General features: G+C 40.9%; 2 protein-coding genes across 2 annotated transcripts in view; one reads left to right on the top strand and one right to left on the bottom strand.

Annotated features, from left to right (window-relative positions):
- The first annotated feature begins 34,937 nt into the window (after positions 1-34,937).
- On the top strand, positions 34,938-43,983 carry LOC124227970 (olfactory receptor 8S1-like). Its single transcript, XM_046642154.1, has 2 exons — positions 34,938-35,718; positions 43,586-43,983. Exons 1-2 carry the CDS (start codon positions 34,938-34,940, stop codon positions 43,981-43,983), a joined length of 1,179 nt encoding a protein of 392 aa, XP_046498110.1.
- A 21,642-nt stretch (positions 43,984-65,625) lies between these two features.
- The window catches only part of ZNF641 (zinc finger protein 641), a 13,327-nt gene continuing 6,863 nt past the window's right edge, over positions 65,626-72,089 (bottom strand). Inside the window, exon 6 of the mRNA XM_046679185.1 lies at positions 65,626-72,048. Within this exon, the coding sequence (XP_046535141.1) occupies positions 71,294-72,048 (755 nt within the window). The 3' untranslated portion in view covers positions 65,626-71,293. The remainder of the gene's footprint in view (positions 72,049-72,089) is intronic.

Raw genomic sequence — 72,089 nt, 5'->3', positions numbered from 1 at the left:
ATAGAAATGCAACTGATTTTTGTAAGTTGATTTTGTACCCTGAAAATTTACTGTATTTGTTAATTATTTCTAATAGTTTTTTTGTGGATTCTTTATGGTTTTCTATCCATAGGATCATGTCATCTGTAAATAGTGATAGTTTTACTTCTTCCTTTCCAATTTGGGTCCCGTTTATTTCTTTTTCTTGCCTAATTTCTCAGGCTAAAACTTCTAGTACTATGTCGAATAAGAATGGAGAGAGTGGGCATCCTTGTCTTGTTACTGTTCGCAAAGGAAAGGCTTTCAGTTTTTCACCATTGAGTATGATGCTGGCTGTGGATTTGTCATATATGGCCTTTATTATGTAGAGGTACTTTCCTTCTATACCCATTTCTTAAGAGTTTTTATCATAAATGGATGTTGGATTTTGTTAAATGCTTTCTCTGCATCTCTTGAGGTGATCATGGATTTTTATTCTTCATTTTATTAATGTGGTGTATCGCATTGATCAATTTGTGGATGTTCAGCCATCCCTGTATCCTGGAATAAATCCCACTTAATTGTGGTGTATGATCCTTTTAATGTATTGTTGTATTTAGTTTGCTAGTATTTTGTTGATTTTTGTATCTATGTTCATCAGCAATATTGGCTTATAATTTTCTTTTTCTGTGTTGTCCTTGTCTGGTTTTGGCATCAGGGTAATTTTGGCCTCTAGAATAAGTTAGGAAGCTTCCCATACTCTTCAATTTTTTGCAAGACTTTTAGAAGGATAGGTATTAAGTCTTCTTTGAATGTTTGGTAGAATTCTCCAGAGAAGCCATCTGGCCCTGGACATTTTTTCAGAGGTTTTTTATTACTGTTTCAATGTCTTTGCTTGTGATTGGTCTATTGAGATTCTCTATTTATTCTCGATTCAGTTTTGGGAGGTTGCATGGGTCTAAGAATTTATTCATTTCTTCTATGTTATCCACTTTGTTCGTGTATAGCTTTTCACAGTATTCTCTTATAATTCTTTGTTTTTCTGTGGTGTCCATTGTAATTTCTCTTTATTTCTCATTTTTTAAATTTGATTATTCTCTCTCTTTTTCTTAGTAAATCTGACTAAGGGTTTGTCAATTTTGTTTATCTTCTTAAAGAACCAGTTTCATTGATCTTTTTTTTAGTCTCTATTCTGTTTATTTCTGCTCTTTTATTATTTCCTTTGTTCTACTGACTTTGCTTTTCTTCTTTTTCTAGTTCTTTTAGGTATAGGGTAATCTTATTTATTTGAGTTTCTTCTTGTTTGCTGAGGTAGGCCCATATTGCTACAAATTTCCCTCTTAGTACCATTTTTGCTGTATCACATAAGAGTTGGTATGTTGTGTTTTCATTTATCTCTATGTATGTTTTGATTTCTCCTTTGATTTCTTCATTGATCCGATAGTTGTTCAGTTGCATGCTGTTTAGTTTCCACATAGTCGTGGTTTCCCAGCTTTTGTCTTATGGTTGGTTGCTATTTTCATATCATTGTGGTCAGAAAAGATGCTTGGATATGATTTCAATCTTCTTAAGTTTAAACTTGCTTTGTTTCCCAATATATGGTCTATCTTTGAGAACGTTCCACATACACTTGAGAAGAATGTGTATTCTGCTGTTTTTGGATGGAATGTTCTATGCACATCTATTAAGTCCACCCAGTCTAGTGTTTCATTTAAGGCCACTGTTTCCTTGTTGACTTTCTGTCTGGATGATCTACACATTGATGTAAGTGGAGTGTTGAGGTCACCTACTGTTATTGCGTTGCTGTCAATTTCTTCAATTATGTCTGTTAATAGTTGTTTTATATACTTTGGTGCTCCTGTGTTAGATTCATATATATTAATAAGTTTTATGTCTTTTTGTTGGAATGTCCTTCTTATCATTATATAATGCCCATCTTTGTCTCTCTTTTTCTTAGATTTTATTTTTCCTTCTTCTCCCCAAAGCCCTCCAGTACATAGTTGTATATTCTAGTTGTACATCCTTCTAGCTGTGGCATGTGGGATGCCACCTCAGCATGGTCTGACCAGTGATGCCATGCCCGTGCCCAGGATCCGAACCGGCAAAACCCTGGGCTGCCAAAGCAGAGCACGCAAACGTAACCACTCGGCCACAGGGCTGGCCCTTCTTTGTCTCTTATTATGTTTTTTATCTTGCAATCTGCTTTGTCTGATATAAATACTGCTACACTCACTTTCTTTTGCTTGCTGTTTGCTTGGAGTATCATCTTTCACACTTTCACTCTGAGTCTATGTTTGTTTTTAGAGCTGAGATGTGTCTCCAGGGGGCAACATATTGTTGGGTCTTGTTTTTCAATCCATTCAGCCACTCTGTGCCTTTTGATTGGTGAATTCAATCCATTTACATTTCGAGTGACTACTGATAGATGAGGGCTTAATACTGCCATTTTATCTCTTGTTTTCTGGTTGTTCTATATTTCCATTGTTTCTCTTCCCTTGTATTTCTTTTTTTTTTTTATCAGTTTTTTTTTATTGAGTTATTGATAGGTTACAATCTTGTGAAATTTCAATTGTACATTAATGTTTGTCAGTCATGTTGTAGGTGCACCACTTCATCCTTTGTGCCCACCCCCCACCCCACCTTTCCCCTGGTATCCACTAAACTGTTCTTAGTCCATAGTTTTAAATTCCTCATATGAGTGGAGTCCTACACAGATTATCTTTCTCTTGCTGGCTTATTTCACTTAACATTATTCTCTCAAGGTCCATCCATGTTATTGCAAATGGAATGATTTTGTTCTGTTTTGCAGCTGAGTAGTATTCCATTGTATATATGTACCACATCTTCTTTATCGATTCATCTGTTGATGGGCACTTAGGTTGCTTCCACGTCTTGGCTATTGTAAACAGTGCTGCAATAAACATTGGGGTGCACAGGACTTTTGGGATTGCTGACTTCAGGCTCTTTGGATAAATACCCAGTAGTGGGATGGCTGGATCATATGGTAGTTCTATTTTTAGTTTTTTGAGGAATCTCCATACTGTTTTCCATAGTGGCTGCACCAGTTTGCATTCCCACCAGCAGTGTATGAGGGTTCCTTTTTCTCCGCAACCTCTCCAACATTTGTTGCTATTAGTTTTAGATATTTTTGTCATTCTAACGGGTGTAAGGTGCTATCTTAGTGTAGTTTTGATTTGCATTTCCCTGATGATCAGCGATGATGAGCATCTTTTCATGTGCCTATTGGCCATCAGTATATCTTCTTTGGAGAAATGTCTGTTCATGTCTCCAGCCCATTTTTTGATTGGGTTGTTTGATGTTTTGTGATTGAGTTGTGAGAGTTCTTTACATATTAAGGATATCAAGCCTTTGTCAGATATATGACTTGCAAATATTTTTTCCCAGTTAGTGGGTTGTTTTTTTGTCTCAATCCTGTTTTCATTTGCTTTGAAGAAGCTCTTTAATCTGATGAAGTCCCATTTGTTTATTCTTTCTATTGTTTCCCTTCTCTCAGAAGGCATGGTGTCTGAAAAGATCCTTTTAATACTGATGTCAAAGAGTGTACTGCCTACGTTTTCTTCCAGAAGCCTTATGGTTTCAGGTCTCACCTTTAGGTCTTTAATCCATTTTGAGTTTATTTTGGTGAATGGTGAAAAAGAATGGTCAATTTTCACTCTTTTACATGTGGCTTTCCAGTTTTCCCAGCACCATTTGTTGAAAAGACTTTCTTTTCTCCATTGTATGCCCTCAGCTCCTTTGTCAAAGATAAGCTGTCCATAGATGTGTGGTTTTATTTCTGGGCTTTCAATTTTGTTCCATTGATCTGTGCACCTGTTTTTGTACCAGTACCATGCTGTTTTGATTACTGTAGCTTTGTAGTATGTTTTGAAGTCAGGGATTGTGATGCCTCCCGTTTTGTTCTTTTTTCTCAGGATTGCTTTAGCAATTCGGGGCCTTTTGTTGCCCCATATGAATTTTAGGATTCTTTGTTCTAATTCTGTAAAGAATGTCATTGGGATTCTGATTGGGATGGCGTTGAATCTGTAGATTGCTTTAGGTAGAATGGACATTTTAACTATGTTTATTCTTCCAATCCATGTACATGGAATGTCTTTCCATCTCCTTATGTCGTCATCCAATTCTCTCAGAAAGGCCTTGTAATTTTCATTATATAGGTCCTTCACTTCCTTAGTTAAATTTACCCCAAGGTATTTTATTCTTTTTGTTGCGATTGTGAATGGTATTGTGTTCTTGAGTTCTTTTTCTGTTGGTTCATTACTGGAGTATAGAAATGCTACTGATTTATGCAAATTGATTTTATACCCTGCAACTTTGCTGTAGTTGTTGATTACTTCTAACAGTTTTCCAATGGATTCTTTGGGGTTTTCTATATATAAGAGCATGTCGTCTGCAAACAGCGAGAGTTTCACTTCTTCCCTCCCTATTTGGATTCCTTTTATTCCTTTTTCTTGCCTGATTGCTCTGGCCAGGACCTCCAGTACTATGTTAAATAAGAGTGGTGATAGAGGGCATCCTTGTCTTGTTCCTGTTTTCAGGGGGATGGGGTTCAGTTTTTGCCCATTGAGTATGATGTTGGCGATGGGTTTGTCGTATATGGCCTTTATTATGTTGAGGTAGTTTCCTTCTATGCCCATTTTGTTCAGAGTTTTTATCATAAATGGCTGTTGGATCTTGTCAAATGCCTTCTCTGCATCTATTGAGATGATCATGTGGTTTTTATTCCTCAGTTTGTTGATGTGGTGTATCACGTTGATTGATTTGTGGATGTTGAACCATCCCTGTGTCCCTGGTATGAATCCCACCTGATCATGATGTATGATCCTTTTGATGAATTGCTGAATTCTGGTTGCCAAAATTTTGTTTAGAATTTTTGCATCTATGTTCATCAGTGATATTGGCCTGTAGTTCTCTTTTTTCGTGGTGTCCTTGTCAGGTTTTGGTATCAGCGTGATGTTGGCCTCATAGAATGTGTTAGGAAGTGTTCCATCTTCCTTAATTTTTTGGAATAGCTTGAAAAGGATAGGTATTAAATCCTCTCTGAAAGTTTGGTAGAATTCCCCAGGAAAGCCATCTGGTCCTGGGGTTTTATTCTTTGGGATGTTTTTGATTGCTGTTTCAATCTCTTTCCTTGTGATTGGTCTGTTCAAATTGTCTGCCTCTTCTTGAGTGATCTTTGGGAGATTGTAGGAGTCCAAGAATTTATCCATTTCCTCTAGGTTATCCATTCTGTTGGCATATAGTTTTTTGTAGTATTCTCTTATAATCTGTTGTATTTCTGCAGAGTCTGTTGTTATTTCTCCTCGCTCATTTCTGATTTTGTTTATTTGAGCTTTCTCCCTTTTTTTCTTTGTAAGTCTGGCTAGTGGTTTGTCAATTTTATTTATCTTCTCAAAAAACCAGCTCTTTGTCTCATTGATCCTTTCTACTGCCTTTTTCGTTTCAATAGTATTTATTTCTGCTCTGATTTTTATTATTTCTCTCCTTCTTCTGACTTTGGGCTTCATTTGTTCTTTTTTCTCTAGTTCAGTTAGGTGTGCTTTAAGGTTGCTTATTTGGGATTTTTCTTGTTTGTTAAGATGTGCCTGTGTTGCGATGAATTTTCCTCTTAATACAGCTCTTGCTGTATCCCATATGAGTTGGTATGGCATGCTATCATTTTCATTTGTTTCCAGGTATTTTTTGATTTCTTCTTTAATTTCTTCAATGATCCATTGCTTGTTCAGTAGTGTGTTGTTTAGTCTCCACATCTTTGTGCCTTTCTTGGCTTTTTTCTTGTAATTAATTTCTAGCCTTATAGCACTATGATCTGAGAAGATGCTTGTTATTATTTCAATTTTTTTAAATTTGTAGAGGCTTGTCTTGTTTCCCAACATATGGTCTATCCTAGAGAATGTTCCATGTGCACTTGAGAAGAATGTGTATTCAGCTCCTTCAGGGTGGAGTGATCTATATATGTCTATTAAGTCCAATTGTTTTAGTTTTTCATTCAGCTCCACTATTTCCTTGTTGATTTTCTGTCTGGATGATCTGTCCATTGATGTGAGTGGGGTGTTGAGGTCCCCTACTATTATTGTGTTGTTTTTAACATCTTCCTTTAGGTCTGTTAATAGTTGCTTTATGAATCTTGGTGCTCCTGTGTTGGGTGCATAGATATTTATAAGCGTTATTTCTTCTTGATGATGTGTCCCTTTGATCATTATATATTGTCCCTCTGTGTCTCTCTTTACCTGTCTTATTTTGAAATCCACTTGGTCTGATATGAGAATTGCAACACCTGCCTTTTTTTCCTTGCTATTTGCTTGAAGTGTTGTCCTCCACCCCTTCACCCTGAGTCTGTGTTTGTCCTTGGGGCTGAGGTGTGTTCCCTGGAGGCAACAAATTGTTGGATCTTGTTCTTTAATCCATTTTGCCACTCTGTGTCTTTTTATTGGAGAGTTCAATCCGTTCACATTGAGAGTGATTATTGATGCATGTGGACTTAATGCTGTCAATCTGTTGCTCATTATCTTGTTTTCCTGTGTTTCTTTTCCTGTGTGCTTTAGACTACCCATTTAATACTGCAATTTCTTAGGCTGGGTTTCTTAGATTTTTCCTTATCTATGATTTGTGACTCTGTTCTGTACTTTATTTTAGTGTCTACCTTGAAGTTTGTATTTAGAATCTCGTGTATAATATAGTCTATTCTCTGGTGGTCTCTTACTTACTCGACCAATACTGATTTAGACCCTTTGCTCTTCCCCTCCTAAATAATTATTTTCATTTTTTATTCCAACTCATCTTATTAATTTGTAGTTAGTGTGCTAAGATCGTCCTTGTCTTGGTAGTTTCCTTATTTTTACCCTAATGCTATAGTTGAATATTTGCTATCCTGTTCTGGTTCTATCCATTGGTCTCCCTAGTCTGTGGATTGTGTCCCCTTTCTCCCTTTTTTCTTTTTTCAAGTATGAGAGCCTTCTTGAGGATTTCTTGTAATAGAGGGCTTTTAGTTACAAATTCCCTTAACTTTTGTTTGTCTGGAAAAGATTTAATTTCTCCCTCATATCTGAAGGAAATTCTTGCTGGATAGAGTATTCTTGGCTGAAGGTTTTTATCCTTTAAAGCTTTGAATATATCACTCCATTCTCTCCTAGCTTGTAGGGTTTCTGTAGAGAAATCCGCTGACAGTCTGATAGGGGCTCCTTTATAGGTTATTCTCTTTTTTTTCTTACTTCCCTGAGTATTCTTTCCTTATCATTCCTATGTGCCAACTTTACTATTATGTGCCTTGCAGTGGGTCTTTTTGCATTGACAAATCTAGGAGATCTAAAACCCTCCTCTACACACATTTCTCCGTTGATCCCTAGATTTGGGAAGTTCTCTTCAATAATTTCGTTAAGCACACTTTCTGCTCCATTTTCCTTTTCCATGTTCTCGGGAATTCCTATGATCCTTATGTTCTTACTCCTCATTGAATCCATTATCTCTCGGAGATTTTCCTCATTTTTTTAAATTCTTAGTTCTCTTTCTTCCTCTGTGTGGCACCATTCAGCCTGTCTGTCCTCGATTATGCTGATTTGCTCCTCTAGGTTGTCTACACGGGCATTCAGGGAATCCGTATTCTGTTTTATCTGGTCCATTGTGTTTTTCATCTCAAGTAATTCTGTTTGATTCTTCTTTATGATTTCAATCTCTTGGGTGAAGTAACTCCAGAACTCGGCTTGTTTCTCTATCTTTCTCTCTACCTCATTGAGTTTTTTGATTATAGCTGCTCTGAATTCATTATCACTTAGTTTACCTAATTCCAAGTCCTCAGGACTTAATTCTGTGTTTTTATTGTTTTCCTTCTGGTCTGGGGCTTTTATAAATTGCTGGATGGTAGAGGAGCGGTTTTTTCTCATGGTGGTACAATTCAGTTGCAGTTACAGCCTGTCGCCACTAGATGGGGGTCGAGAGCGGCGTGTTAGCTCTCCGCCTTCGGGGCAAGATGGCTGCGCCCACTGGCTTTGTTAGGGGGGAGGGGCTGTTACTCACACGCGCCGGTCTGGGTTCAGATCAGTTCTGTTCTCTGGTCTCCCAAGGCCCTTGATTTATAGGGTCCCCGGACGGAAGCTTTCCCCCCGTCAGTGGGTCTCCACTGAATCAGTGGCAGGAGTCGTGGATGATCCCCCTGTCGCGCGGCCCCTCCCCGGCTCCTTCCCAACCGGCACAGCAGCGATCGCAGACTCTAGGGGAGGGAGCGATGTTCTCTCCTACCGTTCCAGCGCCTCTGAGGGTGTAAGCAAGGTTATGATCTCCGCCTTCTTGGTATTGTAGGTCTCTAATGAGCTGGCATTATGTTTATTCTCTGAAATTCACTTCTTCCAATCTTTTGTTGTATTTTGGAGGGGAGAGAATCCCGGGTCAGCTCACCCCGCCATTTTTTCTTCCCTTGTATTTCTGTCTGCTATTTCAGTTTGGTGGTTTTCTCAGTTTTTTCTTTATTGATGATTTGTGACTCAGCTCAGATTTTTTGTTTTGTGGTTACTATGAGATTTGCATAAAAGGTCTAATAGATGAGATAGTCAATTTTCTGATAGCCTCTTATCTCCATTAGCCTATGCAAGTTCCATCTTTTTCCTCTTCCCCTTCTATGTTTTTTTTTGTCACGAAGTATTCTTTCTTGTGTTGTGAGTTTGTGACCAAATTGACATGGTTGTAGTTATTTTTGATGCCTTCTTTCCCTTTATCCTTTATGTTATAATTAAATGTTTACTAACCTATTCTGACAGAGAGCTGCATTTTTCTGATTCTGTCTATTTATCTCCTTGCTCAAAGCTTTGTACACCTTTGTTTTTTTGTTTCAGGTTTTGTTTCAGGTAATACATCATTCTACTCTCTCCTCACCTGTAGGGATTCTGCTGAGAAATCTGCTGAAAGCTTGATGGGGGTCCCTCTGTAGGCTATTTTCTTCTCTCTAGCTGCCCTTTCTCTGTCATTCACTTTTGATAGTTTTGATATTATATGCCTTGGAGAACGTCTTTTCTGCATTAAGGTAATTAAGAGTTCTATGATCTTCGTGTACTTGTATATCCAGTTACTTCCCCAGATTTGGGAAGTTCTCAGCTATTATTTCTTTGAATAAGCTCTCTGCTCCTTTCTCCTTTTCTTCTCCTCCTGGGATACCTATTATCCTTATGCTGCTTTTCCTAATTGAGTCAGATATTTCTTGTAGAATTTTTTCATTTCTTTTAAAATCTTAGTTTTCTTTCCCCCTCCACCTGAATCATTTCTGGATTTCTATCTTCAAGCTCAGCAATTCTCTCTTCCATATGGTCTGCTCTATTTTTAATGCTTTCTGCTTTATTTTTCGTCTCATGAATTTTGTTCTTCATTTCTGGTATTTCTGTTTTTTTTTTTTCTAGTGTTTCAATATCTTTGGTGAATTACTCCTTCTGTTCATTAATTTTATTCCTGAACTCATTGAACTGTCTTTCTGAGTTTTCTTGTAACTCGTTGAGTTTCTTCATCACAGCTATTTTTAACTTTCTGTCAGTTAAATTGTAATCTTTTGTGACTCTAGGTTTGGTTTCTGGAGAGTTGTCATTCTCTTTCTGTTGTTTTGTGTTACTGTAGTTCTCCATGGTACTTATGAATTGATCATCTGCCAGTGCATATGTAACCGTGTTTCTTATTTGGATACAGCTTTGGTTACTTTGGTTCTGTCCTGTTTCTGGTTGTATTTGAGAACCTGCACTTTCCACCCTCCACTGCCTCTACTAGAGGTATCATCAGTGCCCTCCATCTACTGCTTGTGCCTCTGATGTTGCTAGTGACTTGCTGCTTAAGATGTCACTGAAGTCTCAGGTGTAGCCACTGGGATTACCAAACTACAAGCACTTCTGCTGCCTCCAGGGTCCCCTAGGTCTTGTGTTTCCCCACTGACTCTGCAGGCTCTCCAAGGGCTCAGGTACTGATGCCTGGGGCACTACCCATGCTGCCTCTCCTGGTTTATCTGGGGGTGTGGGCAGCACCACTGCAAGGAGTGTTGGGTTCATGGGAGTCACTGTTGCTGCTGGGAGTTTCTTGTATGCACTCCCTATCACTGGTAGAGCCAGTGTCAGGGTGCTGCCACTGAGGGCTGGATCACAGGTTCTACTGTGGTTCCTGAAGCCTCATGTCACAGGTGCCACCTGCCACTGTTAGGGTGGGGGGAGAGCAAAGGCTAGGTCACAAGTATTGTTCCTGGTCTTGCAGCCTCTGGTCACTGGTGCATGCCCATGTGCTTTTTGAGACCTGAGGGCACCCTGCTCCTGCTGGGGAAATTTGAGTTTTGGCTGCTGTCCCCACTGTTGGAAAGACTGGTGCCACTGCCAGAGGAAGAGGAGGGGACTGGGTTGCCAGCACTGCCCTGTGTCCTAAATCCTCAGGATGTGTGTGCTACCTGCCACCACTAGGTGGGGCAGGGGCTAAGCCATAAGTGTTGTGTTTGCCCCTGCAGCCTGTGGTCACTGGTGTGCATGCTGGTGTAAGGAATCCACATTTTGAATCCCTGCAGCAGGGGGAGGTGGAAGGGTCTGCTCCCCTAGTTCCACTGCCTTCTGGAGGCCCAATCCACTCACCTTCAGATGTATGCATGCGTGAATCTCTCAGGAGTTCTGGTGTGCTGTGCAGGAAGTCCTTTGTTGGTCAGTGGATGTCTGATTGGCTGTAACTTAGATGGGAGACTCAAAGGGAATAACTCACTCCACCACGAGGCTGATGTCACTCCCTCGGTCTTCTCAATTTTATTCTTACCCTCCTCCTATCGATTTCCCACACTGCAGCATCACTCATCTTAAAATATAAATCAGGTTATATTGTTCAATCTTTTAAAAAAATGACTTTCTATTGCACTTAGAATAAAATTTAAAATCCTAATAATAGCATTCAAGGCCATATATTATCTCCCTTCTACCTATCTCTCCCGTCACATCTCATTCTGGTTTCTTCTTTATTCACTATATTCCAGCTACATGTATCTTATTTCAGAAACTTGAACTTTCTCAACTCTTTCCTATTTCATTGCCTTGCGTATGATGTTGCTTTTTCCTTAATTTTTGCCATAACTAGCTTGGTCTCATCTTAACTCTTAGCTTATGCATCACTTTCTAAGACAGGCCTTCCCTGACCTTCCTTTCTAAAACTGCTCCTCCTGCTATTCTCTGCCTAGCTCTTTCTTTGATTCTCTCATCACTCTTATTTGTCTGTTTACTTATCTCCTCAACTAGAGTATAAGCACCATGAAGGTAAGAGCCATTTCTGTGTTGTTGTCTGTCATAGCCCTATGCCTGGCCTTGACTTTGATACTTTGATGGTTTTTTAAAAAAACATTGAATGAGTGAGTGAATGAATGAATAAATGAGATAATGAAGATCTGATCCAAGCCAGTGACCATGAAGAAAGAAAAGAGAGGACATTTGAAATTTTGAGGTTAAATGCCCAGTCCTCTCTTAAGGATTTATCTCCCAGGCCTTATCTCTCCAGTCAGAAATTGAGTATAGTGTCCCATGTATGAACATCCTCTGATTTCTGTTTGTGCCTCGTTTGTGGTACTTAATGTACCCTAACTCTTGTAGCAATTGTTTTGAACAACTTCTATTTCCTGCCATATTTTTATCCACCTTAAGGCAAATACTGTATTTTATTCATTTGTCTCCCATAATACACAGTACGCTGCTTGGCACATAGTAGACTGAATATATGTTTTGAATCAAAGAAAGAGGGAATGATCTGAACATTTTCCAGTTCTAGAGTGAGGGGATGGGGTCTGTATAGATTAGGCACCTGAATAACTTCCCTGTGATTCAGCCTCTTGGGGAGGAGCTCATATGCGGAAAGTTTACCAATCTCATTACCAAGGTTCTTTGTCCAAGGCATTAGCTTGCCATACTTCACTTTCTGAAGCAGACCAAAGAAAGATACAAGTAATGAATTGATATTTTTCCAGATTGAATAACCTCAAGTAGAAGACCGATATTCCCCAATGAATTATAATACAGAGAATTTCTAAGCACATCCCAGTTAGGCCAATAGAAATGACTCTGAACTTCCAAACTTTTCTACCTGGGGAAGCCTGAAAATAGTGTTGCACACACTCTGGGGAGGCACTTGGGTCCCAGTCAGTCTCTGCCCAGGCTGATCCCCTCATCCTCCCTCCTTCTCTGGTGTCTGTGGGAATAGGTCTAAGAGAAGAGAAAGGAGTCAAATGCAGACCCTCATGGCCTCATTAGTATTTGCTGCTTAGAGATTCCCAGAGGATCCAAGTGTGGAAATCCCCACAGGCAGCTTTACTTCACATCAGTTAAGGTCAGCCTGAGTTTTGCTTTTACACTAAATGAGTCTCAGGAGGTTAGTTAGGAAGATCCCTACAGGAACTCCCTGGGTGACAGCCCAAAGAGGATCAAGAGCAGCTGGGACTTATTAAAAGAGTGAGCAAAGGGCACACGTCCAGGAGATGTCCCTGCAGATCTTGTTCTGAGTAACCCGGCAACTCCAGGGTCTGCTCTCCCTGCTGTGTAACTTAAGGACTGCCCCTGGAAGGCTCTTTCTACTCCCATCCTAAATTTTTCCTTTGCAGTCACATCTGGATTAGTTGGGAGACGCTGGTCTCTGATTGTGGGACAATCCTGTTAACATATATTTCTCTAATCTACCCCAATCACCAATAGCCAGATTAAATCCCCTTCTGGAAACAAGACTTTTGTTTCATTGTACCCTGCATCACAGATTGTTTCCAATAACAAAAAAAAAAAAAAAAAAGAGAGAGAGAGAGAAAACAATCCAATTATTCAACAATAGATAAACTGTTAAATAAAATATAGAACACCTACATAATGTATTTTATGCAGCCATCAAAATATCTATGATGAGTTGCTTACTCTGTAAATACCTATTTACCTATCATTTTAAGTGAAAAAGCCAGAATGAAGAATTCTGTATATCATATGAGAAAGTTACGTAAAATCATGTTTAGGCAAGGGATCAATGGAAATATATCAAAAAGATAACCATGGGAGTATTATGGATAATACCTCCTAATTGTGATTTTTTCTTTAGACTTTTCTATAGTTTCAATAGCATAATCAGGAAAAACACATTAAAATAGTAATGGAGCTATTCAGCACAAGGTTATGATTTTCTAACATAACACCAAAGAAAAATGACTGATCAATGCATTTGTTTCCTAGGGCTGCCATAACAAATTAAAACAAACTGTACAAACTGGGTAGTTTAAAATAACAGAAATGTATTCTTTCACAGTCCTGGAGGCTAGAAGTCCAAAATCAAGATGTCAGAAGGGTTGGTTCCTTCTGGAGTCTCTGAGGGAGAATCTGTTCCATGCCTCTCTCCTTCTGGTGGCTGCTCACAATCCTTGGCATTCCTTCACTTGTAGACATATTACTTCATCATCACATGGCCTTCTCCCTGTGTGTCTGTGTCTAAATTTCCTTCTTTTTTTTTTTTTCTTTTGAGGAAGATTAGCCCTGAGCTAACATCTGCTGCCAATCCTCCTCTTTTTGCTGAGGAAGACTGGTCCTGAGCTAACATCCATGCCCATCTTCCTCTACTTTATACGTGGGACGCCTACCACAGCATGGTTTGCCAAGCGGTGCCATGTCCACACCTGGGATCCGAACCGGCAAACCCCAGGACACCAAAATGGAAAGTGCGCACTTAACTGCTGCACCACCGGGCAAGCCCCTAAATTTCCTTCTTTTTATAGGGAGATCAGTCATTGGATAAAGGCCCACACTAATACGGTATGACCTCATCTTAACTTGATTACATCTGCAAAGACTCTATTTCCAAATAAGGTCACATTTGCAGAGACATTGCTAGGAGAATAAACACCTAGACCTCACTCTGTTCTACCTCTCATCTCCAGTCAGTGCCTCCCTTGGTAGAACCCAAATAGAATCCAGAGAGCAAGAGAGCCCATGACAGAGACCATACAGATCATCCCCTGGGAGCACGAGCAGTATGGAGAATGGCTTTGTAAGGGCAGAAGGAAGCTATCTAGCACACTGGATGTTTATTTAGTGTCATGGACATTTCTATGTTTAGACTGAGGCCTCAGTTCCTCCCTCGTAGTTGACGAGAGCCTATCCTCAGTTCCTTGTCACATGGACCTTTCCACTTGGCTTCATCAAAGTAAGCACACAAGAGGAGCCAGAGAGATAAAATGCCAGCCAGATGGAAGTCAGAGTCTCTTACAGCCTACTCATGGAAGTGACATCCCATCCTTTCTCCTGTATTGTATTCATTAGGAGCAAGTCAGTCCACACTCAAGAGGAAGGAATTAAACAGGAATGTGAGCAACACTGCCCCTCTTCATTCTTTCCAAGAGAGTCCTAATTTTCCTCTCTCTCTTCCTAATGACCAAATGCTCCAGGGATCGCTAGGTCCCTTCCCACCTCCAGGAGGTCAATCTTAATTAGCCTGAACCAATTGTGGTGATCCTTTTTTCCCTGCCAATAGTTACTTAAGTACAAGAGTATGATAAAACTCTAGTAAAAAATATGTAAGGTTAATCTCCTGGGAGGCTTCTGGGAAGATTGCCCTCATTCTTAAAAGAGACACAAACACAGAGACATTTCTTGCTCCTCTGAATGTAGCTTTTGCATTTGATACCTGTAACCACGTCAGCCATCTTGGAAGCATGTGAGTGTTCAGACTAAGAAGGCAAACCAACATCAAGGGAAGACGGCAAAGCAGAAAGATTTAGAAAACACCTGGGCTTCTGATGAGGTAACCTAGTTGCTGAATTGAACAACCTTGGATCATCCATCTCTGTGGTCCTTGTTATGTGATTTAACATTGCATTCATTGTTTTGTCACGTTTGGTTAGATTTATATTACCTGGAGTTGAAATCATCCCAAATCTCTTGTGAAGATGAAATCCATCAAAGTATATAAAGTGAACAATGCCTGACACATTACAAGGGTGCAATAAATGTGAGATATTATTACTATTACTTATGTCAGACATTAAACTAGGCAATTTACACAGTTATTATTTTCTTTCCAGGGAGGTAGACATTACTATTTTTATCTTACTGGTGAAAAGACGAGATCAAGCAGATGTAATAAGTTATTCAAAGTCACACAATCACTGTAGTAAGTAGGGACAGATGTCTCCATTTCATAGATATGGAAATTGAGGTTTAGTCACACAACTAGTAAATAGCAGAGCAGGACTTGAAGCCAGACATTCTAGCTCCAGAGTCCATGATTTTAACCATGATTCCATCTACATCCTCCACAGACTGATCATAATTTATTGAACTATTCCCCTATTGTTGCATAATTAGATTTCTAAACTTTCACTGTTACAAGTAAATAAACATCTTGCACACATTTCCTTGACACAGTTGAACAACTATTTCTGTATGATAAATTCCTAAAAGTGGAAGAGGGTCTCTTTTTTAATATCCAACAATGTCTTGCATAATCAGAGGAGCTAAAATCAGAAATTAATAAAAACTTTTTAATGTGACCTAGAGAGATCTTTGCGTATTTTTTAAATTGGACTTGGACATGCAAATTAGAGGAGATCTGTGCTCCCAGGCCCCATTCCCATCCTCAGAAATTTAGGAATCTGTTTTTATGGTATTATCTTGAGATTAGAGTAAGAATATGAAAGAAAAAAAATCAGAGGGAAACTTATGACATGGCATCCCAGGCTTGGGGCTGCTTGCTCTAGTCTCTCCTCCAGCTACTCTCACCCTAAACAGCTTCTCCTCCTTTCTTCCTCCAGAGCTTCCCCCACCTCATTGGAAGGCAGGGATGTGCAGTGACTGAGGGGAGCTGTTCTGCTGACAGGAACTACATGGCATTACCCAGAATTAGTTTTCATGGGTGCCATTATGACTTTGGATATTGATCTTATCTGTGTCATCCACATTCATTTATTCATTCTAAAGATTGATACACAATGCCTATCATTTCCCAGGCACTGTTCTAAGTGCCAGGGATACATCAGTAAACAAGAGCCAAAATCCCCTGTCTTTGTGGAACTATATTCTCTGGCAGTTTATTGAATGAATGACTACACAGGAAATGCTAATACACAGATTCATTATGTCATCCATGAATACTAATATCGTTTAGAAAGTGTCATTCTAGAAATTCTCTCTAGCCTCACCCAAGTCCTCACAAATATCCAAAATATTTGCCCCTCCAGCTAAACAATGCCTTCCTCAGGTCCACTACTCCAAGCTTAACTTCTTCACCGGAGGGACATCCTGCCCTGGAAATGCATGCCTTAATCCACTTCCATCAGGCTGTTAGCACTACCATCGTCCAGAAACTATTCTGGCACAGCCAATTCATAAGTCCCCTGTTTTCCCTTTTTAAGATTATTTCTAAGTAGGTAATATGGACACATAATTATGTCTCTAGTTTCCAAGTTTCCTTTGCCAGAGGCAACCACTGTTTCCACTTACAGTTGTGTAACATTTTAAAAAAAGAAATCACTGTAAATGTAAGAAATGTTGAGTGGAAATATACCGGTTGCTCCAGAACTGGTGCCTGGGGCCTGTAGTGAGGCATAGAGGTATTGCATTCCTCATGTTCTAAAGAGAGCCACCACCAAGGAGCCAACCACCCTTGGGGTCAGATACTCCCTCTGGGTTCAATAATTTGCAGACAAATCAGTTCTGCCACATTCAGCTGTCTACACTACCCTGCCCAATTTATAACATTAGAAGACTGGGGAGGAGAGAAGAAGAAATTGTCAGAATTGTGACAGCTGTGACAGCCTAGGAGAGATTTATGGCTTTTTTCACCTTTCTCATAGAGGACAGGTAAGCTTCCTCTACCACCAGCCCAAGACGAGTGAGGAGGGAGGTCCTAAGAAAATTCCCAGTAGGTTTTGGGGGTTGTATTTAGAAAGGAGAGGCACGTGTATAAATATATGGTTGGATGCTCACAGAATGGTGCAATTGATGATGTTGCCATCAAATTTTGTGGGGAGCTTGTCACATTTATATGTTCCTAAATATGTGTGCCTACATTTTGCCTTGAAATGTCTGAATATGAGTGGCTTGCTAGAGTAACCTGAGCCAGCGGGGCAAGAGGGAACAACGGACATGTGATGGTTAATTTTATTAGTCAGTTTGGTGGTGGTACAGGATGCCCAAATATTTGGTTAAACATTATTTCTAGTGTGTTTGTGAGGGTGTTTCTGAAAGAGACTAGCATTGGGATAGGCACACTGAGTAAAGCAGATTGTTCTTCCCAAAGTGATTGGGCATCATTCAATTTGTTGAGGGCCTGAAAAGAATAAAAAGACAGAGGAAAGAATTTGCTTTCTTTGTCTGACTGCTTGAGCTGTGGCATTGGTCTTCTCCTGTCCTTGGACTGGGACTTACCTCATTGGTGCTCCAATTCTCATACCTTTGGAATTGATCTGGAACCACACCACAAGCTTTCCTTGTCTCCAGGTGGCAGATAGCAGATCGTGGCACTTTCTCAGCCTCCATAATCATATGAGCCAATTCCTCATAATAAATCTCTTGAGATATATAAAACTTATACTGTTAATCTTTTTCTCAGCCTTCCCCAAAGGGACCTATGGCCTTTCACCACAGTTGCTATGCACTGGGGAAAAGAAAACATCAGACCTTTCAGTAACTACTGGACACTAATTCTGAACTGACACAAATTCCAGGAGACCCAAAACGTCACTGTGGTCCACCGGTGAGAATAAGGACTTATAGAGATTAGGTGATCAATGGAAGCTTAGCTCAGATCCATCTCACAGAGGGCCCACTAGATTGCCAAACTTATCCTGTGGTTATTTCCCCATTTTTGGAATGCATGCTCAGCAACTGGCAGAATCCCCACATTCACTCCCTGTGGAGTGAGGGCAATTATGGCCAGAAGGGCCAAGTGAAAGCCACTAGAACCACCTCTGCCTGGGCAAACAGTAAACCAAAAGCAATACAACACTCCTGGAGGGATTGCAAAGATTAGCACCACCATCAAGGACTTGAAGGATGCAGGCGTGGTGATTCCCACCACATCCCCATTCAAATCTCCTACGTGGCCTGTGCTGAAGCCAGATGGATCTTGGAGAATGACAGTGGATTATCATCATAAGCTTAACCAGGGATTGACTCCAATTGCAGCTGCTGTAATGAAACCACACATCTGTGTGGTTTCATTGCTTGACCAAATTAACACATCCCCTGGTACCTGGTATGCAGCTATTAATCTGGCAAACGCTTCTTTCTTGACACCTGTTAGTAAAGACCACCCGAAGCAGTTTGTTTTCACCTGACAAGACCAGCAATGCACCTTCACTGTCCTACCTCAGGGATATATCAACTCTCCAGCCCTATGTCATAATTTAGTTCGCAGGGACCTTGATTACCTTTTCCTTCCGCAATATATCACACTGGTCTATTTACAGCAGTGTCATTACTACACGTTTGAAATTTTCTTTTTCCTGATTGTGTTTATCATATGGTAGTCAAATGGACTGTGTATTCATCATCAGTGAAAAAAAGCCTATGTTTTCATATTTATGCACGAAGCCTTAGAAACCATGGAAATTATATAAGCTCTAAAGACCTCATGCACCCTCTTGCCTTCTTGCCTCAGCTGACCTTAGCCCCCAGGGGGCAGGCCAGCCACCCTGATTTCATCTTCCTCTTCCACATAGAGCTTATTGCATAAGTGGATTCACGGCTCCTCATGGGGACTCATGCTATCTTCTTCTCTTTGCAAGCACCCCTGGGAGTATAGGTTCCAAAATTTAGAGTTGGGGATCAGGGGAAAGTGAGACCCCTCACTTGAGCCTTGAGACTAAGCAACGCTTGCTGGCTCAAAATTTACTCAAAAGTTCCATGCTAGGAGTTTTTAGATACTGACTCACCTAATTAACGTTTCCCATTCTGTCACTTTTCCTTAATTCTGAGTCTAAGATGAGGTCAGTGATGAATAGACCCAATGAAATTTCAGAGGGAAGATCAATATTAGATAAAGCTCAAGTCTAGTACTATCCCACAAGTTTTACCACAGATTCACTCACACGACATCTGCCCACAATCATGGTAGTATCCCATTTAGAAATTCCTCTTTTTTTTTTTTTTTTCTGCTTTATCTCCCCAAATCCCCCTGGTACATAGTTGTATATCTTAGTTGCAGGTCCTTCTAGTTGTGGCATGTGGGACACCGCCTCAACGTGGCCTGACGAGCGGTGCCATGTCCACGCCCAGGATCCAAACCAGCGAAACCCTGAGCCGCCGCAGGGGAGCGTGCAAACTTAACCACTCGGCCACGGGGCCAACCCCTGGAAATTCCTCTTTTTCTTGCCTTAGTTCAATGTTCTCCTCAAATAGTAGAAAGATAAATAGCTATAGAAATATAAAAATACATAAAGATAAGTAAACTTGAGATTTAATACTTGAGGAATGTGGTAGTACATGTGGATTCCCATGCTGTTTGACAGAGAAACCAATTCTCTCTTTAAAACCCAAGTAGTTATTATGTAAGTGATGGAAAGCAGTCTAGTTAAAAGGAAAAGAATAGGCAACAAGCAAAAGAGGTTGTAGCCACATGGGAGTGAGCAGAAGGGACAGAGACTCCCTACTGGCATAGACTTCCCCTTAATGATATATCACTGTTCAATTATTTCTAGTAAATTCATGTAGTTCTTTTTCTACTCATGGTCATTCACTTTGATTTATATCAAATCAAGGTTAGCTCTTGCTTCACGGAACAAAGCCAGCCCAAATCCTTACCCAGTGAAACAATATTTTAACAAGTGTCTTGCATGAGATTCTTTTAGTACTGCTTTAGAAAGAAATTTTGCTTCTCTGTTCTTCCTGGAAGAAAGTCATACCCAGTCCTCGCTCATTGTCATATTTATGGGCTCCCTCCTTTATACATTCATCAGGAGCAGTGAAGAGGGGCTTCTAGACCACTGTATTCTCTAGAACTTTAAACATCTGGCATTCAGCCTTATATTTATCAAGCATCTACTATGCTCCAGATGCTCTTTTAGGTGCAGGAGATGCCTCAGTGAAGAAGACAGACAAGTCCCTTGCTCTTATAGACTGTAGATCCTAGAGGAAGGGGAAGTCACTTAACAAATCAATAAGTAAACAAGATATTATTTAGATAATAATAAATGCTATACTACTTTAGATTGGGTGGTCAGGGAACAGCCTGAGACAAGAATAATGTGAAGAAGCAAATATGAAGATTTTGGAAGAGAAGGTTCCAGCCAGAAAGAACAGAAGCTGCCCAAGTGCTAAGGTGGGAACAAGCTTGTTGAGTTCAAGGAACAGAAAGACTGGTGTGACTGGAGCAGGGAGAGCAAAGTAGAGGGAAGTGGTAGAGGTGCCCAGGGGACAGTTCATGTAGGGTGTGTAGGTCAGAGAAGGAGTTTGAATTTCATTTTACATGTGTAGGGAACAGAATTCTCTAGAATAGGATTCATAAGAACTTCATCAGAGAGGAAAGAAAATCAAGAAAAAAATACAATAGCTGGCAGAGTTATTTCCTTTTTGGTTGAACATTTCTTTTTGCTTTCAAAATAGCTTACTATATTTCGTATCAATTATGAAATTACCTCCTGGGAAAGATTTCTTAAGCAAGAATTAAAAAAATATATAAAACATAAGGATTTCTGGCCAAGGTAGACTTCACTGACAGTTAAACATTAATATTTTAATTAATAAGAATTTTTTCAACAAATACATTTATTCTTACAAATAGACTCTACTTAAATATATTCATGAAGAACATATTCTTAAATAAAATCTTAAGAATTCTTCATATTCTAGAATATATTCTTACTACTTTTTAATTTTTATGATCTTCAATCTCCTCCTCTATCTGCCCCTCAGTATCTAGCATAGTAGCAATATATGGGGTAAAGAAAATGGAACATATTTAAAATGCTGTTAGACAACAAATGATTTTTAAAAGCTTTAAATAATATTAAATAGTTAAAGAGGTAACTTTGTTGAAATGATGATTTGGTGAATTGACAATTTGGCAAACTGGCCATTTTACTTTTGTTGAACTTGCATTCTACTTATTGTTAGTGAATTAATTGAGGGCCAATTAGAGAGGTCAAAGTTCATGGGAGCCAGAAGATTATAATTTGAAGACAAACATCTAATTTTGCTTTCTTCTAAACCCCACTAAAACTACAGAAAAGGGATTTTTTTTTCTTTAAAAAGACACAAACCTACAGAGTAAATGAAAGATAAAACATCAGGAACAGTATATTTGGGGCACTGAAGGCAGACAGATGTGTCATATCTGATTTTGCAGAGTTAAGAAGGACAAATTCTAGACCAGCAGCTAGGCAGGGGCATGGGACTGAGAACAAACTATGATGTGCACTGCCAAATCCTCTAGAATTGGGAAGGAAAGTTGTTAGGTGAAGGCTAAAATAGGAAGAACTGGTTGAAAGTTATTTAGAAACATTTTTAATCCCTTCATCCCTTCCTCCACTGCATGTAGCTGTGAGACCATCTCTTACTCACCCTAGCAGGAAATCGAAAGTTTATTCTTTGGAGAGAGTAAACAGAGTGATTTGGTCTCAGACACACTAGCTTTACTTGAGGGCATTAATATTATGCCCCAAATAGGGGATTAAAGAAACATATCCTTCCTAAATGCTAATATTCCCAGATCTCTTCTTCCATTTAACCCCCAGAATGCTGGCAGTCAGGTCTTTAGCCACCAGGTAGAAGACTAGAAGAGTCTTCTCTGTGAGGAGTGGGAGCAGCCCAAGAGAAAAGACCTAAACATGCTGATATCAGGGATTCCTAATCAAAGACTCAACCAGATTAACCAATAAAAAAGCTCAAAGCTGCCAAGTCTCACCAAAGCACTTGGAAGTTCAATCAATGTTTTAGTCTTCTACTCTAAATATGAACACACTACCAGTATTACCAGGCAAATGAGGAAAGCTTCCAATATGAAAAATAAAAGATCAAATCAAACTAAAAGAAAAAAAGGGCAACTTGGAGGAAACAGAGAGAAGAAAACCAAAAGTCAAAACCCAAAGACACTGAGAGAAGGTGAAATGCATCCATGAAGCAAGTATAGGATGCTTATAAGGAATATCTAGAAAATAAACGAAGTGCTCTTAGAATTAAATATGATAACAGAAATGAAAATCTCAATACAAGAGCTGGAAAATAAAGTTAAGGATATCTCCCAGGAAGTAAGGCAAAGAGTCAAAGAGATTATCATCTGGGAGGAAACCATCACCACAATAATTAAAAAAAAAAAATCTTAGAACCAAACAATTTCCTAGGATTGCATGAATTTCAGATTGAAGTGTCCACAAAATGCTCAGTGTCATAAAGAAAATAGAAATACACCAAAGTATGCCACTGTGAAATTACAGTACAATGGGACAAAGAGAAGATTCTACAAGCTTCCAGATAGATAGAAATACAGAACAATAGAAAGATAGATAGAAATAAGTGAAAAAAAAAGACTCAGAAACCAGAAATGGTTTTGTACCTCTCAAAAGCAACTCCAGAATCTAGAAAACAATAGATAAATACCAAAGAAAAATATTATTTCCAACCTAGAATACTACACCCCGTGAAACTACCAATCAAGTATGAGGGTACAATAAAGACATTTCTGACACGCAAGTTCTTACATTCACCTCCCACGCACTTTTTCTCAGAAGATACTAGAACACAGCTTACCCACGCACTTTTTCTCAGAAGATACTAGAACACAGCTTACTCTAAAAAAAGGGAGTAAACTAAGAAAAGAGGAAGGTATGGGATACAGAAAACAAGTGACCCAATGAGAGAGAGGTGAAAGAAATCCCCAATGATGAAGAGATATACTAAGATGAGAATTATGTACCAGATTGGAGCAGTGTGACTAAAAGTGATACGTATTATTAAGGGCTGTCAACTCCATTCCCTCGGTCATTATGCTATTTTTTTTTTTTTTTAATCCTGGCAAAGCTACTAGTAAGTATATTCCACCAAAAAAAGAGAAAGAAATGAGATCCAGGAAAAAAGGAATCCAAATCAGGAGAAAGCCAAAGGGAATTCCTAGGATGGCATTGAAAGGAAGTCCCAGGATCACAGCTGCACAGCAAGACCAAGGAGCAATCAGGGTAGAAGGAATCTCTAGGAAAAGTCTCAGTCTGTCTCTCATAGACACACACACACACACACAGGAACTAATAGATTAAGCTGATGAAATTGCCCTTGTGAGAACTGTAGTAAGAGTCTTACCCAACCAAGTGGATTCGCCTCCTGGCAAGTTAAAGAAGACTCTCCACCAGAGGTTGTTGTCTCACAAAGTTAAGTATGTTTGCAGCAAATAGGAGACCATGTGGAAATGATGCGGGGTCGGTGAGCCGAGGAGTCGAAAGAAAGATTTCTTGGACTCTCAAGATCTGGCAGTAGTGCTCTTTTGTTTAGAGAATAGTGTAGCATGGGGACAGGACCCATGGGCAGTCAGAGCTTCTGCTGCTGCTGCTGGCATGGGGACAGGACGCATGGGCAGGCAGAGCTGGTGCGTGGAGACAGGACCCACGGGCAGTCAGAGCTCCTGCTGCTGCCCCGAGTTGAGGGTTAGGGCTAATTTTATAAGGCATGGGTACGTGAGTCATCTCTTCACAAGACAAAGGAAAGAACATGAAAAAATAGTTAAAATGGTATCAGTGCAGGTGGGGTCTGGTCATTGGGTCTGGCCATTTGGTGGTCCCACAACTTTTAGATAAGAATCAAACCGGATTGAGTAAGTGGCAGAAGTCACCGCTCCCTTCTTCCTGGCACAGAGAGGGAGGCATCTTTACAGATAGAGGTTTCCCTTAGAAATGTAAATGTTTCCCAACAAAGGGGCAAGCAAATTCCACTCCTCGGAGCCCGCTTCTTATCTGTAGTTTTAAAAGTAACCAGCCTAAAAATCCTCATCATAAACCGGTTTAAAATTAAGCAGCCTAAAAATCCTCATCAGAATCATTTCCAAAGTCATGGAGCCCCTGAACCAAGGGAAGCAGGGACCTTTTATTTTGGATGGGGAATGAATATTCAAAAGGAAGAGGTCAGGTGGGGGGCAAGCCTGGTGGCTGAGCGGTTAGGTTCGCACGGTTCACTTTGGCAGCACAGGGTTTGCCAGTTCGGATCCCTGGTGGAGACCTGTGCACTGCTTGCTGAGCTATGCTGTGGCAGGCATCCCACGTGTAAAGTAGAGGAAGATGGGCACAGATGTTGGCTCGGGGCCAATCTTGCTCAGCAGAAAGAGGAGGATTGTGGCAGATATTAGCTCAGGGCTAATCTTCTGACAAATAAAAATGGCAAGCAATAGGATATATTGAAGTATATGAGGAAGCCATTTGGTATAAACCTAACTCAGCCTGACTTTGTTTTTTCCAAAAGGGCCTGACTGTGGCCATTGAGCACGCATTGCATATCTGCTTTAAAACATTTACTATGGCAAGACAAAGGCCCTTGAGATCAAGGTGCAACTTCCCCCCACACTGGCATTTCCTTAGGGATAAGCATCTTTCCTTAGGCTAGGAACTGATTGCTTCACTCACCTTTGACCACCCAGCTCACCTGTGACCACCCAGCTAGAGACAACAGACTGCCACCCTGCTGTGTTCACTGAGACAGAAGAACTACCTGCTGTTTCCCTCAATCGCCGTGCTGACAGAGCAGTCTCAAGACTATTGTAAAAGGGACATTTCAATCCTACGTGAAACATCCTCTCTGGGGGTATATAACCACTCTGTGCACCCCACTTCTTTGGTGCCCTTTCTTCCTTCGGGAAGAAAGGCCCTGGGCCACGGTCCTCAGATTTCAGCTCAGAATAAACTCTCCCAAATTTTCATTTATACATTGGTTATGGATTATTTTTGTTGACACTTCCTAAAAAAAAAAAAAGGGACAGGTGGGTATTCGCTTGTGCAGGCTCTGTTGGAAAATATGCTTCCACATACACTGCAGGTTACCTTAATAAGGCCTATGCTCCTCCTGGAGAGATCTTAGCATTAAAAATAAGGCAAAGGTCATAGGCGTAGCTCTTGTGGGGAGGCCTAGTCTGGTTCAGGGTGATTGGTGATTGCGTCTCCTTAACATAACAAAAGGGAAAAAAACCCAATTTGGAAAAACAGTTAAATGCTTCCAAACCCACCCTTGAGTTCCTCTAGGCAACTAGCTGGTGACAATTTGAGTCACCAAGATGATCATTGTTTATTTTTCTCTTTAACAATTGACTTTTTATCTACCATATGCTGTTTTGATGCAAGTCAAATTAATGTTATTTCAGTAAAATACTGGAAAACACCCACACTGTTTAATAAAAACTTTCATTCATATTTAACAATGCAGTTACTGCTAATTATCTCTATTTTCCTCACTGCACTTTGATGTCTTTCATCCTTCACTTAGCCCAAGAAATGATTAGTCATTGGTATTTTCTCTCATTTGCCTATAAACAAATAGCTCATTGCTGTGGAAAGGTCTTTTAGCTATAAATTATCACTGCAAAATAGAAACACATTCTAAAAAGTAACTAGTAAAATAATTAAACAAGAATAAAACAACGGTAGAGGGTAATTGTAGGATTTCTACATTAGAACACACCAACTTAATAGCATCCTGACAGCTTAATACATCAAATTTAACTTCCATTATTTCTTCTCTGATCTGTGGCTTATATGAAAGTATATTGCTTATTTTCCAAACATTCAGGGACTTTCTAGCTATTTTTTTTATTGATTTCTACTTCAATTAGAGAACATCATCCTTCGTATAATTTCAATCATTTGAAAATTTATCAAGATTTTTTTATGCCCTGGCATATGGTGAACTTCAGAAAATTTTTCATGAACGTGAAAACAATGAGCTTTCTGCAGTTGTGGGGTACAAAGATTTATGTGTGTCGATGAGGTCAAGATGTTACTCACTTTTTTCCCAGTCTTTCACATACTTACTGATTTTTGGTCTGCCTTTTCTAATCAGATGGTTATCAAGGGTGGGATTTGTCTATTTCTTCTTTTAGCTATTTTTTTACTTTATATATGTTGAAACTTTGTTATTAGGTGCTCTATCAGTCAGTTATTGCTGCATAACAAGCAACCACAAAATCTTGGTGGCATAGAGGAGGAACTATTTAATCACTCTCACTCGCAGGGATACAGATCAGCTGAGGTAGCTCAGCATTAGGCTGAAACCTGCAGATTGGCTGCACTTGGTTCCTGGCTGCGTCTGTTCCACATGTCTCATTCTGGGGCTAGGCTGAATGATGATCTAATCTACATGTGCTTACAAATTCAGAACTGTTATATGTTCTTGTTGGATTGACTTTTCTACCATTTTAAAATATGTCATCTTCAGTGTTTTGCTTTAATTCTACTTTGAGACTAATACAGTTTCATGAACTTTCTTTTGGTTAATGTTGCTTGGTATACCATTTTCCATCCTTTTACTGTCATCCTAAGTGTCTTTATATTTCAAATATGTCTCTTATAAGTAGCATATACTGGAGTGTTATTTTTTAATCTAATATGACCATCTTTGTCCTTTAATTGGGGTGTTCAGTAGATTTACATTTAATGCAATTATTCATATATTCTGTTTTAAATTTACCATCTAATTACTGACTACTATCTGCTTTCTACAGTCCCATCTGTTCTTTTTTTTCCTCAATTTTTTTGCCTTCTTTTAAATTTACAAAGAATTTTTATTATTCTATTTTTCTCCTCTACTATGTTATGATATACAGTTTTTTCACTATTTTTAGGAGTGGCCCAGAGATTACAACATACACTCTTGTTTTATTAAAGTCTAATGTAAAGTAGTATTTTTGTTACTTTCTAAACAGTATAAGAACCCTAGAACATTTTAATTCCATTTCCCATTTCTGCCTTTTGTCCTATGGCTGGCATATGTTTTGATTGTATTTTATATATATGTAAAAGATATTTATGGTTGTTTTGTTTTATACAGTCAATATTCTTTTGGATCCGTATACACTACAAAGTGATCACCACCACAAGTCTAGTTACCGTCCATCTTCATACAGCTGACCCCCTTTACCCATTTTGCCCACCTCCCAACTCCTTTCCCCTCTGGTAGCCACTAATATGTTCTCTGTATCTAAGAGTTTGTTTTTGTTTTATTTTGTTTGTTCATTTGTTTTGTTTTGTTAGATTCTGCATATGAGCAAAATCATATAGTATTTGTCTTACCCTGTCTGACTTTATTTCACTTAGCATAATACCCTCAAAGTCCATCCATGTTGTCACAAATGGCAAGATTTCACTCTTTTTTATGACTATTATTCCATTGCATATATATACCATATCTTCTTTATCCATTCATCTATCAATGGACACTTAGGTTGTTTCCATATCTTGGCTATTGTAAATAATACTGTAGTGGACATAGGGGTGCATATATCTTTTTGAATTAGTGTTTTTGTGTTCTTTGGATTAATACCCAGAAGTGGAATTACTGGATCCTATGGTAGTTCTATTATTAGTTTCTTGGGGCTAATAATAAACTATTATTTTCCATAGTGGCTGCACCAATTTACAATGCCACCAATGGCATATGAGGGTTCTCTTTTCTTCATATCCTCTCCAACACTTGTTATTTCTTGTCTTTTTTGATAATAGCCATTCTAATAGGTGTGAGGAGATATCTCATTGTGGTTTTGATTTGCATTGCCCTAATAATTACTGATGTTGAACATCTTTTCATGTGCTTGTTGGCTGTGTGAATGACTTTTTTGGAAAAATATCTATGCAGGTCCTCTGCCATTTTTTAATTGGGTTGTTTGTATTTTTGTTGTTGAGTTGTGTGAGTTCTACATATCTTTTTGATATTAACCCCCCTTGTTAGATATATGATTTACAAACATCTTTTCCCACTCAGTTGGTTGCCTTTTTCATTCTGATGATGGTTTCCTTTGCTGTGCAGAAGGTTTTTAGTTTGATATAGTCCCATTCTTTAATTTTCGCTTTTGTTGCCCTTGCCTTTGGAGTCTGACCTACAAAGCCATTGCTAAGACCAATGTCAAGGAGTTTACTGTCTATGTTTTATTCCAGGAATTTTATGGTCTCAGGTCTTACATTCAAGCCTTTAATCCATTTTGAATTAATTTTTGTGTATGGTGTAAGATAGTGGTCTAATTTCATTCTTTTGCATGTGGCTGTCCAGTTTTCCCAACACCATTTGTTGAAGAGACTGTCCTTTCTCCATTTTATGTTTTGGCTCCTTAGTTGTAGATTAATTGTCCATATATGTGTGGGTTTATTTCTGGGCTCTCAATTCTGTTCTATTGATCTGTGTGTCTGGTTTTGTGCCAATGCCATACTGTTTTGATTACTATAGCTTTGTAGCATAATGTGAAATTGGGGTGTGTGATACCTCTGGCTTTGTTATTCTCTCTCAAGATTGCTTTGGCTATTTGGGATCTTTTGTGGTTTCATACAAATTTTAGAATTATTTGTTCTACTTCTGTGCAGTATGTTGTTGGAGTTTTGATAGGGATTGCAGTGAATCTTTAGACTGCCTTGGGTATTATGGATATTTAATAATATTAATCCTTCCAATCTATCAACATGGAATATCTTTCCATTTATTTGTATCTCCTTCAATTTCTTTCATCAGTGTTTTACAGTTTTCAGTGTACAGGTCCTTCACCTCCTTGATTAAGTTTATTCCTAGGTGTTTTATTTTTCTTGATGCAATTGTAAATGGGATTATTTTCTTAATTTCTCTTTCTGAGAGTTTGTTGTAAGTGTATAGAAACACCACAGCCACAGATTTCTGTATATTGACTTTGTATCCTGCAAATTTACTAAATTTATTTATTCGTTCTAACAAAAGAAATTTGTTCTTGGAAGAGAGACTGCATTACATGCTCAATATACTATTTTATTTTTTTATTTTATTGAGATCACATTGGTTTATAGATTGGTGTAAATTTCAGGTATACATCATTATATTTTGACTTCTATGTAAACTGCATCGTGGAAAGATGGAATGTTTAGGGTTTCTATATAGAAAGTTTCTGTTTTAACATGGTATACTGAAAATTAGCTGTCCATAGATGTATGGTTTTATTTCTGGGCTCTCATTCAGTTCCATTGACCTGTGTGTCTGAAACTAGACTTCTGATGGTGGACACGACGCAGTTTACATAGAAGTCAAAATATAATGATGTATACCTGAAATTTACACCAATGTATAAACCAATGTGATCTCAATAAAATAAAAAAATAAAATAGTATATTGAGCATGTGATGCAGTCTCCCTTCCAAGAACAAAACCTTGGAGAAATATAAAAGAGAAATTTTTAACGAGTTTGTCTATCATCAAATCAAAAAGGGGGATTTCTTAGAGCACCATAAACTAAGTAATTATTGAGGAACTGAAAGCAGGTCTGATGACATTAAAGAGGGAAATGGTAAGGAGAATGGTATGCAGGGCCAGCAGGAAGGTATCAACATATGAAGTAGGAGTAACAACTAAGGAGTTTCATGAGTGTAAGAGTAAAAGCCAGGAGCAGGGAAAGTCAAAGGGCACCAACAGGGACTTTGGCTGGGGTAATGTGTGAGCAAGTACATACGGCATTGGACAGGCAGCTGCAACAAGGTTATGTGTTTCCTTGTAGGAGCAGTATGTGGGATGAAGAGAGATCTCAGTGCCTCTGAGTGGCTAATGATGTCAGGGAAGAACAGGAAGTAGTGGAGGCCAGAAGAACAGCTGCTAATGTACCCCATCTGGCAGTATATGCCCACTTATTATCCAATTTCACTAAAAAAAGTATGGAGCACAAGCCCTGAAGGCTGCTTCTACTTCTCCCCCAAGGTGAACTCCACAAGCAGAGGCGCCTGACTGTATAGATGGGAACCTCAGTTGCAAAGGTTATAATTAAAATAGCAAAAAATATATATAATGCACTAACAAAAGTGCCTAGGGCTTATGTGAAGAAAATAAAAATCAAACTGTAAGCAAAAAGAAAAGATTCAAATAAAGAAAAGATAGAACATATTGTAAAAGTTATTCCCAAATTAACATATTGGTAAAAAACAATTCAATTGAAATCTCAAGAGAATTTTTCAAACCAAAAATCTGATTCTGAAGTGAAATTATAAGAATAAGCAAGCAATAACAGAAAATAAAAAATATGAAAATAAGGGACTGGCACTACTAGGTATTAAAACACAGATTGTATCTACACTCAGGGAGACAATGTAGTGCCACTGTAAGGTCAGATAGATCAAGGAAGAGAACAGGAAACCTAGAAATAAAGCCTGTAAATACAGAAATTTAGAACAGGTTTATGAGCCCTCATCGCCAATTCAAAAATCTCAAAAAACTCTGAAAACCAAACATTTTTTTTCAAAACCAGTTTGGAGGCAAAACGGGAAGTTAACTGACATGAGGCTATCTGAAACCTTTTTAAATCCCACTTAGAAGGGGTACTCGGAAGTTTCACTGCAGAAACAGCAATGTGTTTGAGTGCAGGGTGCAGCAGAGGTGTTACAGAATGTGCGGTATATTCCATATATATCTTTTCTGAAGTGTTGGGACAATCTCAGAAATAGATTAAAATATAAAGGAGTGAGAGTAAAATTTTCACCAACTTGTCCTTTCCTTTGTATCTCAAACAGAAAGGTGTCTAACTCAGTGTTTTTATATGTAGAAGCCTTTAAAAGCAGTTGACTTTATTACTCAAGGAAGGGCTCCAAACTCCGTTATATTTTAAGGCTGCTTATGGAAGAGAGGGGGTTACTAATTGTTCCTGCTTACTTTAAATGGATAAACATAAGTAGTTTCTATGTATAAGCTGAGTGGAGAGGCTCAATGGAAAAGGAGAGACAGCAGAAGAGAAAGAGCATGGTTGATCTAGGGAGATACTCAAAGAGAAGGGTCAGGATAGGATTCAGAGCAGAGAGAGGCACTGACCAGAGATGAAGGAGTGTGGCCTCCTCCCCAAGCTGGAGGGGAGAAAAGAAGGACAACTCCATGTGTGGGGATTCGGAAGTTGGAGGTTTCCCATAGCAGGAACAGGAACATTTCCTCTGTAAATTATCAGGTGAGAGTTAGGAATGTTAGGTTAAGGGAGTAGGTAGCTTCAGGAGAGTAAGGAAACCATTGAACTTGTCACAGTGGGAAAGGGAAGTGTGTGTACTTGGGTGGAGAGGGGGAGAGAGAGAGAGTGTGTGTGTATTTGTGTGTGTGTGTTTTCAGAACTCCAGGACTATCAGGGACTAAAGAAGCCCTAAGCAGATTCTCATACCTTGGAGTTCACCGAGTCCTCTCCTCCCCTATTAGCAAAGCAGTTTGTAGCTAGGAGCCTTCTATACTCTTGTGTCCTCCTCTGGCCACAACAGTAGTAGTAGCTTGTCCATCTTCAGACTGAGGGCCCCTTTTGCTCTGGCTACTGCTGCCTCCCCATGGGCAGTGAACTGGTTCTGGTTCCCAGGGGTGCTTACTCAACAGCCCTCTCCAGGGCCCACCTGGCACAAGATTACCAACAAGCTATTGAAGAAAGACATATAAGTTACATGAACTGGGCATGAGTTTTCGTTAGGACTGAGGGAGACAAAAGCAGAGTAAATGATAAGGAAGAGTACCAGATTCTCTTAGAGACCAAAAGACTCAAAACAGCATCTACTGGATGTCAGAACAGCTTAGCCCTTACCCAGAAGAAACCTTGAAGTGAACTGCTTTGAGTTTGAACATGACTCCAGACCTAGCATTGATTGGGCACTAAGCCTGCTTTGTGCCGAATCCTGTTGGACCCCTCTGCAGAAGACGCCTACTGCTGGAGGTTCTTTTACATGCTGGAGCCCTGCTTTGGAGACAGTTGATAGCCTGGCTCAAATTGCAGAGTATAGTTTGCACCCAGGACAACCCTACTCAGTGAGGAGGTAAGTGAGTCAGACATACCTCTAACTCAAGGAAGGGCTTCAAACATTCTCAAGGAAGGATCTGGATGGGCACCAGTTCTAAATTTCTCTTTAGAACTGGCAACTGGACCCAGGATGTGAAATCATTGCTCAAAGCCACAAAACTAAGGAGAAACTGTCCTACAAGTTTGAACTCTCTTCCCACTTGCCCATTTGGGATATTTCTGTTTTGTTTCTTCATGTACCAGAGTTTGAACAAAAAAAAAAGATGAACATTTTTAAGAAGGAGGGTGGGTGGAGTGGTGAATATTGAAACCAGAGTGATAGTCTTTCTCCCTACCTCTGTTCAAAGATTCCCTAAGTAGCTTGTTTTCAAAGTTATTTTATTTTATTTTGTTCACTGAAAAACAAAAAATGCCCACTGAAAAAGCTACCTATATAGAAAACAGAAATGAAGAGCTATGGTGATTGTAGTACATGGGGTTGGGGGAGAGACCTACACACGTGACCAACTTCTTGGTGCCTGTGGTGGCCCTTGAAACACTGTGCAGCATATTGGGCTCCATGGAGTTCAAAAAAGACTCTGGAAAACCTTCACTAGAGTCTGGGATCCTGGGGACTTCTAGAGTTCATTGAGGCCAGTGTTCTGCCTCCAGATGGGATCAAAATGTGGCATAGTAGCTGCTGGAAGAGTGTAATAAGAGTGTGGAAGATTAAAAAGAAAAGTGAAATTCGCTGCTGTTTTTAGGAAAGAGGACAAGAAGAGAACTTTTATTTACATGGATAAATCCTAATCCTTCATATCCACAGTTACTTACTTGATGCATCACCACCAGGATTTCTTCAGATGCTTCAGGAAGGGAAACTGGATGGAAAACTAGAAGGGCCATCTCTGATACCCTAATCCTCGACCTCTGTAGAGTTCCACTTCTTTTAGTCTGAATTGCTCTTAGTCCTCAATCTGGCTTTTCCTTGGTCTTCTCTTCCTGGCTTTTCCCCTGGCCCAGAAGCCCCCGTCTGTGTTCTAAGAGGCCAAATCCCTGATACCCAAATCTCTGTGAGCACTGGGACATCCTGGGTAAGGAGAAGTTCCAGACAAGTCAATGGCCCAAACTTCCAAGCCACCTCATTCACCTGCCTGGGTTCCCAAGTCCCCTCAGGAGAAAGCATAATCTCCAAACCAGGAGAGATTTTCCCATAGACAAACTTTTGCAGTGTTTCAAAGTAGGAAAATCATGGTATTTGGAGTCCGAGAACCTTGGATGAGAGTCCCAACTCCACCACTTTGTAAAGTCAATGACTGTGTAAGTCACTTAACCTTTCTCCCCCACAGAAAGGGGGTCAGTAATATCTATGTTACAAGGTTTTCTAAGGATTAAATGAGTTCAAGAGCATATAGACCTTGTTAGAGTGTCTGGCATAAATTATGCATTAAATAAATAAGAGTTTTTATCATATAAGTAAGGATGTAAGTAGGTGGTGGCAGGAAGGAGGATGTGTGAAATGAGGTTTGAGAGAGGGAGGGAAAGAAGGAAGAAGAGTAAGATTTTTCGCTGAGGGGGTGAAATATAAAATGCAGGCGGTAAGTCAGTGAGTCCCAGAAGGAGAGGGAGACTGTCTGGAGAGAACAAATGATGAAGAAGTCTTGGGAATCAGGCTTGGAGGGACTGGGAGCCAGAAAACACTTTTCCCATTTAAAAAAAAAGTGCTTTTAGTGACAACATAATTTTACAGCATAAGCGAAATATTTAACTGGGAAAAGTATGCATGAACTTGACACTCAACAGACGACAAATTTTTATTTACTATGTTCCATTTCAATCTTCTTCAAATATAGTTTTTTTAAAAATGTTTATAAAGCTAGTCAGTGATTATTTAGACATTTATCCCATTTGACTTCATTTTCATTCCCATTTTGCATTTGAGAAGGTTATATCTTGAATAAGTTTTGCAGTCAGTAATCACCAAGGGCCTTATGACTCTGAGTCTAGTGCTCATTTTACCACCACAGCAACTGCTGTAGAACCTTACGGTATATTGAAAATTCACAGGACCAAGGAAAATGGGGGTCACTCCTTTCTCCCCAGTCCATACCAGTCTAAACTTAAAACTCCTTAAATCCACAAATATTCATTGTCTGTGCATAAAGTACTTGAAAGAGAATTGGATGTGAAATCAGAACACCTGGCCTAGTCCTAGCTCTGAGACTATGTAGCTATGGTGCAAGTCATGTCACCCTTCTGTCCCACATCATCCTCGTCAGGAAATATGAGGTCAGATAACATGTCTCTGTTGACATGTCAGACAAGACGTATAAGAATTTAAGCTCTAACAGTTCTGAAAAGTAGCCTTCCACAGAAGGGTCTCTCTTGCTTTGCCTCTGATATCTTTTTACTTGTTGCGACTTCTAGGGTTCACCAGGTCTTGGATGATATCAGGTGCTGAGGAAACACTGTGGAAGAGCATGAGAGGATAGAGACTGTGAGGGGTCTATCATCTAAAAAGTCAGCAGGCTGGTAGCAATGAGGGTTACAAGAAGAGACTGTAGCTGAGGAAGCATTCATTCTTTCATTTGACAAATATTCAGTTAGAGCCTTCCAGCTGGGTCTACTACATTTCTAGGACTGTGACACTTTCCTGATTGTCTTCTCTTACACAAAAATTATGGAGCCAGTGACAATTATTGGCACTTAGGAATGCACCCTTGAAAAAAAAACAAAGATCCTTGCCTGTGTATAATATAAATTCTAGCAGGAAGAGATAATTTTTTTAATGTACTAAATGAGCCAATTATGCTATGTGTTAGAAAGTGTTAAGTATCATGGGGAAAAAGAAGTTGAGCTTGATAAGGAGAACTTAGGCAGGAGAAAGAAAGTTGCAGTATTTAATAGGGTAATAGGGTAGTCAGATACTTATCTATCCTCAGATTCAATTTCAGGCTTGAAGCAAAATGTGAATCCTGCATAAGTTAAAAAATAAATCCTAAGATTAAAAAAATAAATCACTAAGAATGACTCAGATCATTGTCCCACCAAGTGAATAAATATTTGTTTGTTTTTAGGGATAGTGTACCTAAAAAACCATGAAAAATCTTAGCATCATTGAAGAATTTGTGCTTCTGGGATTGTCCAGTGACCCAGATATCCAGACCGTGCTCTTTGTTCTCTTCCTGGGGATTTACCTCCTGACCCTGATGGGGAACCTGATGATGATCCTGGTGATCAGGTCCGATTCCCACCTCCACACCCCCATGTACTTCTTCCTTGGACATTTGTCTTTCCTAGACATGTGCCACTCTTCAGTCACTGTGCCCAAGATGCTGAAGAATTTCCTGTCTCAGAAGAAAACCATCTCGGTGTGGGGCTGTATCACCCAGAGTTTCTTTTTCATTCTTTCTGGGGGTGCTGAGGGCTGCTTGCTCTCTGCTATGGCCTATGACCGCTATGCTGCCATCTGCCACCCTCTGCTCTACACTGTGGTCATGAATAGACCTCTCTGCACTGCAATGGTCAGTGCAGCATGGATGACGGGGTTTCTGAACTCACTAGTGAATAATCTTTGTATCCAGAGCTTAAAGTTCTGTGGTCCCAATATCATCTCCTACTTCAGTTGTGAACTGCCTTCACTCTTTCCTCTGTCCTGCAGTGATCCCATGGCTAACACCATCCTGCTGGCTGGGTCTACTGCATTTCTGGGACTTGTGACACTTCCCCTGATCCTCTTTTCTTACTCAAAAATCATGTTTGCTATCCTAAGTATCTCCTCCTCTGGGGCCCGAGGCAAAGCCTTCTCCACCTGCTCCTCCCACCTCACCGTGGTGCTCTTGTTCTATGGGACAGCTCTATTTAAAGCAGATATACAATGCATGCTTAACAGCCATGTCAGGCCCTTTTGAAAAAACAAGTTCAGGCTCAATTAGTTTTTACACCAAATGGCTTTCTCATGTACTCCTATATATCCTATCGCTTGCCATTTATTTACCACTCTCCTCTCACCCACTTCTCATACTTCTCTCTGTCACTAATAAGGCACACAACAGCCTTTTACTTCAGAGGCAGAGCGCTGCAACAGCATTTTGAAGCACAAGCAGCCTCAGGCCCCATCCCAGACTTGTGGCACAGCAGGCCCTGAGACTACATTTCCCCCAAGCCACTGCTCCGTCCCGGGTCTCAGATGGAGCACCCTTCCTTCCTAGGGGGCGCGCATGCTCTGAATGTCAGCACGATTGCCCCCACAACTGAAGTACAGTACTAAACAGGACAGGTTAGACCCACCCAGCCTTCAGAGTAGCAGAAAGGGGTGAGCAAGAAGATGGGAATTTTTGACTTTTAGTCCAGGCGCCCAGTCCTTCTCGAGTACCTGTTGCGGTAGCCCCGGGACCTCGCAGGGTCCCTCTGTCAAGTGCCCGTGGTCCCCTGAGGACTGGAGTTTGCTGCTTGCATCCCCTCGTGGCCTTAGGGCAAGAAGGAGCCAGAGCCCCAGGAAAGGGGCTTTGGCGAAACTACACAGAAATTATTTGTGCAGCTTGCATAATTTTAGTTCTAAGTGTAGTAGGTGAGGAGAAAAGTGTGAACAGGAGTGAGATGAGCAGTCAATTTCTTAGCCAAGGGTAAACACAACTGATGTTGCAGACCTGAAAAACCTGCCCCATTACCATGGCAACAACCCAGGGATTAAAATTTCTGGTTTATTTCATTCTCTAATCAACAAACACAGGTAGAGGTCCACCACATAAGATCTGGCCCTTGCTTTCCAGGAGACCATGTTAGGAGGACAGTAGGTCAATCGAGAAATATTTATTAAACTTCTACCGTGTAGGCAAAATACTAGGGGCAGAGGTAAAACAATAAATAAAATGCTGCCGTTGCTTTCAAGCAAGCTATTCCAAGACTGAAGTGATGATTGTTGTGATGTGTGCTGTGGGAACAAAACTCAAAGACTCCTATCCCAGACTGTTGAAATGCAGGGGGAGAGAGTCAAGAAAATCAGCCCAGGAAAATAATAATATGGGTGCAAAATAAGTATACTAATGAGGCACAAAATGCTTGGACTTTAAAGCAGAAGCAAAAGGTTATATTATATTGAGGGAATCAGGACAATTTGATGAAGAGGTGTATTTTGAGATTGGTCTCAGAATAGGGGAGGGTTTATGATTTCCACATGTGGAAATGAGAAAGAGGATATTAAGAGCTAAGGAAAAGAGTACTGTATTTGCTTTCTTAAGCTATAACAACACTGTCTGTAAAGTACTAAGTGCTCTAGAAATATTAGCCTATTTATTCCTCATAATATCCACATTTTATGGATGAAATTGAGAGAAGTTAGTTGCCCAAGGTCACACAGCAAATAAGTCACAGAGATTCAACCCCAAGTTTGCCTGACTCCAAAATCCATGTTTTAGTCATTACAGTAGTGCAAGCCAGGCTTTGAGGGTAATGGCAACTCTGCCTTGCTGTCCTCCAGTGTTGAAGGAACAGCTACAATTTAAGCACTTAAGTACTGGACTCAGTCAATATTGTTAAAAAGCACCAAGCAAGCAGACAAATCAGAAAACAGGAAGAAGAAATAAAATTGGTCAGTGTGGATAAGAATATTTTTATTGTCTAATACTTGGAAGAGTTCTAGGTATTTGAGGATATCAGTAACCAAGGTACTTTCTAAGGCAAATTATTCTTTGACCATGTAAATGTCCCTCACAGTTGACCCACTGATAATCAATACTTACTTTGATTGAAGAGGCCCTTCATGTGAGGAAAGGGACCCTGAAGGAAGGTAACCAGAGGAACAATTTATTTCTGAAGGTAGTAAACATCAACAGAGTAACCACAAAATGGTGGTCCGTGAGACAGACAATTATGAAAGCAAAAGATGGTGCAATTTCAGGCCAAATAAATGGTGCAGAATGCTTTCAGGGTATAACAAGTGTTAATACAGGAGATAAAGTTTGTAAATAGCGTTAAACATTTAAGGGAATTTAATTTGCCAAATTTATAAGCTAAATGAGAACTAAATCTAAAAAGAAAGAAGCATAAACTTTTACAACAAAATCTTGGTTGAATTTAAAGTTTATATCTTATACTTTTCAAAATTAAAATACAAATCACTGTGTTACCCCTCCCAAATACACACACATACAAGCGCTCCTCAGACATTACAACCTACTAACACTAGGTGTGCAATAGGTGACGAGAAAATTCTACATCTCCCTATCTCCCAAGGGCTTTTTGTCCTTACTATGTAATGTCATTACTGAGATTGAAATATGAATTATATTAATTCAACATGAATTAAATAATTAATGTAATTATCAAGGATTATATAACTTAACATGACGAGGCAAGTGTAGAGGACAATATGAACTTGTACTTCATGGACCCCGGTGGGCACAACCCTTGTGAAGACATAGAACTTTGCCACTCACTCTAGAAATCCCTTCTATTAGCCCTGTGCCAGTCATAATCCTCTCTTCCTCCATATGTAACGACTATTCTGACTTTTATAGTAATCACTCCTTGCTTTTTCAAAATATACTTTTATCACTGAAATGTGTATTACTAGTCATATAGTTTAGTCTTGTCCAATTAAAAAATGTTTGATGTCTTTTAAGTCTCTTTTAATCTATAGACTTGTCTTTTATATCTTTTCCTCACTTTATATGCTGACAGCCTCAGCCTGTTTGCCCTGCAGAGTTTCCCACAATCTAGATTTTGCTGCTTGCATACTCATGGCTAATTCCACACGTTCCTTTATCTTTTATATTTTCTGCAAATTAGCAGCTGATTCCAGAGACTATATCAGACTCAGGTTTGATCTAAATATTAAAGATATATGTGGTGTATGGCAAGACTATAGGAGGCAAGTGATATCTAGTAATCTCTGTGATGTTGGCAGCCATTGATACTTCATGTACATATCTCTTAATTTATTGGGAGTTGCAAAACAGTGATTTTTTTTCCATGTGTTTTTTGGAATCCTTTTACATAAAGAGACACTTCATCTATTTCATCTACTATTTTGTTATACAGTGGTACAGTTCATATGGGAAAGGCCAGATAAATGCTTGATCCTTTTATTTACCAGTGTTTCAGACAACAGATTGGTTTCCTATTATCTTCTGTGAAGGACCAATTCTTTTCTTTTTGAAATGTCATTAGGAACTCATGAATTTAAACATATTTGATAGGTCTCAATCTATGATATTTCTTATCCTTATTAATGCTCAAATTATCCCTTCCTTGGCTAGTGGAACATCTTCAAGTTGGCTCCTGAGTCCTTTTGATATAAACCTAATAGTCTTTGAGAGCTTCATAACTATCTAGTGTGCCAAGATGTTCCAAGCTTATCTTGTACATTTCCTGCTCTAGACTTGGAATTGGTCAACCCTCTAAGAAGCCCTGGTTTCTTCTAATGTGAAATGATATTTTAAGACCACAATATAGATGCTAGGAGTGCTCATTGCTACTGTTTTTTTTCTTTTGCACATTGTTTTTAGGCATTTTTGGTGGACATAGCAGTTACAGATATACATATACATATTAAAATCCTTATGAGTTCATACTGATATTTCTAATTCAAATTCAAGACTACAGAGTTTTTAACTTAATTTTTTTGGTATTACATCTGTATCTCCTTTCTTCTACATTAATAATCCTGATGATTATTAAGGATAAAGAGATGATAGATTTAGAATATGTCATAATAATCCACTTGTTTTATTCCACATCAACACAGTCTCAGAATAACAATACCAAGACTACCACCATAATGATTACTGAAAACACTAGACATTTTGGGCATACACTGTCAGCTTAGTTTTGCCTGTTTTGAACCTCATATATATGGAATGATACAGTATGTATTCATCTCTCTTTTTTCACTCTACATAATATCTGTGAGAGTCACATTAATAAGAGCTTTTCCCCAATAGTTATGTAATATTCCATTATATAATTAATTAAAAATGAATAATTATTTAGAAAAATTTATCTGGTTCAAGTGCAGTGACCATTTATCACACATGATAGAGGTTCAAGAATCTGGCCTCGGAGACCACACAGTTTGTGCGCCGACTCTTTGAATTGAGCTCCAAATCTCAAGCAGTGTGTTGATACAAACTGAACTTCGTTTTCACTTCTCATTCCTATTTCATCTCTGGGATAAAGTTAAAAGAAACAGAGATATCGATGGAATTATCCTATAGCCTCAAGCCCTGGTCAAGCCAATTATGATCTAGTACAAGCTTCCATAACCCTATGTCCGTGCTGAGCCTATAGGAAGCCATACCTTTGGAGAATCATACAGATTTCGAGGAAGAACCTTGAAAATCAACCATTTCTGTGGTGTTAAGCCTGTGGTCTCCAAACCTCTAGGAGTTCATAAACAATTTTCAACATTTCAAATGTTCTAAGAGAAATCACATAGCTACTTAAGTCTGTGGATGCTAAATAAAATCCTATTTCCTTGCTTTTGGCTGACATATCAACTTAGGGTGACAACCCATGGTTATCTTATGCTCATCAGAAACAAAAATGTCTTGAATTAATAAGAAATAGGAAACAGTTTCTTAATAAATACACCACTTTACAAGACAAAATCTTGAAGCATGCGATCCAAGAAGGAAAAATAGTAACAAATTAGGGTTCTTGATGGTCTAACTGCTGTAGCCCAAGCTGCCCATGTTGAGGATACCTAGGCTTGAAGAGGTGAAATGATCTGCCCAAAGATACACTCCTAGGGAATACAGTTAGCAAAGGTACTTGAAATTTCTTTTATCGTGTTAAAATACACATTACAAAAAATTTACCATCATAACCATTTTTAAGCGTACAGTTGAGGGGTATTACATATGTTCACATTGTTGTGCAGCCATCACCACTATCCATCTCTTTTCATCCTGTAAAACTGAAACTCTATACCTATTAAATAGTAACTCCCCATTTTCCCCTCCCGCTCACCCCTGGCACCACCATTCTACTTTCTGTCTGTATGATTTTGACTACTCTAAGTACTCATACAAGTGGAATCAGATAGTATTTATCTTTTTAGACTGGCTTATTTCACTTAGCATAATGGTCCCTAGGTTCATCCATGTTGTAACATATTGCAGAATTGTCTTCCTGTTTAAGGCTGAATAATATTCACTGTATGTATGTACCACATTTTGCTTATCCATTCATCCATCAATGGACACTTGGGTTGCTTCCATGTTTTAGCCATAGTGAATAATGCTGCTATGAACATGGCTATACAAATATCTCTGAGACCTTGCTTTCAATTCTTTTGGGTATATACCCATAAGTGGAATTGCTGGACCTATTTCTAATTTTTTTGAGGAACTGCCATACTGCTTTCCACAGTGGCTGTACCATTTTACATTCCCATCAGCAGTGCACAAGTGTTCTAATTGCTCCATATTCTTGCCAACACATGTTGTTTGCTTTTTTTTTTAAATAGTAGCCATTCTAATGGGTGTGAAGTGGCATCTCACTGTAGTTTTGATTTTCATTTTCTTAATGATTAGTGATGTTGAGCATCTTTTCATGTGCTTATTGGCCATTCATATACCTTCTTTGGAAAAATGTCTATTCAAGTCCTTTGCCTATTTTTGAATTGGTCCATTTGGTTTTTTGTTGTTAAGTTTTAGGTGTTCTCTATATATTCTGGATGTTAATCCCTTATCAGATAAATGATTTGCAAATATTTTCTCCCATTTTGTGGGTTGCTGTTTTACTCTATAGATGGTGTCTTTTGATGTACAAAATTTTAAAATTTTCATGAAGTCCAATTTGTCTATTTTTTCTTTTGTTACCTGTGCATTTGGTTTCATATCCAAGAAATCATTATCAAGTCCAATGTTGTGAAGGTGTTGTCCTGTTTTCATCTAAGAGTTTTATTTGTTTTATGCCTTACATTTAGGTCCTTGATCCATTTTGAGTTACTCTTTGTATATGGTGTTAGGTGAGGGTCTACCTTCATTCTTTTGCATGTGGATATCCCTTTTCCCCAGTACCATTTGTTGAAAAGACTATCCTTTCTCTGTTGAATAGTCTTGGCACCCTTGTCAAAAATCACTTGACTGTATATGCCAGGGTTTATTTCTGGGCTCTCTATTCTGTCCCATTGGTCTATATGTCTCTCTTTATGAGCAAAGGTATTTTTAACCATAGGACAATAGTGTTCTATGCCTGCTTATTCTTTAGATCAAAGAAGAATGTGAAGCTGGTGGCCAGCGTGAGGGTGAAGCAGTGTGTTTTTGTAAACTTCAGTAGCCTTCTCTGAGAATAAGTAATCTCAGTCATTATCCTCAGCTAAGATTCCTTCCCTTTAAGAGAAATATTAATGCCTATCTATTACAGTTTTGATAAGAATTGCATGTAAAATAAATTACTCATTTACCACAATTCCTGAACTTCAGTAAATTCTACTTATTAGATATGCTAGGCCAGTGGTTCTAAAATGTGGTCCCCAGAGCCGCAGCAACAGCGTCAGCTGGGAATTCATTAAAAATGCAAATTCTTAAGACATACAGATGGCCAACAGGTAACCTTTTAGGCAATGAAAGATGCTGAATATCACTAATGCAATGGGAAATGCAGGGAAATGCAAATCAAATGAGATTATCACCTCACACCTGTTAGAATGACTATTATCAAAAGACAAGAAATAACAAGTTTTGGTGAGGGTGTGGAGAAAAGAGAACTCTTGTACACTGTTGGTGGGAATGTAAATTGGTGCAACCACTATGGAAAATAGTATGGAGGTTCCTCAAAAAACTAAAAGTAGAATTACCATATGAGCCAGCAATTCCACTTCTGGGTATTTATCCCAATAAAATGAAAACAGTAACTTGAAAAGATACCTGCACCCCTATGTTCACTGCAGCATTATTTATGATAGCCAAGACATGGAAACAGCCTAAGTATCCACTGATGGATAAAAGGATAAAAAAAAAAGTGAAACACACACATACACACAGAGGAATATTTTTCAGCCATAAAAAGAATGAGATCTTGCCATTTGCAACAACATGGATGAACCTTGACAGCATTCTGCTAAGTGAAATAAGTCAAATACTGTACGATTTCACTTATCTGTGGAATCCAAAAAACAAAAATGCACAGACACAGAGAACAGTCTGTCGGTTCCCAGAGGTAGGAGTTGAGGGTGGATGGGTGAAATGGGTGAGGGGGGTCAGAAGGTACAAACTTCCCGTTATAAAATAAGTCCTGGATGTAACGTACGGCATGGTGACTATAGTCAACAATACTGTCTTGCATATTTGAAAGTTGCTAAGAGAGCAGGTCTTAAAAGTTCTCATCACAAGAAAAAGAATGTTGTAGCTACGTATAGTGACATGTTAACTAGTCTTAAGGTGGTGATCACTTTGCAATATATACAAATATCGAATCATTGTGTTGTAATCTGAAACTAATATAATGTTATGTGTTAATTACACAAAAACAAAGAAATACAAATTCTGGGGCCTTACCCTAAACCTACTAAATCAGAAATTTTGGGGGTAGGGCCCAGCAATATGCTGTTTTTAAACAAGCCCTGCCGGTGATTCTAATATGCATAAAGTTTGAGAATTAAGTCCCAGCATTACAAAAGCAAAAACTGAAATTCTCCTGAAGACATTTGTATTTACAAGTACGTTGTCATGTTTATCATTTACACATTTTTAAAGGCATAAACTAACAGCAACACCTGGGGTTAATTTTAATCCCATAGCTGGCCAAAACCTCGCTGATGGGCAGGAGAACGAGGTGAAGAGAAGGCCTGCGAGCTCAAGGCCACTGCGCTCGCCACCCGGGAGCCGTGGTGGGAACGACCATCAGAACACTGAGGACACACATGCAGGCGCTCGGGAAGGGAAAAGGTATTTCGTTAGTCGTTCAGAATCTCTGCGCCCCGCGCTGGAGAAAGGAGGTCTCGCGGCTCTGCCCCTGCCACTCTTTCCGAGGAAGTGGCCTGTTTCCCGCTCGCTGCCCCACCTAGCTCCGCGGTTAGCGACTCTTCCTCACCTCAGATTCCTCAGCCGTCCGCTGGGCCGGCGCGCTCCTCTCCCCAGCCTCGCAGACGCAACCTTCCCTCTGGGTGCTCCTTTCGCTCTCTGGCCCCTGGCCTGACCCTAACAGACACCTTTCGCCCCTTGACAATTATTTGTCTGTGTTCGCTCTGCTTATTCCTCGTGCGCTCCCCGTGAGCCCTAACCGATTCCCTCCCTCGCCCGCCACGGGGCCTCGAGGAGCCGGCGCCCTCCTGCCTGGGTAAAGGGCGGGAAGGCAGCAGGGGCGGGGCCAGGGGAACAGCTGCTCTCATTGGCCAACGACTGCTTTCCCCGCCCCACCGCGGGGCTCCTGGGAGCAGAGTTCGAGGTGTTTTTTGTCTTTTTAATTCCCTCTTCGCGCGAAGCACCACCCCAATTACTGGGCTTCGCTGCTGCCCGGCGCGTGGTTTCCTGTTGGTCAAGGCCCCCTCGGGACCTTCCCCTGCGGGCGGGGCAGCTCTGGGAGGCTGTGCCCTCTCTCTCAAGGAGATTCCGGGTGTGCCATCATTTTAGTTTGCACTCCTCTGGCCTCCTGAGGGCTCCCCAACTCCTGGGCGGGCCTTCTGTGTTCATCAGTCATAGGTCTTTCTGTTTGAGCCCTCACTTCTGGAGGTGGGAAATGTTAAGAATTTTTCAAAAACGGTTTTTAGAATAGCCAGAAATCGAGGTTTTCTGAAGATAAATGTTCTCCAGGCAGGCAAGAGGCAGAAGGAGACCCGTTACGTGATCAGTGCGGGTAAAGTGAACAGAAGGAAGGTAGAATAAGCAGGGGAAGTGTGCCCACTTCATTTTCTTCGGGAAAATTTCTCTTTATTTTATAGATTGAAAAGCCTCTACTCGGTTGTGACTACTGGAGGAGCAATCCTCCTTGGAGTCTTAACTTATTTGGGGATTCACACCCTACCCTCAATTTTCCCTTTCTAAAAACGGTCTAATTTCTTTAAAGTTTTGCTTTCATTTTTAAGGCTTTTGCTTCTTTACGAGTACTCACACTTTATTTTCTTTTGTCTGTAGTGCTTTTTGTATTTTCCACATTTTTTTACAATGCACTTATAGTAATGAGTTAGAAAAATAGGATATAAATATTATTTCAAAATAAAAATGACTGTTGACGTTCAGAGGCTCAACACGGCAGAATTAGTTTATCTAACATATTGCCTTCTTCAACCTTATCCAACTACAGACACTGCTGTTATTATCGGCATATGACAGAGACTTTGTTCCTGTATCTTATGGAACTTAAGGCGACTGGATCATGGAGAAAGGACCCGTTTAGGTGAGGAGCATATGAAGAATGGCCAGATAAAAGCAACAAGTGGATTAGGAGAAGGAGCAGCTGTATGTGAAAGTTTGTCAAGTGCCAAAAGAATAGTTCTCAACAAACTAGGCGCTTTACCTGTAGTCTGGTCCTTTTCTTCTGGAAAGTCATGTTTTAGGATTCTAAAATATGGGATGAAGGAGGTTTTACTCTCTTCTGGATAACTAAGGCCTTTGGATACTAATCCTGAAATCTTACTTTTTTGCTAATGTTTAAAAGTACTTTCTTGTCTCTAAAGCTTGATAAAGGCCCTAGGGGTTTTTTTTCCCCCCATTGGTTTAAAAAAATAAGTATAAAATATAACTTTTATTTATTCTTTTGATGGTTGAAGGAGGCAACATGTCAGAAAGTGGGACAGGAACTGTGCAGGGGAAGGTTTCCAAAGTATCCAATAAGGGAAATGGAAATGAGTGGCAAAGAAAGAGCATCGATTTTTCTGAAATCTAAGAAAGGTGGAAGCTGATAGGTCATCAGGAATCCAGTGTAAGAGGGAAAACTTGCCAAATATTTTAGCATAGTGAAAACTTTGGGTTGATTTTAAGTTGGAGTTATCCCTTGAGGTGTTGGATCATCACACCTGTTATGTTAGACGGTTGTTGGGGGGCAAAGCTGCTTCTGGTGGTGGTACAGTGGGGACTGAAATATGTGGGATTTGTTTCCAGCACTGCTGTCATTTCATGGCAGTTTGTGCTAGATAAATGTTTATCCAGCACAGTATATGCATAGTCGAATTCTGTGTTTTTAAGAGTATAACTTCTGAATCAATTTAAGTGCTTTGTAAAGTTGGCTGTTTAATCTGTTAAGTTTGTAGTTAGCTTGTGGTTGTAGTATTGGTAAATAATCCAGATTTCTAGCCTAGGTGCATAGGTCCATGGATTTATTTCTTTTAGGATTTGTAGAGAAGATTGCACATCTTTTTGGAATATTTGTGTATATTAATGTCAAAGGAAACTTTTAAATATAATACTTAGATATAAAAATAATTTTAGACCTCTTGTATATATTGATATATACAACCTGTCCCCAGGAGGTGGGGAGGTGGCAAGAGGCAGGACTGTGCATCTGCTTCCAGGCTTCCAGCATGTGCTTCGTTGTCCTATACAACTTCACTTACAAAGGACAAACTCAAAAATGAAATTGTTAAGAATTTTAAGATGGGAACCTCCATATTAACCCTCAAGCATGGAGCCCTGTGTGACTGCACCATCACATGCTGGTGAAGCTGGCCCTGGTAATTCCATTAAAGGAATTTTCTCCAATGTAGAAGACAAGGGATACACATTTCTTGTGTATTCCTGTTGTGTAATTTATCTTGTGCAAAATGAAAGGCTCATTCACATTGGTGACATTCAGAGTGTTTCTACCTGGTGTGATTGCTCATCAGTTACATAAGGATAGAGAAATTGCCCTCTGCTCATTGGTTACATTCATAAGATTTCTGACCCATGTGAATTCTCTTATGTTGTCTAAGGGATGACAGATCAATAAATGCTTTCAACACTCATTGCATTCATAGGGATTCTCTCCACTGAGTGCTCTCTTATGCACAGTAAGCGAAGAACACGGTGGAAGGATTTTCTATAAAGGTTACATTCATAGAGCATTTCTTTAGTGTGATTTGTTGTATGTTTCCTAAGGGATGAAGTAACACTGAGGGCTTTCCCACAGTCACTTGATTCCCTTTTGTATTCTGTTGTACACAGTAAGGGAAAAGCTACTCCTGAAAGATTTTCCATGTGGATTACAGTTATAGGGTTTTCTCCAGTGTAAGTCCTCATGCATATGTCAAATGTGAGTACTTTCTGAGGATTGTTCCACAATCATGGCATTCATAGGGTTTCTTCCCAGTGTGAATTCTTATGTGTGCACTGATGGTAGAATTGACATGGAAAGCCTTTCTGTATCGATTACATTATAGGGCTCTTCCCCAGTTTGAATTCTCCTGTGCCCTCTAAGGACAGGTCTAATGCTGGAGACTTGAAAACACTACTTATGCTCATAATGTTTTACTCTAGTGTGAATTCTCCTATATATCCTAAGGGATGAGACCTACCAAAGGCTTTCCTGTGGTCCTTACATTCGTAGGGTTTCTTTCCATTGTGTACTCATACATACATCAGAAGTTAAGAGCAGCTCTGAAACATTTTCCACATTAATTACAACAGAGCACTTCTCATCAGTATGAATTTTCTTGTGTTGAGTAAAGTTAGATCTTGCACTGATTATATTCATTGAGTTTTTCTCTAAGATGATTTCTCTCCATTTTTACACAATTAAATGACTTTTACCTGAAAAATATCCTGCTTAAGATTTGACCCTTTGGTTTTAAGTAAAACCTACAAATCTAGACAGGTACTTGGAGAATTTTATCCTTCTCTATCATCAACTCTTCCTCCTCCTCCAACCAGAAGATCAAACTGGGTTTGCTGATATCATGCCCAAATGATGCTATTTCTCTAGTTCTTGCTCATCTTATTCTATGCTGTTTTCACTGAGAAAAGTCTAGTAAATCCTACTTCTTCTAGGTGAACTCCACAGCTGTATCTTTGAAGCTCACCCAAGTCCTGTGACCAGCTTGTCAGCAGCCCAGCAGTCAACCCGTCTTTCCTTGCATTTCCCCTCTGGTGTCAGGGAAGCTCCAGAGCAGGCCAAGAATGAATTGAGGACAGATACACAACTTGCCATCCTGTGAGTCTGACTGTAAATTTTCTTGAGATACAGAGCAGTGGGAACTCAAGGAAACCCCTCTCTTTGCTCTCACAGTCCATGTCGGGCAGGGATGTTAGACCCCTTAGGCATCTTCCCACTGGACTGTGACTTGTCAGGTGAAGGTCTGAAGGTCTTCTTCAAAAGATTAAGGTCTCCTCCAGTGCCTTGTCCCACAGCATTCCAGAGGTCTGCCCTTTCCCTCTCTCTGGGATTGCCCTCCTTACACAGGGGCTGCCTTGAGACCTGGGGCCTGAGTGAGGCCAAGAAAATCCTCGAAGGTGGGAGGCATATCTCGCCCAATGCCCGTATTATTTCTGTTTGTCTCCATTACTCACATTTTGATCATCAGAGACATTCTCAAGAGCAGTGATTCTCAAACTTTTTGCACCTATGACCTCTTTACATTTTTAAAAATTATTGAAGTGCTTCTAAGAAAGCTTTTGTTACGTGGTGTGTGTGTGTGTGTAGGTATGTGTAAACATGTATGTATGTCTGTATATGTATGTATATCAATATATTAACATAAATAACAGATTTTATGAAAAATAGTTTCCTAAAACAAAAATAATTGGGTGAGAAGAGTGGCATTATTTCTCATTTATGTCTTGTTTAACAAGAGGCAGCTGGATTTTCATATCTGCTTTTTCATTCAATCTGTTATAACATGTTGCCATGTTTAAAGTATATGAAGAAAACTCAGGCTCACACAGATAATGTAGCTGAAAAGGGAGAAATATTTTAATAGCCTTTCAGATAATTGTGGATATTCTTTGATAATATACTTAAATTCTACGAGTGGTAGTTTCATAAAGGTTAGTTACAATGTGAAATCTGAAACCTTATCAATGAGCTTTTCATACTCCGTTACATTAAAAACCATTGGTCTCTTTTGTCCTTTGAATGAATCTTCTACCCATTCATAATTTTGTAAACTTACATTGTGACATTGCAGTGCATTGGCCATTTGGGAAGTATTAGTTCACTGAGCTAGGCAGATGTTCCAAATACTGACACATTTCACTATACAATATGCAAAAATCACAATTATTAATATCACCACTGATCTCAACAGAAAGCGTGGGGAGGATGTCAAACTTGTTTTAGCTGATACGGGTCTTCCAAAATTTTATTTGTTGCTTGAAAGCCTGACTTTTATCATTGGCAATAAATACTGTCAGTTCTTTTATTTGAAATGTTAGTGAGTCACTTTGTTCATTTTTGAGAATGTGTTTGCCAAATACCCAATTTTGAATAACCATCGTTTGTGTCTCAGTTGTTCTTTCAAATGAAAATGCTATTTCATGAAAAAGTTTGTAGCTCAAACGATTGCAGAAGAGCTTTCCCTTGAGACAACCACGAAACTTCATTGCACAGCAGAAGTGCATTGAGTATACTTTCCATTTTGCCACACAGAATATTAAAAAGAAGGGTACTCAGGGGTTCAGATTTAATAAAATTATAATTTTTATTGTTTCATCAAAGATATTTAAAATAAAACTTGCTTTCTTTCCCTTCCTTTCTATGAATGTGTGGTGGTAAAGAATATAGTGTCTTCTAGCACAGTTTGGTGCCACTGCCTTGATTCATGCTAAGAGGTCAGCACTTCTACCCATTGTTGGTTTTGCACTATTGCAGTAAATGTCAACACAGGTAAATAATGTCTACGCATTATTATGAGAAGTTTTGACCTCCTGGTATTCTCCTGAAAATCTTGGCTCCCCCAGGAGTATAAGGGCTACATTTTGAGAATCACTGCCCTAGAGAATAGTAAGGTCTTTTCTTTTTCTCTCTAATCCTTCTCATGCAGAGAAGGTAGTAAACTTTAGTGGGTTATTCATTATCTCCTTTTTTGGGTGTACAATTCCTCATCCGGTTATATCCAAACACCATATTCAATTTGCAACACACAGAAGAGATTTTAGAAGCTATCTGGACCAATAACTAGTCATTTAAAAATATTCCACTGACTTCTGGCCTAAATGCTATTGTTTGAATCTTTGCTCACCTATATATAATGTCTTGTATTTCTGTCTGCTTTCAAGTTTTTTTCTTTATCTTTTGGTTTTAAGCAGTTTGATTATGATGTGTCTGACTGTGGTTTTAAGTTTATTCATTTGGATTTTTCTGTGCTGGTTGGATGTGTAAATTTATGCCTTTCACCAAATTTTGGAAGTTTTCAACCATTATTTCTTCAACTATCTATATTTTTTCTGCTGTAATCTCTTTCTCCTCTCCCTCTGGGACTTATGTCACATGAATATTGGTCCTTTTGATATGTCCTACATGTTTTTAAGTCTATTTTCAATTCTTTTCACTCTTTTTTCCTTCTCTTGTTTATATTGAATACTTTTTATCTTCAAGTTCAGTGACTCTTTCTTGTCATTTCCTTTCTGCTATGAGTCCCTACAGTGAATTTTTAAATTTCTGTTATTGAATTTTCAATTCTAAAATTTATTTAGTTTGTTTTTTTATAATTCCAATTTATTTACTGAGAAGTTCTGTCTTTCCATTCATTTCAACAGTCCTGACTTCTTGGAGCATGGTTATAATAGCTGCTTTAAATCTTTGTCTGATAATTCTGACATTTAGTCATCTTGGGATTGGCATCTATTGTTTGCCTTTTCTTTTGGGAGTTGTTTAGGTTTTTCACTTAGTATGTGGAGTAATTTTGGATCATATCCTGGACATTTTGAATATTATCTTATGTGACTCTGAGTCCTGTTTAAATCTTTTGGAGAATGTTGATTTATCTTTTTCACCAGGCAGTTAACCCGGTTATGTTTTTTAAAGATTGGCACCTGAGCTAACATCTGTTGCCAATCTTGTTTTTTTTTTTTTTCTTTCTTCCCAAAGCCCCCTAGTACATAGTCGTATATTCTAGGTGTAGGTCCTTCTACTTGTGCTCTGTGGGATGCTGCCTCCGCATGGCTTGGTGAGTGAAGCTAGGTCCATGCCCAGGATCTGAACTGGTGAAACCCTGGGCTGCTGAAGCAGAGTGTGCAAACTTAACCGCTCAGCCATGGGATCGGCCCTAACCTGGTTATGTTTTGATCACATATCTTGGCTTGTTTTCTGTGGGCTCTGGTTCCAATTTCTTCTTCTTTTTTTTTCTGAGGACGATTCGCCCTGAGCTAACATCTTTCTCTCTTTGTATGTGAGCTGCCACCACAGCATGGCCACTGACAGACAAGTGGTGTAGGTCCACGCCTGGAGCTGAACACAGGCTGCTGAAGCAGAGCACGCCACTGGGGCTGGCCTGGTACCAATTTCAATTGAATTTTCAAAGCCTTTGCAGTGCTATTCTAGTCTTCTTCTCTTGTGTACCCCATTGGCAGCCAGTCTGAAACCAGGGGAGTCATCTACATGTAACGCAGAGTTTTTTTAAAGCCTTTGCTCTGCTGATTATAGTCAGTTTCACACACGTACAGCTAGGGGGTGATATCAAGATTCCATACTCAAGCTTTGAGGTTCCCCTTCTCCAGCTCCCCCATTTCCTTAATCTTCTGCTCACTCTCTGGTTCCCAGGGCTCCCCATTCCTGGTGTTCTAGCTAGAAAGTCAGGACACTCACTTCCTTGCACTGTTGCCAGGGTTCTGCTATGTAGACTCGGCCACTGCCACACAGTGGGGAGGGGGAGGGACTCTGCCTCTTTATTGGCACTTGCTTGGTATAGGGAAGAAGGAGGAAACAGGGCTTTGCCCCTCAGTGGCTACCTCACTGCTGGTGGGGAGAGAGAGGGACACGGTTTCTTTGCTGGTACTTCCTTGCTATAGAGCAGAGGGAGTCTATAGGGCTCTGACCACACAGTCTGCTGGTGGGGAGGGGAAGCAGTGCTGCTTGTTTGCTGGTTATCACCTGGAGAAGATGAGTAAAAGCAGAAAGGTTCCATCCCACAGTCCTCCCTCTCCCATTTCCCAGTCCTGCAACTAGAAAGAATAGATTTTTCTTCCTTCCTTTTTTTTTTCTGTCTGGGCCATTGGCAGTTCTGATTTTCTGGCTGCTCTAGTGTCCTGGCTGGGATATATATGAGGCAAAACAGAAAACCCAAGGAACTTGCAGCTATATTGTCCCTTAAGTCCTGAGAGCCTGATTTATCTACTTTTCAGAGTCTTCTGGTAGTTCTTTTATGTGGTTTTGTCCAAGGTTTTTAGTTGTAGGAGAGGTTGAGTGGAGGGTGATTAATCCATCTTATCTGGAAATAGAAGTTTCATATCTATATGTTTTTATTAAAAAATAATATGTTACTTTGATAGGTCAAAAATTATTACTTATTTTGTACTTTTATTATAGTTGAGGGTAGAGCTTGTTTACCATATATTAACCATTGTTTTCATTTATATCTTGCTTAATTTTTAGATTCACTCTTAATTTTGGAATAAGTCAGACTTTTATGCAGATTTTTCATCAGTTTGCTTTTTTGCTCTTGTTTTAATTTTTTAATGTACAGAAATTTAAGATTTTTATATAATTGTCTGTCAGTAATTTCCTCTGTGATTCCTTCCCTTGCTTTTATGCTTAGAAGATCTTTCTTCTTCCTAAAGTCAGATACTCATATAAACTTTTCCCTGCTTTTGTTTTTATTTTTAATTCTTTGATCCATCTTAAATTTATTAATGTGTGGTGAAACATGAATATTTTGTTTAAAAATTTCAAGTTGTTAACTATGTTATCCTATGCATTTCTCATTAAAAGTTACTCCTAACTTGTTAAAAATTAGGTCTAATAACAAACAGATAAAAGCTTCGGGGTCTTTTTTTTGTAAATATAAAGTGGTTTTAAGGATTGGGCTTCATTTTAAAGATATAAATTTGCTTTTCAGGTTGAATGTAGTGAACAGACACTGTTGAAAATTCCTGTGAAAAGAGAGCTATTTTTTCAGTCTGGTCCAATCAGGAGACAGAAACTACACAGTAATTTAAACAGGGAAAGTTAATATAAAGAATTTTAAAGCAATGATAGGAGAGTAGCAATGAAGGACAAACATGGAGTAGGAGTTCAGACCTTGTTGAAGACATAGGGTTACAGGCCATTGGATGGAGGAGAATTTTGCTGGTTTTCCTAGGCCAGAGCTGATCCACAGTCACTGGGCAAGCAGGAATAACCCTTCGAGGTGCTGATAAACCAAGGCTGCTAGGAAGGTGTGCAGAGGGTGTCAGGCATGCCACTGCAGGCACTCCTGGAACCAGGAGCTGGAGAGACCTCCCTCTACAGGAACCTAGTGCACTTTTGTGTACAGCTTGGGCCAGGGAAGCTCTGGGTAGTTGTGTGGCACAAAGGTAGAGTAGCCAGCCTGCTATAAGGCCAGCCTTGCAGGGACCCTGGTAGGTGCACATGTGGAGCTGGGGAGAGGGTTGTGGGAAACAATGACCTGGGTCGAGTTGCCTCTGAGCTACTGTGCAGTGAAAGGTTAGTGGTCATTCCTGCTGGGTCACCCCGTGTGTGCACCTCTGGAGGCTGAGGAGATGGTATATGGAGCACTGACCTGGGCTAGGGCACAGACTTGTGCTGTCTGGAGCTCCAGGCTACACCACTACTGTCCAAGTCAAAAACTAGGAAAAATGCCTGGTGACCAAATGTTGGAGAAAACTGTCCTGCAAGCACTTAGCAGTGGAGAAAACTGGGTTGGCCAAGGATTGGAATTAAAAAGCACATTTTCTAGGATATGGATTGGCAGACTTTTTTTAAAAGATTTTATTTTTTTCCTTTTTCTCCCCAAAGCCCCGCAGTACATAGTTGTATATTCTTCATTGTGGGTCCTTATAGTTGTGGCATGTGGGATGCTGCCTCAGTGTGGTTTGATGAGCAGTGCCATGTCTGCGCCCAGGATTTGAACCAACGAAACACTGGGCCGCCTGCAGCGGAGCGCGCGAACTTAACCACTCAGCCACGGGGCCAGCCCCTGGCAGACATTTTTGGCAAAGGGCCAGATAGTAAATATTTTTGGCTTAGTGGGCCAAGAGGCAAATTGAGGATATTATGTAGGTACTTCTATAACAAGAGATAAAACTCCTGCCTTGTCCTGCTCTATTTGCCATCAGCTGGAGACATTTCTGGAACAAAGAGCAATCAGCCCAAGTGAGAGGGACTTGGCAGGTAGGTGGTCGTGTGATGTGCAGTTTCACTCACTGCCTCAGTAACACCCAGATCTCAGTATGTCTTCCTGTCCTCTCAGAGAGCCAAGTCATGTCAGTTTGGGCAGCTGGCTGGAGATGAGGTAACTCATCAAGTTGTTGACTCCTGGACTGAGATTCTACAGTTTGGTGCCTGGCAGTTGCTACCAGTAGAATGTGTAGTGAATGTGTAGTTGGTGAATGTGTAGATGGTGACCTGCACAGGCCCTGGAGAGTGGTGAGACATGGTCCCAGGCCAGGGAGTCATGTGCTGAGAAGTGTAAGGTACAGTAGAGGTGGGGACATTCTGTCTTGTTCTCTGCAGCTCAAAGTGCTAGTCCACTTGAGTGGTGCCCACAAGCCATACAAAAACAGGCGGCAGGCTGGATTTAGCCCATGGGCCACAGTTTTCCAACCTCTGCTTTAAGAACCTGGTAAAGGAGAGGCAGAGAGAACCAGAACCAGAGAGGAAAACCTTTTCCTCATGCAATGTCTCCCCAGTGCCCTCTATTGACAAAGGTTAACATCATGTCAGCTGGAAAAGGAAAAATATTTAAAAGGCCCAGATGCATTTTCACATATCAGGCAACAAAGGGTGAATTTGGTGCTGAAAGGCAATAAATTGGTAACTGGCATAGCTAGAATGGTAGACATTATAGTAGGGAAAGGAGAATGTGAATTGCTTGCTCCAAGCTTTGATTAGTGAGGTGATATAAGAAAAGAGCTGGTATGGAAATTTCTCTTCTTTAGATGGAAGATGAGAAACGGGGATCCTTGCTGGGTTTACCTGTGAGGTATAGAGAATTCTTATTCTGAACTTTTCCTTTGGTACACCATTTACTTTCTCATCTGCACATGTGAATAATGTTATCCACTTTTCAGTGTTGTTGAAAGAATTAGTGATAATTTATACACAATGCCTGACCCATAGGCCTTCAATAAATAGTAGCTGTTCTTCCCTAGATGGATGGAAGGCTGAGAAAAAGCCATGGGAGCAGAGTTGGATTAAAACTGAAATTAGATATGATTTTCCCAGGAAATGGAGAATTAAGTGTTTTTTGAATTGAAATATTTAGAACTGGAATTTTGAAGGAGAAAATGGGAGAAGTTATGCAGGATCATTCCAGAATGCGTATTGCGAATTGGGAATAAAAATAAGGCTCACTCTTGGTTGTATTCTTTAGCAGGGGCACTTATTTACATGGTTACTTAATTTGGTAGAAAGCAATTTTTAATTATTGAATTTGGATTTTGTGGAATTTTAGGTTTTTAGAGATTAGGATGGAAATAAGGTGCTCAGTAGTGGGGTTGTAGTACCATACAATATCAAATTGAGTGTGTAGGTCTGGGATGTTTTAATTTTCAGACTACAAGAGTTATATATATATGGTAAATGATTGTTACTCTACAATCTTCTGTGTTTCTGCTTTGGCTTTATTTGTACAATGTTCTGGGAATTTGACAAGTGGTGGATGGCTTGGAATTACGATGACAGAATTGAATGATGCCCAGAATGTAGTGTTGTTGTGGGGCTGCAGCTTGACCGTGTCTTGGGATGCCCCAAGCCTCATGTTGGAAGCATAAACCCTCAGAAAAATGGGTTGTCAGTTTGAGATTGAACTGACTATAGGGGAATGGTTCTTAGAAGTCCCATATTGTGAGCTCACGGAAAGACTTAACTATTAATAATACTTCGATGAGAGGTTTAATTTACATAGCACACCTTTGTTTGGGTGAGAAAAAGAACTTCCGTAGGATTTTGGTAATATCAGAAACCATATTTATCCCTTGCTATCCTTTTTTTGGAGAAGGGTATAAATTTTGTATATGGGGAGGGGCGTTTCACAGGATGTTTAGAGCTTCTTGGTAGTGGTCAGGGAGACCCGATCTTCAGATTTTCAGGCCCATTGCTGAGAGATTTGCCTGGTCCTCCAGTAAGGTCCCCTAAATCTAGATTCTCTGGACTCACTTCTGAACAGCTGTGCTAAGGATTAAAAGGATGAATGTCCAATTGCCAGATTGTCTCTATGCTTTTAAGGAATCTTGATATTTTATTTTTGCATTCCTCTTTGTGAACCACTTTAGTCTTCCCCAAAGCCATGAGTGGACTGTGGATGTATCTTCTCAGATGACTGTTGTGGGGTTATTTGCATTAAAGTGGAAGGCACATAGTAGTTCAGGAGAGGAAAAAGGTCTTAGGATATAAAACAAAATGAGAAGGAAAGTTACTTTTGGGAAAAACAACAAGCCATTTAAGGTCAGTGGGGGAGTTGTAATGGATTGTTGAACAGGTTTTCTGTCATTCGGTTTTGGGAGAGATACATTGAATTAATGCAAGATAACTGAGTCAGAAAGACCTAGCACCTTGGAACCTTCGGTCTGTGGATCAAGGAGGGGCAAAGGTATAGATTGAGGTCAGATCAGAGTGTGCTACTAAATTTTGCCGTGCTCTGGCCTGGAGTTATCCTTGGTGAGGTTAGAGCTGTATAACTCTGTATGGAGGAGAGAGATTAATGAAACCTCTGATGTTCTTAAAATTTAGTAATTAAAGGATGCTTATTGTCTAAATCAACCAAGTTCCTCTAGAGATCTCAGAGAGACATGACTGCCCCAGAGGAAGAGTCTTGTTACCAATAGAGAACAAAACGATCTTGCTCTGGAACTTGAAGCAGAAGGATTTAGGATAGACATTATTCCCAAGTACTAACCACCCCTTCCCCCCAACCCCCACCCTGCACACCAACCCTCAAGGCTTATTGCTCTTTCTAACAACAGGGTGGTGCTGTCCTCTCTAGGTGATAGCTTCTGGTTTATAATCACAGACCATTAAAATTTGGAAGGGATAGTTCAGTCTTGTCTTTCTGGAGCGGGAGTTGGTATCTCCTGATGAGGGGTATGATGCTGGTTTGTACTGACTTTTTTTCCTAAGGAAATCATTTTTTTATGAAGTGTCTTTTCCTTTTGGGGTGTCAGAAGAAGAGGGCTGGCAAGTAGATCTATGCCAAAGAGGAAGGAAAGAACTCTATGGACAATGTCCGTCAGCTGGCTTTCTTGTCCTCTGAGCCAGCTGAGTGGTAATGGGGCATTTGTTTCCTGCTTCTCATTGTTTGTTATCCCTCTATTAGTTACAGCATATTTATACAGAAATCTATATAGAAATGAATGGTTATGTATAAATGAAAATGTTTGCTTTTTTTTGGTATAGGTGTTTTTGATATTTTTTTCATGTATTTCTTTTCCTTTGATTTCAGCCTCTCTCCACGGTTTCTAATCGTCCTCCTTTCTGATCATAGGGGTATCAATAAACATGGTTGTTTGATTTGCTTCTTGTCTTTCTTTCATGATGATACCATTGTGTGCAGCCAACCTCTTTTTACTTGGAGTCAGCTGATTCAAAGGTCAGACTTCACTGACTTTCCTAGCCTCAGAGCACACAGTTTTGCTTCTTTTTTTTCTGGCAATTGCTCCATCCTGTGGCCACTGGCCTATTGCAACCAGGAAGTATAGCCAGGAAGTACTGAGACTACACAAATGGGTGAAATCCTCTTCCACGTGGTTCTGTCTCTCCATCTGGCAACTCTTCTTTGGTGCACTGTCCCTGTGCTGATGTGTTAGTCCCTTGCCCTTGGAGATCCTCGGGGTTACAGGACTTTGCCCTGATTTTAAAGCTGGAGGAAGGTACAGTGAGTGCTTGTAGATACTCTTGATTCTAGCTATGATTGTGGAGATAAACCTCCCCCTGCTCTATAGTGGAGATATGTAACTTACAGAAAGGGCAACCTTGGAGAAAAGGAAACCCAGCATGGTAGTTAAGACCTCAGGCCTTAGAATTAAATAGATTTAAGTTTGAATCCAAACTGTGCCACTTAGTGCTGTGTGACCGCTTACAGCTGTGTCGTTATTATGGCTTCTGTCCTTCACGTCTTGGCCCTAACCCACCTTTCCAGTCTCATCTCTTGCCAGTTCCCTTCTCATTGTCTACTCCTCCTGTTCCAACACTTGTGTTTTAACCAGATGGAACTATCTGGGAGCTTGTTAGAAGACCTCTGGCCCCATCCTAGAACTAACGTATTGGAATCTTCACTTTATGAAGTGCACATTAAAGTTTAAGAAGCACAGGTCTGAACTACTTCCTGGAACTTTGATTCCCGGAAGAAACTACCTCACAGTTCAGGCTGTGACTCCTGAGGATACGTGAATGGCCTTTGGAAATGTATGATATGCTTTGCAATTTGAAGTATTCTTTGAATGGTTCTTTTAATTATTCCTAACTAAACTATGTCCAAAATAAGAGGTCTTTGAGCAACTAGCTTCCTTGGTCCCCTTCATTTCCAACTCTTTGAAATTCATCCTGCTCCTTTCTCCTGATTTTCTGGGATTTTTCTTCTGAATCCAGAGAAAGCCTCCTCACCAGGGAGGAGCTTAAGCAGACTCAATCAAATGCTGCCATATATAATGCACAGTGTAGGTGCAACATGGGACACAGAAATTCAAAGACTATATGCCTCTCAGGGGCCTTTTTATTCAGTTGGAAAGACAAACATCCAGAGTAAAATAATTTTATGCCTTATATTTGGGTAGCCCTTTGTCATCTACCATCATGTCTTCTGAACTTTTGTAATAATTCTGTGATGTTGGTAGGAAGGGATTATTAGCCTTTTTTTTTTAAGATGATGTCAGATCCAAAGATATTAAGGGATTTATCAATGTCATATGGCTGTTAAAGAGCCAAGGTATGTATCCATGTCTTCCAGCTCCAAGTCCTGGTTTTTTTCTTTTTTAAAATATTGTGCCACATTGTACCCTCTAATGTCAAATTACTTTAAAATAAAGAAAAAGCAGTGTAGGATTGCAAAAGTGATTGTTGTAGGTAGGAGGAGAGAAATCATTTGACTGAAAGAGACTGAGGAGGTTTCAGTGAAGAAAGTATTTAGCAGGACTTTGAAAGGTGAGAAGGATTTATCAGGGCAGAGAATGGGGCTGGGCAATCCATGAAGAAGGACAAGAGGCAGAAAAGCACAGTCTGTTCAAAGAATAACGATTAGACCAGGGTTCGTAGGCTGTTTAGAATCTGGATTGTTCCAACCAATTGAATGAGACATCTGAACTTCCCAGGGGGAGATTCTCCGTGTGAATCATTGTTCGGGGAAGAGAGACCACGGTCATTCCTTCATTTGCTTCATACTCTTGCACAAAATCCCTCAGGCAGAGTCAGGGTGACGTGACTATGGCTATCTAATAGATGGGACGTAACGGTGGGAGTTTCTAGGCTGGGCTGTGTTTTATAGACTAACACATTTACTTTTTAAAGGCCTACTATTTCTTGTTTTGGATAGTTGGGGGCAGCTTCTCACCTTAGGGAAATGTGGGTAGATGGTGGGCAGGACCACAGAAAAAATAGTGAACTTCAGAAAGCAGTCAAGATCAAGATCAATGAGAGCTGCGAGCATAAGAGTAGGGAACATAACCCTGGAGATCATAAAGGTGATTCTTAGGGGCGCATGGACCCTGAAGATCTGGATTGGTTTAGACCTAAAAGGAAGTGGCGTCTGATTGGTTATTAAAAGTGAAAAAGGGCCCCTGCCTGGGCGGGACAGTCAGCCCTGTCACCGGGATCTGGCAGTCTCGGCGGCCCGCCTTTGTGACGTGGCCCAGCCAGCCCCAGCCTTAGCTCCTGCGTTGGTGGTGAGGCCCACAGTCAGTGGCCCCGCTGAGGCGGGAGCGGGGCCATGGCTGAGGCGGCAGAGCCCGCGGGCGAATCCCAAGGCGCTGAAGTTCAAAGCCAGCGGCCCATGGAAAAAGTCCTTGCGGTGCCGCTGAGGCGGGGTCCGAGCTCGGTGCTCAAAGTGTCCCAGCTGTTGCTGCGAGCCATAGCTGCGCACAAGGGCCTGACGCTGGCCGTCCTCAAGAGGGAGCTCGGGAACGCGGGCTACCAAGTGCGCAGGAAGTGTAGCCGCTCCTCGAGCGAAGCGCCCGGGACTGAGGTTAAGGGCACGTTCCTCAGGGTCAGCGGCAGCGACGCCGCCGGCTACTTCAGGGTCTGGAAGAGTCCGAAGCCGAAGAGAAGGCCGGGGCGCCCCAGGCTGGAGGAGGGCGTCCGCGCTCCGAGGAGGGCCGCTCAGGTTCCCAGGAGCCCACGGAGGCGCCATGCGCGGCCCAGGGCTGCCAGGAAGGCCAGGGAAATGTGGAGGCGGAGCGCGAGGGCAAACGTGAAGGCGAGGAAGACGAGGCCAAGAGCTAAGGAAGCGAGGGGCAAGGCGATGGGCGAGGGGAGAGGAAGGAGCACGAAGGAAGACATCAGACCTAGGACCCGAGAGAAGAGGCCAAGCTCGAAGGCCAGGGAAGAGAAGAAGCAGGACCCCGAGAAGTCGGGGAAACGGACCATCCAGAAGCCAACCTCGGGTAAAACTGACCCGACTTGTAGCGGGCAGGGGAAGACCCATGACGCAAGGTCCGCTCGCACAAAGACTTCCACTAAATGTGAAGGTCCCAGGAATGCAGCCGGGAATCCGTAGTGTGGGAGCACCTTCCCTTCCTGCAGGCACAGACGCCTTTCCCACAGGCTCCGGTGAGGGCCGCTCCCTCTCACACTCATTGAATTGGACAAAACTATTTACAAGTCCTTTCCACCTCATCGTGTCTGTTTCTTCTTTGCCGCACTTGGAAGGAAAAGGGTGGGTATTGAGGGGAGACCTGTAGCAGGGGCGTGTGGGATGAAAACAGAAAGAGTTGAGATTCTGTTCCTGCTGTAGGACCCAGGAAAATGCCTTTCAGAAGGAAAGAAGTAAACAGGTAGAAGAAAACCAGCAATTTCACGGGATTAGACAGAAGTGTTGAATTAATGCTAGACGACCTAGCAAATCCAAATTGAGTTTTGGGGAGAAGGGCATGTAAGGAGAGAAGTGGGGGTATCACTGTGTCAAGAGAAGAGTAGACAGTTGAGTGGTCCCACTGATCCAGTGTTCTTGCCTGAAATTCTTTTTAGGAAAGGTCCCTTCTCCCAGAATTGATTGTAATGGTTTGTAGTTTTTGCCCTGACTTGACAATCTACTTTAACTTTAAAAACGTGTCTTCTGTTAATGGTCAGTTAAATGAGAATGTCTGTGAAAGCATCTAGCACAGGGCTTGGCACAGGGTAGGTGCTCATCCCTGAGAGTTAAATATGAGTATAAATAATTCGTGGTGGACTGATAATGTGCTATAGCAGAAAACTGCTGGGTCAGTACTTAATGAGACCAGGATTCCAGCCAAAGTTCTGCCACTCTGACTTTAGCTATTACCTAACCATTCATGGTCTTAGTTTCCTTCTCTAAAAAAGTTGGGATTGGGCTAGGATGATGTTAGGTGGTTTTCAGTGTTAGTAAAATGCTAAGAAGGATTTAAACATCATGACATATGCTTTACTTGACAAAATTCAATAAGGGAATTGTCAACTGGGAAAGTACTAACTCCCAGAGAGGAAACTATTAAGATTTACAGAGAGCATATCAGAAATAGAAGGAGATGGGGAAGGCTAGATACTGAATAGCTAGGTTTTTTGCTCTTAAAAAACAACATGTACTGAGCACTATATAGCAAACATGGAGAAAATGTATGATTTCTTTTAGTTCTGAATGCAGGAATTAAGAACAGTGTGGGAGTAGTTCTCATACCATAGGCCATGACAGAACACAGAAATGGTTCTGAGGGACCTAAACATCAGGGTAGCTGATTCAACTTGCTGTTTCCAGCTGAAGCCAAAGGAATGGGGAAAAGGGAAGCACCTGGGAGGTGAGAGGGACTGTGGAAGGTGGGAAGGTGTTAAAACAACCTGGGGAGCTTTTGCAGAGGATACCTGGCCAAGCTCTTCCCAGGAGAGTCTGCTATCTTCTACGAGGAGGAACAGGGTATGTATTTAAAAAAAAAACAAAAAGCTTAAGCAATGCTACTATTCACCCTCTCACACCCTTAATTGACAATTGCCGCTTTAAGCCTATGCAAAGCTGAGTAACGGCAAAATGCTTGCAGTGTATCTCATCTATAGATGATTTGAACTTTGAAATTTTCCCTGTAAGCCTGTAATTAGGTTTCCTGTGCACCTGAATTGTCTGTGAGTGGCAGAATGAAGCAAACAGAATCAGACACTAGGAGCCATCTGAAAAGAGGCAGTGAGAAACATTGTCTATTGAACACAATTAGAACAAAGTTAATCAGATACCCTTATGATAGCCAGATGCATTGCCCCTTTATAGTCCTGGGATATTTTTACCTAAAGAACCAGATGGTCTAGAATTAGAAAGCCTGTTCCCCTAAGATAGGAGGAGAAGGACACTGGCAACAATTCATTTTCTAGATTTCCTAAAAATCATTACACTTCTGTTTGTGTTGTCTTGATTTCTTTATTTAAACAAACTTGCATTCATTCACTCGGTAAACTTATCAAATTTATTAAATGCCAGACCTTGACCTTATGTAGCTAACAATGGTTATTTCAGATTATTTTTCATTGATAGGTTTTAGGATGGCTGTACTCTGATGAAATATAAGAAATGACCTTAACTCTTTGGCAGGCTATCCAGATTATCTAGTTCATAATGCAAGCTAGGTACTTCTGTGGAAGGAATTCCCAAGAATAGCTAATCTCATCTCTAGTGTTCATTAATGACTAAGTGCCTGCAAGATTCTGGGTCCTTTGCTGGGAATAAAGATGGATAAAACTAATCTCCACTTTTAAGTGCTCACATTCGAGTGGAGTATTAGGGTTTTTAACTTTAGTCAGAGCAAATGGAATGTCCCTGACCTCAATTCTTTTATCTCAACTTCCCAGTGCAATGATCATCAGAAAATTGTTGGACTTTAGAATTATAACAAACGTTAGATGCCCTCTAGCATCAAATATTGGATGGTTGTGGAAGAAACGGTTAACAAAAATATAAATGGCTATTAAAAATACGAAAAAGGTGCAATTTTACTCATAAGAGAAATGCACATCAAAACACTAAGACAGCATTTTTAATCGATCCAAAATGTTTGAGAACCTACTCTATCAGTGAGGCTGTGGAGAAACAGGTGCTCACATACAATGCTACTGGGAGTGTAAATCTCCATGACCCCAATGGAGGGAATATGGCTTTCAAAATTACACATGCAAATATCCTTTGACCCAGCAGAACCACTTTTAAGAATTTTTCTTTGAGATATAAATGCATTTGTGCAAAGACTTATGTCCATGGTATTTAGTTCAGCATTAACAAAAAAATGGAAATACACTCAGTATCACTAGGCGGCGGCCTACATGTGAAGCTTCCATACAAACAGCATGCAGCTGTAAAAAGGAGGAGATTCTCTATGTGTTGTTATGACAAGCTCCCCAAGATACATTAATGAAAAAAAACATTCAAGACATGAGTCTACCAGACTACCTTTTGTGTAAAGTGAAAATATCTCTCTCCGCAATTGTATAAAGAAACTCTGGAAGGATACACACACAAAAAAACCTAAGTGGTTCTCTATTGTGAGGGGAAGGTGATGGGAATTGTAGTGGATACATAGAAATGAGACGCTTTACTATATCTTCTTTGTACTTGTTTTCAGAATCAGATAAATTGTACCTTGTTCAAAAATAAGGTAGAAATTTCCATGTAATAGTTAATTGTACCTTTTTCATTTATAAGGCAATTTGTAGTTTTGTATGCATTATTCATTTCACCTTCACCTCAATCTCTTAGATCTTAAGTAAAAAAGCTAATATTTAGAAAATGTACAATTTAGAAATTGACTTTTAACTGCAAATCTGGTGCTGCTTTTGCTACAGTTATAGATGTTGAGTGTGGCCTCACCATCTACTCAACTCTATGAGACATCTTTTTTATGTAGGTAAAGTTCAGAAGTTTAGGTTTATTTCTACACTGAGTGTTTTAATGATTTACAAGTTTCTTGCTGGGGGAGGGGCATGTTTTCAGAACATGCAAACATCTCCATTTGTCAGTGGTCTCAAAGCAACAGCTCTCTCCTGTTCTTCCTCCTCCTCTGGGGAGCTCTAACATGACAAGGCTGTCTCGTTGGGCTGGAGATCACTCCAGCCAACACCTAAGTGCCCAGCAAGGAGAGGAAAGCAGGTTGTTGTTTGGGAAGTTACTAAGGGGGCACCATATCACAAAAGGACTTAAAAAAAACTCCAGGGACACCCAGTGGCGTAGCGGTTAAGTTCGCACGCTCTGCTTTGGTGGCCTGGGTTCATGGGTTTGGATTCTGGGCATGGACCTACACATTGCTCATCGAGCCACGTTGTGGTGGCATCCCATATAAAATAGAAGAAGACTAGCACAGATGTTAGTGACAATCTTCTTCAAGCAAAAAGAGGAAGACTGGCAACAGATTTTAGCTAGGGCCAATCTTCCCCACCAAACCACCCCCACCCCCAAAGCCAAAGGATTTGGAAGAGAGGAACTGAAGGCTGAGGGGGTGTCAGCATGAGAACTGGGATGAGGCTGGGAAAGGCATTGATAGAGTAAGGAGAAGGAAGTCAGATTTCAATAGTCCACTGGAGCTGGCTGAGAGAACAGGGGCTTCAATGAACAACACAGCTGTGTTTCTCCTCCCCTTCTTGTCAGTTCCCCCCCTCCTCCCCTTTTTGGTTAGGGGAAAGACCAGACTTGTCAAAAGTATTACTCCAAGTGATTGGGGGAAGTTAGAGTCAACACAAGAAGATAGGGAATCATAGGAAGCAGGGAGGCTGGTGACAAAACAGCCTGGCTGGTGTTCAGAAAGCTGCAGAAAAGGCAAATCCTCCTCTAAGCAGTAGGCTGAAGCTCTTTAAGGCAACTCTCCTGGAGAAAGAGCAAAGTCTTTGGATTGCACTCAAGGTGGATCCCTCTCCCCACCCTAGTGAAGCAACATGGGCGGGAGGCCCTGTCAGTGGGTCAGAGGCTGGCAGTTTCCCCCATGCCAGCATTCCGCGTTTCTCTCACACTATTTCTTACCCTGTCCTCTCAATACGCTCTGCCAGGTGTCCAGCCTCTTCACCCTCAAAGGCAAATGAGTCTGGCGGACCTGGTTCCTGCCTAACCTCAACTGTGCATGCCTCCTCTGGCTCCCCCCAAATTTCCAATTATTGCAAATTTGCCTAGGGAGTCAATTCACAGTCACCACCACCACCTCAGGCTCCAGACTCCAGATCAGCACTGTCAGGGTCTCCCAAGAGCAGGGCCAGCACTTGAACGACCCCGACAACCCTGAGACGGAGGGCCTCCTTAAATGTGCATCCTAGGCCCTCACTGCCTCACCCCAGGCCCGGCTCTGCTAGGCACTCTGCTGCACCCCTGCACCCTCCCTTCATCCCAGTCTCCAGGTTGGGTTGAGTTCCTGCTGGCTGACTGGGGAGTGACTTCTGAGAGCCAGAACATCAGGAGGGAAGCAGGGAAGCCTAACTTGTGGCATCTGGAGGCTTATATTTTGGGAGGGGTGCCAAGGGGGCTTGCATGAGACTGCATGACTCCCCCCCTCCACCAGCTGTCTGGTGTCACCCACTCTGTTGCAGCCCTTTTATCAAGAGAGAAGAACTAAGAATGGAGGGAGGAGTAGAGGAGAGGACCGAGAGAGGAAATCAATGACACAGCCAATACATCCTTTATTCAACTCACAGGGACCATAAAGAGCATATTATAGATCCCTAAGGATACAGATGAAAGTCCCCCATTGGGTAATCCTTGGGAAGTTCACAGTCCATCAGAGGGAACCAAGTCAGACAATGGCTAGAAATCTGGCAGGCACAGAGCAGATAGGTTGGATGGCAAGTGGGTATATACCCCCAAAGCTTCCTGGAAGAGGCGCCTTGGCACACAGTGTCATGAGGCATTGTAGGAAAGTGGTGGCAGGGGAGGGCTCAGCTGAGGAACATCCTGAGTACAGGGACCATGGTAAAACTAGATCTCACAGGCCTGGAACAGCCAGTGCCTGGCATGTAGTATGGACACAGAAAATGGCTTGTAGAATTGAGACTGATTCTCAGGAGCCACAAGAGACAAGAAGGGACTGAGTAAATCAAAATAACAAAAAGTAGAAGGCCACTTTGGAGGCTACAGGGAAGAAGAGCCTGTAGAAAATGGAATAAAGGGCCTGGATTTGGCACTACTGGCAACCTTGGCCAAATCTGGATGTAGGGACGTGTGCATGAGAGAGAGAAAGATGTAGAGTGGTGAGATGGCAGCTGAGCTGCTACAGCCAAGCTAGGAATTTGAGGGACGAAAGTGGGAAGTTTGAGGAATGACTCTGCTTAATAGGCTTAAAGCTGACAGAAAAGAAACTGGACAATAGGCAGAGAGACAGAGAGCAAGTGGGCTCATGAGGGAACAGAACTGGCCAGAAGCTTCAAGAGAGAAACTCTGATGGAAGGAGAAGGATAGGGATTGGGAAGAATGAATACCCTTGGGAAGGTGTGGCATTCCCCAGGCAAAACAAAATACCAAACCAAATCACCTGAAAAAGAGAAGTGGGAGTGAAGACTGGAGGAAGAGCCCCGCTTACTGGGAAAACGAGAGTGGTGACAGGAAAGGAAAGAGGGAAAGAGCCTGAGGCCTGGAGTTGAAGAAACCCATAGCCAAGCTTCTCTGCCTTGGAGAAGGCGACTCCTGACCTCCCCCAAAGAAACTTAAGTTCACTCTAACCTTCTGACCTTGGAGATCCCCACAGAGGTGGGAGGTTGGCAACTGTCAGTTCACTCCGCCCTCGTGGGTGTGCCCAGGAAAGGAGCTAGAAGAGGTAATAGGGCCATGACCTACAAGACAGATCCCTTCCCACAGCCTGAATTGGACAGAATTTTAAAAGCAGGAGAACGCATTTTTGACATAGGCAAATTGGTTACCACTACCTAGTAAGCAGAGTCTGGGTTCAAATCTCACTTGTGTCACATCTAACTAAATGATCCTGGTTCCTTCTTGTGTCCAAGGGGTTCTCTGGTGCTCCTGTTGCCCTGCCCATAAGGTAGGCCAAATCATCATTAGAAATCCCTTACATGGCACTTATTGGTGTTCAATGCAATTGTGAGATTGGAAAACTTGGGTCCTTAAGGGCTTGAGACAGCTGGCCTTACTCTCTACCTCTGTGCTGAATGCCTACCCTGCTTGTCTCCAGGGCAACTTATTAGGCATAGAAAAGAACCAGATAACTAGCAAAGGAGGACCATTTCCTTGGGTGTCAGCTTTTCAGTTTTACATTGGATTTCCCTTGAGGTATCTGCTCCTTTTTGTCCTTTCAGATTTCTGGATGCACAAATCCTCAGTGCCCATTTTAAAAGCTCCAGCCCCAGCCAATCACAGCAGCTTGGTAGTTGCCCCACTGGTTTCTGAAATTGGTGACTAACCCAGTCCTTTCACTAATTTAAGGATGAAGACCTTTGGACTCAAGGGTAACACAACTGAGGAGTAACTAGCCTAAAGAAGTTGCAGAAAACAAATCTGACAACAGAAGTGTGAAGAACCCCTCTCTCACCATTTGAAGAGGGTGAGGTACCACTGATTGAAATGGAATTTGAATCTCCTAGCCAGTGGTTCTCAAACTTTAGCACACATTAGATACCCTGGAACGTATATTAAAAGACTGATTGCTGGGCTTCACCCCCAGAGTTTCTGATTCACTTTGTCTGAGATGGAGCCTGAGAACTTGCATTCCTAAAACAAGTTCCCAGGTGATATTGATGCTGCTGGTCCAAAGACCACATTTTGAGACCTGTAACCTAATATAGCACTCCAGGGAATAGAAGGAAATTTTGCCGTCTCAGGATCTCCAAGGGGTCTAAGGGAATAGATTTCACTTTTCTGTTATTGCCCAGCCCCACTCACCCCAGTGCATGCATCTGAATAGAGATGGAAAGAACCTGTCTTCTGGCATCTCTGGTTCTTAGTCAGGGCTCTCATTGCCCTTGATGGAAATAGGAAACAGTGATCTGATTGCAGGAGTGCTGGAAAGGGAAGGATTTTCTCCCAAATTATCACCCCTTTAGCTTCCTGAAGGCATAACATCACTCTAACAAGGGAAAAGCTTTTCCTTCCACTTACACTATCAGAGGTAAGGCTTAAAATGTAAACAGCTCTGGGAAAAGATAACACTTTGGGTTATGTTCTCCAGTGTAAGGGATGCTTTGCAGAGATACTTTGATGGGGGTGGGGGATGGGGCGGGGAGGACACTTGGGCCCTGAATAGGGTAGAATCACCATAGAGGGGAAAAAAGGGACAGGTTCCTGAAGATGGATTTCTCTATTTTACATTTTGCCCAGAGAGAACACAGAGGCATTTTTTATTTAAAGGGGATAGGGTGAACATTTGGCAGAGGGAGTTGGGAGGAAGATGGGAATTTGAGGCTGATTCCCTGTGGGAAAAAATCATTCAAATCTATTCACCCATCTAATGGCTGTTGCTTATTTTATTTTTTGTCCAAGGGAAGTGGTGTTGGACCGAGGTAGAGAAGACAGAAGTACACGAGAAATGACCTAAAGGGATGCCCCTTCTGCAGAAGGCCCTTAGACTCCTCGATACCTTTCAGTTGGGTGCTATGTACCTACTCTTGGGGCCGTCACTTTCTACCCTGACAATTACTAAAACACATCAAAGGCTGGAGGTTATCATCTGCTTATTAAGAGGTGTGATCTGATAGTATGGAGAGTCACCTCCCACGAGTCTTTAAAACAAGGTTTGTGAGGAGCTGCATTTGTCAGCATGTCATATCTCTTTTTAAAAAACAGAGTAGAATGTAAGCAATACCATTTAGTCATTAAAGACCAGACTATTCTTATACCCTACTGCCTCTGGTATCTTAGTCCTTAAAATATTTAGTGATCCTTGCCTTGTAATTCTTGACACAAATATATATAATGACCATACTGGGTCAGGGTATCTTCCTTTCTTTGACCTCAGTTTAGTGATTCCACGGATGGGCTCTGAACCTGCTAAATGTGTATGCAAAATGCAGCAAATTGCTAATATGTATTTTTCTCCAAAGTGAGTTTCTGATTTTTATCAGATTCTCAAAAGGGTCTGTGACCCCAAACAGATTCTGAACCATTGCTTACATATAGATGATTTGCATTAATGAATTGAGGCATAGTGGGAGGGTAAAAGAAATGGCATAGTCCAGTTTTACCACTGGAATCCATTACTTTCCTCTTACTTGGGGCATCTCCTAATACTGATCCTAAAACGCTTCTGTCTCTGAGGATCTAGGACAAGGCCACCATAAAAGCCTGGCCATTTTGCTCTATTCCTAGGAACACAGCAAGAGAAGTATGTTCCAGGCAAAGAGGGAAGGCCGCTCTGAGCAGCAGAAGGGAGGTGGGTGCTGGGTTGCTCAAGTAATATCCAATCTAAGAGGCCCAGTCAGCAAAATAATCCTATTTTCAGCTCCATCTGGGTCCAGGACTGAGGAGCTGTGATTCACCCAGTTTTTCCTAAGCAAATGGGACAGTCATTGAACTAGGTTGTTGCAGCTCACTTCCTCTTGCCTGTTTAATTGACCAATTGTGGTTGAGAAATAAGCATGTTAATGAAAACCCAGAATCTAAGCATTAAAGAAAAAATATCCCACTTCCATCCTCTTTGCTCTTCTCCCCCCCAATCCCAAACTGCTCCTACATACGAGGTAACTTTTAAATTATAAGACTGGTATTAACACATCATCAATAAAGAGAAACAATGGCCAACTCATCAACTAACAGATGCTACAACACTTATGCAAGTCCTGGAGTTAACAGTCTTAGAGTGGACATCTTCCCAGAATTGGGAGGACAACCAACCAGAAAGCTCATTACCCTGCACCAGCTGAAAAGCTAAACCATAGCCATTTCCCCCAAAGTTCTGTTTCTGGGAGAATGAGATCCTCAAGAATAACTCTGCTCCCTTGATGAGGCAATCAAGGTCAAACGAGAGTGATGACAACAACCTGCAACTATGATTCCTGCCCTCATTTCCCAGCACTTAAAACAAGACAAAAACCCCACTCGACACAAAGCTTCTACACGCACTTTGCTTGAAATCAAGAAAAAGCTTGCCTTACTGAGGATGCCTCTTTCTCCTTCCTCCCAGGCAAAAAGAATCTGTAGCCCAGAGAGTCAGAGGTAGACATATATATCCACAGTTGCCTTGACCTCAGTGATACTGGGGAAGGCTTTATACCTCGACGCCCACAACATAACCCACCACTTAACCCTTTCCACTAGGGCTCCCTTAATCATCGCTCAGGTTACTTCCTATCTTGAAACAGAAACAAAAAACCCCATACAATCCCTACTACCCTCATCCCCAGAACACAACCGCTAGAAAATCTAGCTTGTACAGTTTGCACTTTGCATGCTCTGCACAAAGATACACATAGACACATAAAGACACAGTCAAGAGGAGAGGGGTCTGTTCAAGGGGATAAAGTTTTTTTCTTCTGTGTGGGCCTGGGTTACTTGTGGGTATAAAGGTCATCTCTTAGCATTGTAGTGTGATCTCTCAGCTGGATATATGTATGTGCAGGATGAAGGGAACAGGAATAGGGGGTGAAAAGGTTATTCTATTTTTCAGCAGGTGGGGGTGAGAGGTGTGGATATATATTTGGATGATTGGAGTAAGGATGATAGACCCACCCAGGAATGAGGTCTGCCCCTTGGCTTTCATTTGAATATAAAAAGGGGGCTCTGGGTGCCTGATCACTATCTTTTTCCTGTTTCCTCATTACTCTCTAACCCAGTGTTCACCAGAGTGTTTCATGGAGTCACCAGTTCTGTGGGATGTGAGATAGAAAGGATACTGAGGTCAAATAAATTTAGGAAACACTGCATTAAAGGAGGCTTAACAATTTGTTCTGCTGCATAAGTTTTCAGAGCCTTTAATATGCCAGTAGAGTCTCTCTCTCTCTACATATAGAGAGAGTATAAAAGTTATGGTATACAAATGTGATACTCAAAATAGTTAACAACTGGTATGGCATAGGCTCCAATCAAAATGGACCTCAGTCATAAATTGCTAGTACCACTGTACCCTTGAGAATGGGCTCAGGCTGAATATCAGCCCATGTAAGCACTTGTTTCCCAAAAGTTTTGCCCAAAGGATTCTATTTTATGTGGTATCTCACAGAACTGGTGAGAAACGCTCTGGCCCAAACTGAAACCTCATCTTTCTGGGGATGGGGCCAGGGCTTATGAATCTGGCCACTGAGGTGCAGAAGAGGGGCAGCTCTGGCAGAGACTCCTGATAGCACCAGCTGACAGATGTGACCACAGCTGCAGCAGAAACAGATTTCAAAAGACAGATGTCCCTCTGTCCCAGCTGCTCCGGGGACTTTGTCCCTGATGGGTCAGCAGGTGCCTGTCCAGGTGATGTTTACGGCCGAAGCTCTTCTCACAGCGAGGGCACTGAAAGGGCTTCTCCCCTGTATGAGTCAGCCAGTGTCTCACCAGGTGGTGCCGTCGGCCAAAGCTCTTCCCACACTCGGTGCACACATGGCACTTTGGTGCCGGTGGGGCGCGCTGCCGTTTCCTAGCCCCAGGGCTCTCTCCAACCTCTTGGCCCTTGCAGGATTTGCCTTCTGCATGCACTCTCTGGTGGCTGGCCAGATGGGAGTTGCATCGGAAATTCTTGCCACACTCAGAGCACCTGCTGGGCTTGTCATGTAGGTGGGTTTTCTGGTGCCGGATCAGGTGATGTCTTCGCCCGAAGCTCTTCTCACACTTGAGGCAGCTGTAGGGCCTCTCCCCAGTGTGTGTTTGCTGGTGCCTGGCAAGGTGGGAGCCCCACACAAACTGTTTCCCACATTGGGGGCATGTGTGCGGTCTTAACAGGGAATCCATCTCTGTGCTACACAGAAGGTTTGAGAAGCTATCTTCCTGAAGAAAAGGTGGGCCTAGGAGCATTCCTCTGGAGCTCCTGGACATGGAATCCCAGCTCTCATCCTGCTCTGGGTTCCAGAGCACAGTATCTTCGGACACACTAGATAACATTCTGGGAGGTTCTGCTTCTAGTTCAGGGGTATCCCCCTCATGCTCACTTCCATCTCCTGTGGAGAAGGGAAAATACCGATCCCAAGAGGGGAGTCAC

This window comes from Equus quagga, chromosome 1 (assembly GCF_021613505.1).
Source record: "Equus quagga isolate Etosha38 chromosome 1, UCLA_HA_Equagga_1.0, whole genome shotgun sequence".
NCBI lineage: Eukaryota > Metazoa > Chordata > Mammalia > Perissodactyla > Equidae > Equus > Equus quagga.
The sequence above is the reverse complement of the archived record's forward strand: the minus strand, read 5'-3'. Positions and strand labels throughout refer to the sequence as shown.

Excerpts from the sequence above, each read along its gene's own strand:
- LOC124227970 (XM_046642154.1), top strand. The coding sequence starts at position 34,938 with ATGAAAAATCTTAGCATCATTGAAGAATTTGTGCTTCTGGGATTGTCC. Across the intron at positions 35,719-43,585 it reads ATTTAAAGCAGATATACAAT|CTGGCCAAAACCTCGCTGAT; the intron begins GCATGCTTAACA and ends TTAATCCCATAG.